This window comes from Dromiciops gliroides, chromosome 2, assembly GCF_019393635.1.
Source record: "Dromiciops gliroides isolate mDroGli1 chromosome 2, mDroGli1.pri, whole genome shotgun sequence".
NCBI classification, from domain to species: Eukaryota; Metazoa; Chordata; class Mammalia; order Microbiotheria; family Microbiotheriidae; genus Dromiciops; species Dromiciops gliroides.
Genome location: NC_057862.1, coordinates 414,022,706 through 414,094,794, shown reverse-complemented (window position 1 = coordinate 414,094,794; position 72,089 = coordinate 414,022,706). Strand labels below are relative to the sequence as shown.

The window sequence follows — 72,089 nt, the reverse complement described above, 5'->3', positions numbered from 1 at the left end:
GCTCTTTACTATAGATATTGAATGCATTTTGAGAGAGCATGATCAGGGTGTATATACGTGACCTGCAATAGATTTTTTTATTTAGGAATACACTTTAATAGACTATTATCTATAATATTTTCTTTTACATTGTTATTAATAGTTATGTTGAGGTCTAAAAGTGTCCTTTTGTGAATTTCTGGTCATGTAGAGAGAAAACACATTGGATAGAGGTATCAAGAGCTAGAGTGATCAGTAGAGGATGTGTACTTCCCTTCAACATAGGACAGTTAGGGGATGCAGTGGACAGAGGGCCAGGCCTGGAGTCAAATCTAGCCTTAGACACTTACTCTTGTGTGACCCTGGCCAAGTCACTTAACCCCTTTTACCTCAGTTTCCTCATCTGTAAAATGAGCTAGAGAAGGAAATGGCAAATCACTCCAGTATCTTTGCCAAGAAAACACTAAATAGGGTCATGACAAGTTGGACATGACTGAAAAACAACTGAACAACAACAAATTTCCCCTCAAAAGAGTTACTCCAAGGATCTTGAGAGACTTTAAATGAAGCCATTGGTGGTGGCCCATCCCTAGGAGCTTTGCCCTTCTATTTTGAGTAAGCCAAATCTAGGGAAAGATAAGTTGTCTTAGTTGCATAAGGGAGAGTTATGAAACACCATACACAGCCCAGATATTGGCTTGATGCCTCTGCAGCCCCTGTACCACAATCAGATTTTATAGATACATGATCTCATTTGATGCTCACAACAGCTCCATGATTTAGGTGCTAATATTATTTTCATTTTACAGATGAGGAAATCAAGTTTGAAAGGGGTCAAGTGGTGCTGGGGCAGCTAGGTGGCGCAATGAATAGAGCACCGTCCCTGGAGTCAGTAATACCTGAGTTCAAATCCGGCCTCAGACACTTAACACTTACTAGCTGTGTGACCCTGGGCAAGTCACTTAACCCGAATTGCCTCACTTAAAAAAAAAAGGGGGGGGTCAAGTGACTTGCTCAATATAGCTAATAATGCCTGAGGTGGAATTTGAACTCACATCCTCCTGAGTCCAGAGGCCTGCAATCTACCTAGCATACCAAGTTACCCCTGTTAACTACAATAACAGAGGTATTCTGATGCCTTGCATTAATATATACATAGCATTTTTTGCTATTCAAAGTGGTTCCATATACTATTTTTTTTTCATTCAAGTCTCAGGAACACCCTATTAGTCAAGTAGAACACATCTCAAAAAGTACAAGGGTATGATGGAGAAAGTTCTAGACTGAGAGGCAGGAGATCTTAAAATCATCCCCTGCTAGATGTGTGAACCTATAAAAATCTCTTTATCACCCTAGTCCTTAGTTTTCCCATCTGTGAAGAAAAAGGATTAGATTAGGATTATATATCATATTTCCTCCAACCCTAAAATTCTGATTTTGTTATTTTTATTACCCTGATTTGACAAGTAAAAAAGCTAAGTACCACTATGGTTAGATGAGTAACTGAAATGACGTGACACAATCAGGATTCAAACGCAGGGGTCCTGACTATTTGAGGCACTTCCCACTGAAATGGGCTCCCTTTCTGTATTCCTGGCACTGTGATAGACATTCAAAATAACCTGTCATCATAATTTTTATAATAAAATAGATTAAAGACATATTTTGATCAAGGCATATTTTTCTAGCTACTGGAAAATGATATGACTAGTGGGTTAAATTTGGTCAGGATTGAGTTGGTCCAAAGTATAGCAATCAATCAATCAATCAAAAAAATTTATTAAGTGCTTACTATGTGCCAGGCACTGTGCTAGCACTGGAGATTAAAAAAGAGGCAAAGGATATTCCCTGCCCTCAATGAACTCACCATTGAATGGAGACAGCAAGCCAATTGTATACAGGGTAACAGAGCAAATTAAATACAGAATAAATAGGGAATAATTAACATAGGGGAGACACTCGAATTTGGAGGGTTGGGAAAGGTTTTCAGTAAAAGAAAGGATTTTAGTTGGGACCTAAGAGAGGCTAGGACGGTGAGTAGGTGGAGACAAAGAAGGAGAGCCTTCCAGGCATGGGAGTGAGCTAGAGAAAATTGTCTGGGGCTGTAAGATAGACTGTCTTTTTCAGGGCCAGGAGACCAGTGTCACTGAATCAAAGAGTACTGGCTAGGAGTGAGGTGTAAGAAGACTGAAAAGGTAGCAAGGGGCTGGGTTATAAAGGACTTTGACTGCCAAACTCAGCATTTTGTTTTTGATCCTGGAGGCAATAAGGAACCACTGGAGTTGATTGAGTAGCTGGGGAACATGATCAGACCTGAGCTTTAGAAAAATTACTAAATGGCTAAATGGAGGATGGATTGAAGTGAGGAGAGACTTGAAGCAAGTAGACCTACCAACAGGCTGTTGCAATAGGTCAGGCATGAGGTGACAAGGGCTTGTACTGGAAAGGTGGATATGTCAGAGGAGAGAAGGGATATTTTCATGAGTTATTGCAAAAATAAAATAGATAGGCCCTGATAACAGCTTGGATATGGGGGATGATAGATAGTGATGAGTCTGGATGATTCCTGGGCCATGAACCTGAAGGGCTGGGAAGATGGTGTTGCCCTATACATTAATAGGGAAGGTAGGAATGAGGAGGGCTGAGGGGGAAAATAATGGATATGGTTTGGGATATATTGAATTTAAGATGTCTGCTAGACAGATGGCTGAAAGGCAGTTGGAGACTGGAGGTCTTGTAGTAGAGAGACTGGTAGACTTGAGAATCATTAGCATAAAGATGGTAGTTAAATCCTTGGGAGCTTATGAGATCACCAACTGAAGTCTGTAGCATGGAGGGGGAAAAAAAGAGAGCTCAAGAAAAAACCCTGAGGGACACCTCTGGTTTGATCTGCAAGAGACAGAAAAGGCAAGACCGCATAGGTTGGAAGAGAACCAGGAGAAAGTGGTATACTGAAAACCTAAAGAGAAGAGAGTATCAAGGAGGAGAGAGAGATCTACAATGCCAGAGGCTATTAAGAGGTCAAGGAGACTGAGGATAGAGAAAAGACCAGTGGAACTGGCAACCAAGAGATCTTTAGTGACTGGAGAGAGCAGTTTTGGTGGAATAAAAAATAGAAGACAGATTCTAAAGAGATAAGAAGAACATGGCAGGCAAGAAAGTAGAGGCACCTAATGTAGACAGACATTTCAAGGATTTTAGCTACTAAGGGCAGAAAAGATATAGGACTATTGTTAGCAGTGATGCAAGAATCAAGTGAGGGCTTTTCCACAATGGGGGAGACATGGGCATGTTTGTAGGCAAAAGGGAATGAACCGGTAGTCAGAGAAAATTGAAAATAAATGATAGCATGGCAATGACAGAGGAAGAAATCTGTTGGAAGAAGTGAGATGGAATGGGATCATTTGAACAAGTAAAAGAGATTAGCCTTGTTAAGGAGGAAGGCCACTCCATCATGTGAGACAAGGGTGAAAGAGGATATAGTAGCAGAAGGCATCTGAGTGATAAGAGATGAGGAAAAGGGGTGCTCACAGTGAATAACCTCAATTGTTTTTGTATTTTTTCCTGAAAAATATGAGGTAAGATTCTCAGCTAAGAGAGTGGGGGAAGGGAAAGCTGTGGGAAACTTGGGAAAGGATGAAAAGGTTTGGAACAGCCACTGTAGACAGTGGGATAGTGAGTTAATAATATGGGAGGTATAGTAGGATTGCCTAGCAAAAGTGAGGGCCTATTTAAGGTTGTGTAACAAATTTGTCTTGGAAACAATCAGAACAATTGTATGATTTTCTCCATCTCTAAGTTATTTGGTGTTAGGGGGTGTTAGTAAAATGAGACATTCAGGAGAGAAATTAAATCTGCGTTTGTTATACTTTATACATATATTTGCAAGTCATCTATAAAGGTATGCTAGTTGAACCCAGTAGATTTAATGAGATTGACAAAAAGAAGTGAAAAGGACCCAGGACAGAACATTATAAGATATTCCTGCTTAGTGGAGGGAGAAGGAAAATAAAGTGATGATTCAGCAAAAGGAATCAATAAGGAATGATTGTAATGGTAGGAGAACCAAGGGAAAATGGTGTTATTGAAACCAAGATATTATCCAATAAAAGAAGATGGTTGATAGTGTCAAAAACTTCAGAGTGATTAAGTAGAATGAGGACTAAGAGGAGGCCATTGGATTTCATGGTTATTTGGAGAGAACAACTTTAGTCAAGTGATGGGGTTGAAAGGCAGATAAAAAGGGTTAAGAAGTATGTAGAGGGGAGGAAACACATATAAGTATAAATGGCTCTTTCTAGGAGTTTGGCTATGAAAAGAAGAAGATATAAAGGGAGACAACAATTTGATGTAATGACAAGGTCAAATGGGGAGGGGGTTGTTTGTTTTTTAGGTGCAGGAGACCTTGAGAGGTTTGTAGGTGGCAGGGGAAGGAGGTAGTTGATAAAGACAAATTGGAGGTGGAAAGAAAGGAGTAATTAAGTGGAGCAAGTTCCCAGTGGGGAAACTGGAGAGGACAGGCTCAAGAGTACCATTGGAAGAGATGGCCATAGCAAAGAGAAGGGCCTCGTCTTCATTAGAGACTTAAAAAAAGAGAGAGAACAAGGTATTAAAAAGGGTCCTGAGGTGTGGGGTAGAGGATACTAAAGCAAACCTTTATATTACATGTAAAATGTGACTTGTCCTACCTTCCCCTCTCTGCAGAGGGGAATCAGAGCATTCAGCTAAATTAGGATTTCAGAATTTTTTCATCTTTGAAAACACCATAGATTTCAGGAGGCTTCCTAGAATTGCATTTGGGAAGTCAGGAAAATTCTTTCCAGTGAGGTAGGTCCTCTACTTTTAAATAAAGGTACTTAGAGATGTCACGAGAGAGTAAAACTTTCTCCATTCCTTTAACAGAAAATTTATTGCATCATTAACACACGTCGTTTAATGGAAAGTCCTGTTATTTTTGGAGGAAGAAATGCATATTCCACACTAAATATAATAACAACATAAACCTTTTAATAAATAATTGTAACAGTTTATAAATATTTAAATAGTAAATCTAAAAGTCCTGAGGGACTGGAGAAGGAAAGAAGAACTGAATTGTAAAGTACTAAAAATAGGTCCTCACAGACACCGCTTTTAGACTTTCCCCAGGCAGAAGGATGCATTTGGGGACTTTGTTTTTCTTGCAAGATAAAGTTGAGAGAAAAACTACAGCCCTGGTTCTTCATTAACTAGAGAGAGAGAAACCTGAACCGGTCAAGGTTGGTATTGGCTGAATGGTTCAATAAAAGAAAAAAAAGGTAGAAAAATATAGCAGCCATTTAATGGCTAACTTTAACCCTATCCACAGATAACACCTGAAGTGCTGATGTTATAAGTATACAGTCATCGAGACTGGAAAGAACTAAGTTAAGCCAAATAGATTGAACTAAATGTTCAAGCTTTAGTATGTATTCTAAGGTGACCAGAAAGAATGGTGGGCTTTATGTAACATCATGTATTAATTGCCTCTGCGTGGTGGTGGTAATAATAAGAATAACAACAGAAATAGCAACTATGACAATTGCAGCATTTGATACTTCTCTTAAGGTTTGCAAAGTCCTTTGCAAGTATCATCTCATTTGATTTACACAGCAACCATTGAAGGTAGGTGCTATCATTACCCCATTTTACAGATAAGGAAATTGAGGCAGACTGCTATTTAGTGACTTGCCCAGGGTCACATAGCTCGTAAAGGTCTGAGGCTGGATCTGAACTCAGGTTTACCTGATTCTAGAACCAACACCCTGTGTACTGCACCACCTAGTTGTAAAAAAAAAGTGTGTTTGTGTGTGTGTGTGTGTGTGTGTGTGTGTGTGTGTGTGTGTGAGAGAGAGAGAGAGAGAGAGAGAGAGAGAGAGAGAGAGAGAGAGAGAGAGAGCAGGAATGCTTGACTATTCATGAAACAAGCTTATATAATAGGATCAAAGAAGGTTTATGCAAAGTTGCCCCTCCTGATTCTGCCCATTTCTTTTTCTTTTGTGAGGCAATTGGGGTTAAATGACTTGCCCAGGGTCACACAGCTAGTAAATGTCTTGTCTGAAGCCAGATTTTAACTCAGGTCCTCCTGAATCCAAGGCTGGTGCTTTTTCCATTGTGCCACCTAGCTGCACTGATTCTGCCCATTTCTTGACCTTAGTCATTTTGGGGAAGAGGAGGCAGAATTGTTTTTTGCCATGTGTGACTTAATCTGAAAGACTCTTGTGTTTTGAAATGATGAAGCAATTCTCTCATTGGCCACGCCGAGCAGGAAGAACTTGAGGCCAAAATGGAGCTTTAAAAATGGAGTAACTTCATGTTGTACGGGAGTTAGAGGAAAATATATATGGGGAAAGGGGGAAGGGCGAAGTCATTCCCTTTACAAAAGTCCACTAAGTCATCTGCTATTTCTTTCTTTCTTTCTTTCTTTTTTTTTTTTTTTACATATGCTATTTCTGATCAGTGGCCAATACAAGGATTTTTATCTCAAAGCTTGAGTCTTTTAGTTGATTTACATCTAGTAGGAGAGCAGCCACAGACTCTCATACCCAGATTCACAAGCGCTAAACTAGCGCATATGGCGAACTGGAATCAGGAAGAGCAGCCTTGCCCATACCTTGTTTAACCCTGTTATAGTTAACTCCAGGGCACTAAAAGGGAGAAGAGTGAAGTAGCATCTTCCTGTCCTTGACTTTGAGAGGGAGAAAGCCTCCCAACAAACCACATCATCTAGTCAATACAGTGCTATGTTCTGATTGGGGCTCCTCCGTTTCTGTTTCTTTATTGTCTTTTCCGTGATGATTTACATCAATTATTCTCCAAAAAAATCAGAGTAACTTGTACAATTTTCATATATAAAATATAAATACAAATATATTTTATTATATATGTTATATATAATATAAAATAAGGCAATTACAGATTAAAACCATATGAAATTCCATCAAAAGGGACTAGAAAGAATATTGGGGATGTTGGAAAGAAATTTCATGCTTCAAGTATAGTCAATCAAGCAATTAATCAATCAACAAGTACTTATTAAGCACCTACCATATGCTAGGCACCGTGCTAAGAGCTGGGGATATGGAAGCATAAATGAAACAGTTTTGGACCAGATGTCCTCTGAGTTTCTTTCCAACTCTGAGATTTTGTGATGATATGGTTCTGTGTTAAGATGAACCTGAGATGAGCTAATTATTGAAGTTGGGCACTGATCTGAGGGCAAATAGGGAAATATGTCGAATTCTATAGCATTCATTGTTTGACCAAAAACGAAAACAAAAACAAAACATCCAGATCAGAGGAACACACAACAAATTTGCCTATAGGTGCAATTGTGTATTGTAACTATAGTGGTTTCATGTATAATACATTCCAGGTAACTTGTTAGATGGTGTCCACCTTATGGTTTCACAAGAAACAAATCCTATTCAAATGAATGTTAACTCAGTGTTGGCCCAGTTTAAATAATAACATGAAGTCAAATACTCCACTACTATTGAGAAACTAAGAAAGATCTTTAGAGACCGCTAGAGAAGATGATGGTGCAACTCTAGATACTGTACCTAGAATGGGACTATACATAAATGAAATTCTTCCTATTTATTGAGCTTATTGAATAAAGGAAATTCTATACTGTATCAAACCACTGATCCACCAAGCCCTGCAGATGTTAACATCTAGGGAAGAGTGTGGAGTTGTACTCAAAGACATAGGCTTCAAAAGATTTTTGATGTCTCCCAACTTTCCCCATAGTAACTATTTATTAACTAATATCCTTATGATATTTAATGTCTTAATAGCATAAAATATCTTAAAAATAAGTCTCATGCATTGAACCATGCATTTCAAAGAAATGAAGGAGGTCACCTGGACTCCGGTCATGTTTTTTGCCAATTGAGTAGAATCATAGGGTGAATAGAGTCATTGGAACTGAAAGATAAGTTAGAGATAATTTAATCTAATCTCCTTTTTTTTTTGAGGGATGAAGAAACTGAGGCCCATATAGAGACAACAATTTACCTGAGGTAATAACGCTCATTGGTGGGAGATTTGGGAATAGGAAACTGGTGTCTGGTTTTGTTTTGTTTTGTTTTTTTCCCCCAATCCAATGTTCTTTCTGTAATGATTGGAATGATGCCACCTGCTGGAGACTTACTGTAGAAAAGTTCTGCCATGAAAGGAAGGTCTTTGAGGGCAAGAACATGTGTCTTTTCTTTGGCATCAGGAAGTAACATTTACTAGTGGGAGGAAGAAGGAAGAGCCAGGCGCTCTGACTTGCTCTCTTGCCTTTGGACTCTGGTGGAGTCCAAACGTGCTCTCCCTTTAATAGATAGATGAATGTAGGCCTTTCTCTCTCTCTTTACCAAATTCTTATTCTCCTTAATAAATGCTTAAAAGCCTAACTCTTGCTAAAGCTTATAATTTATTGGCGACCACTCATTAGATATTTTAGACAGTTTAGCTAGAATTTTAGCCCTCAACATTTCCATAGTACCATTTGACTTGTTACCCTGGAGAAGTATTGTCTCACACTAGGTCTCTCTAATTGGATTTATTATTCAGTTTAGCAATTTAGGATCTATTATGTGCTAAGGATTTAAAGACAAAAAGCAAAATAGGAGTTCACTGGCCTTGAAGAGTTTACATTTTGCAGGAAATATTTTGGAAATGATGAATTTTATTGTATTAAAGTTTCATTCAGTGTCCCATGTTGTTGTTCAGTTGGTTCAGTCATGTCTGACTCTTTGTGACTGTATCTGGTTTTTTCTTGCCAAAGATACAGAAGTGGTTTGTCATTTCCTTCTCTAGTTCATTTTACAGATGAAGAAACTGAAGCAAGCAGGGTTAAGTGACTTGTCCAGGGTCACACAACTAGTAAGTGCCTAGATGCTTCTTGACTCCAGGCCCAGCATTCTATATACTGTGCACTGACCTTCACTAACTGAAAGTATGATACTAAAGGATCCTGCTTTGAAAAGAAGAGAGCCCAGCTGGAGGAAATGTTTTGCTTTTTGTTTGTGCTATAACTTTTTAAATTAAAAAAAGAAAAGTGTCCATCCACAATTAGCTTTAATGTGCAACATAACCAGAATTATGGCATGCATAGGCTTGAATTACTCTAGTTCAAAGAAGGAACTCTTCAGAGACTCCTAAGATGTGACAAAATGGTGTCAAAGGGACTTTCGGTTGTATAATGGACCCATAAGATAAACTCCCCAATTGGTTGTGGCACAAGTTATTGTAAGATAATGCACCATCATTACCGTGATTTACCATATATTTCCAATTGAGTTATCACAAGGGTATTGCAAAAAAAAAAAAGTCATAGGACTTGGCAGTAACTCAGTAAATAAAATTACAACTTTAATTGCTCTAGTGTAACAGGTTGATCATTATCAAGAAAGGTTTTGATATATTTTTTAATTAAAGGGTGACTTTGTTGATCGATTTTTCTGATAATCATGTAAACCACTTGCCTTCTCCACTTTTCTCTCCCTCAAAAATTTTATTCCATGAGTAAGGGTTATTGCATTAATGACTACATTTTTTTAGATAATAACAGAGCTTCACTTCATATTCATGTTATCTTTTGTCCAAGGAAGTCTGAGTAGTTTACAATTGTTCATTCTTAGTTTACGTACTAGTGCCTCCAAAGGTTTGTATGGATAAATGATAAGAATCCTATCCTTGGAGGTGGGGGAACTTTGGTAACTTTTTGGGTCTCTGATTACTCACCTATAAAATAGGGGTCACAGTCCCTGCAGTTTCCAAGGATATTGTGATGGTAACATGGGAAAGTAGGGTAGGAAGTTGAAGTTTTACTGAAAGTACAATCTGTAATTTCTAAGGAAATAGGTCATACAAAGATGTACCCTAAGCAAGGCAGGTTGAACTGTGTTCAGTCCATGATGTGAGAAATAAAATCCTCTCAATTTGAGGGCCAATGTTGTAGCCTAGGAAATTGTATTTTCTGCCTGGGCAGGAATAAATGAGTCAATGACCAAACTATCATACCAAGATACTTTGAAGAGAGAAAGGAGGAAGCTCCAACACTTTTCCATTAGGTCTAGAAAATTATTATTATATGTTTTAAAATGTTTTATTGAAGCCATTTGTTTTCATACCATAATCTTAGGCTAGTGCCTGGTACATATTAGGCACTATAAAAATGCTTATTTTCTTTGTCTTCATTTTTTCCCACCCCTGCCCACAGTCCACTGATCGAACCCTCCCTTGTAACAAAGGAGAATCACTAATCAAAAATGCCTAGCCAATAGGGGCAGTTAGATGGCACAGTGGATAAAGCACTGGCCCTGGATTCAGGAGGACCTGAGTTCAAATCCGACTTCAGATCCTTGACACTTGCTAGCTGTGTGACCCTGGTCAAGTCACTTAACCCTCATTGCCCCACCAAAAAATTTTTAAAAATGCCTAGCCAGTGACTATACCTAAAAATGTATGCACCTTCCAGGCATAGTATTTTTTGTTTGTTTGTTTTGGTTTTGTTTTGTTTTGTTTTGTTTTGTTTTGTTTTGTTTTTTTGGTGAGGCAATTGGGGTTAAGTGACTTGCCCAGGGTCACACAGCTAGTAAGTGTTAAGTGTCCGAGGCTGGATTTGAACTCAGGTCCTCCTGACTCCAGGGCTGGTGCTCTATCCACTGCGCCACCTAGCTGTCCCCCAGTCATAGTATTTACCCCCTGTCTCTGCTATGAGGGGGTTCTGTTTCATTATCTGTTCTTTGCAACTGTTATTGGCTTCTTAGTTATTCAGTTTAGATTCCTTTTAGTGATCTTTTGATTTATACTATTCTACTTATTTTATATGTTGTTCTTTTGGTTATTTTCACCTCGTTTTGCATCAGTTCACACAAATCTTCTCAGGTTTCTCTAAATTAAACATATTGTATTGTTTCTTACTGAACAATAATATGATACTGTATTCACATGCCATCATTTTTGTTCAACCTTTCGCTACATGATACATTGAGAAATACGTTATGAAGCAGGATAACTGAGGCAGGCAGACAAGTCCACAGAAAGGAGGAGAAACAGAGGTGGTAAGATTTGGAGGAATGGGGATTAGAAAAAAATTGTTGGGTGAGAAGAGTTTTTGATGAGCATTGCTCCCCAGGTCTGTAGATAGGTCACATTTCCCCAAACCCCTAAATACTAACCCATGTTCACAGAGAACTCTAAAATTTATGAAGATGATGATAAACAGGACTCAAAAGAGACAAACCATCCCAAAGCCATCACTCTCTGGATCTTCTTGGTCTCCTCTAGACCAGCACCGTTACTAGCCCTGAGTAATTATCTCATTGCCTTCCTTTGTACCTTGCACTGTTTAGCCTTGCTTAGATCCATTAAAGAGAAGATCCAGTTCTCACTTCTACATTGCAAGAATATAAAGAGCATTTTGATCTTTTCCTGGGTCAATGAGGACAGGGCTAAATTTAGATGTAGCAGGAGGAAAAATGGAAGAAGAGAGTAAAAATGAATCAGGACTAATGTTATGTGTCATAGAAAGCAGGAAACAGAATTATTTCTTAGCTATCTGAAGCATTCATGCAGCCTCCACTTAAACCTATCTTTTTGGTTATTACCCTTTTGGACATTGCAGAGAACTTTTCAGAAAACTAAACATTAAAACAATCAGAATACTTCATGAAGAATTAGAGCTTTCTCTTACAGGAGAAAAAAAGTCCCCTCAGGAGAGACTAAAAGCAACCTGAGTTCATCATTAACTTAAGGAACAACAAAAAAAAAAGACATAGAGGAAACCAATTAAGGCCACTAGAAACCAAGGCCAAGGGACAGTGAGAACAAGAAAGTCTTTTCCTTCGATCCTACTATACCTTCTACACAGGTAAGCCTCATATAGTGCATAGTTTCCTCCTCATGATATCTCCTTTGTGGCAGAAGGGAAAAGCATCATCCCCATTCCTGTTTTACAGATGAAGAAGCTAAGACACAGGTTTAGTAAGTTGCTCCAAACTACACAGCTATTCTGTCATTAATAAAATGAAGTAAATACATCCACAAGTATGTATATAATATATAAGTAAGTATATGTGTATTTATTAAAGACTTTGGGGAAATTGCATTTTTATGTACACACAAACATATGCATACTCAAATTTATATTTATATGTATAATATATATATATACACATACCCCACACACATACATACATACGTGTGTGTGCATCACTCATTTACAATAATTAACTTCTTTTAAACCTGGGACAATATAATAGTACCTTCATCTTCTACTCTAGGGAGTTTATATAAAATGAAAAGTCAGGAACACTGCTCTGAGCCCCCAGTTTAGAAAATTCCTAACATTTATGCAGAGGTTTGGCTTTCTGCCTTAATTTACATTTCTATTTCTCTCTTTCTAATTTCTGGCTTCTTTGTGGTTGTTCCAGGTTACCAGAAACCTTTCAGCAAAGAAACAGCAGAGTATATTTTAGCTTTTGCTAAGCACCAGGAAGGGAAGTCAGGAGAAAAAAAACAAAAAACAGAGCTTTTCATTGAAGTTTCCTCAGTCTTTTAGGAGATGGATACAACTGGCAGTCATCCTAAATCTGCTCTGAGAAGCCTCTAGGGCTAATGACCCTCCTGGATCTCTCCCTTCTTTGCCACTGCTCAGTCCTACTTGCTCTTTTATATTTTTGCTACTTGCCTGAGCTACCTATTCTTTCCCTTCTAGTGTCAGGCCCTCTAAATCTCTTCCTAGTTCTGAATAAACTCCTTCTTTTGTAGAGGCTTCAGGGTGTGACTGCATCCATCACCCAATCAGAATAGACTCTCTGGCCTACCTAATTGAAATGTCTTTGATTGATTCAAGGAGGTGTCCAAGCCTCTCAGACCTAGTGAGTAATGAAGCTGTATTTTCACCTGATAAATGTATCAGTGCTTAGCATCTTGTCACTTACTTTAAATGGGGTGGGGGTAGTTGATTGATTTAATCAAATCAACCCTAAGCCTTTTATATACACACATTTAACAATGATAAAGATATATGTTTCATTCTTTCTTTCATTAGGTATAATATGAATGTATTACTTCATACATGTATTATTTTATCTTATAACAGTCTATATTTATTATTTATAACTTGATATATTATAAATAATATGCATATGTACATATATACTTCTTTGTCTTTCTCTGTCTCTGTCTCTTTCTCTGCGTGTATGTGTGTGTATTTCATGGGTCATGTAAAAGTACCATAAACCAAAGATGTATCTCACTAAAAAAATGAGATTAATCACATACTAAGAACTTATGGATAGGCAACCTGAGTATTCCATTAAAAACAGAGGAAGGAATCTAATCCATTGGGTAGATCTTGAAGGGTATATAGAATGACATAGACAAGAATTTTATAGAATATGAATTCTTAGATTCATTCCAATATATCTAAGTGAAGAGTGTTTCCATTTCAATCCTATAGCCACTTTCCTCCACTCATACAACCAGCACTTTAGTTCAGGCCCTCATCATCATCTCTCACCTGGACAAATACAACTTCCCAACTGATCTCACTGCTTCAAAACTCCCACCACTCTACTCCATCCTATATACTGCTGCCAAAGTAAGTTTCCTTAAGCATAGATCTAATTATGTGACTCCCTCACTCAATCAACTTCAGTTGCTCCCCATTGACTCTAGGATAAAAATATAAATTCCTCCATTTAGCTTTCAAATCTCTATATAACCTAGCCCTGACCTATCTTTTCAGCTTTATTGGTCATTACTCCTATTCTCATCCTCTTCAATCTAGCCAAACTGGCCATCCTTCTGTTCTTCACACACTAGATTCTATCTTCCATCTCCATGTCTTTGCCATGGCTGTCCCACATACCACTAGTGCATTCTTTCCTCACCTCAACTTCATAGAAAATCTTCCTTTAATATGGACATTTATTATGCATGAAGTCTTTCCTAATTCTTTGGTCATTAGCAAGTACATACACACACACACACACACACACATATATATGTATATATGTGTGTGTATGTATTTGTATATACATACATTAAAGAATGAGAGGTAATAATTTAATTTCTGTGGAGATAATATTAGATTTGAAGTCCAGAAGACCTGTCCCTAATTTGCACTTTTTGACCAAGGGTGGGTTGATTAACCTCTCTATGCTTCAAGCCACTTACTAAGCCTCCATGTTATAGACAGATCATGAGTCTTGGTGGGAGACGCTCCCATATTGAAAGTTCCCTTACTGATAGACTCATAAGTCCTAGATGTACTCAAATACACACATCATATATTTTTATTAACAGAAGGTGCCAAACAGAGGAAAAAGGCATCCAGCCAAATGGAAAAATCTAGATAAAGTATTCAACCTAATTCTGTGGTATCTTAAATATGTCAGCCAATGACCCAACCTTTTACCTGTCATTTCACAAAGAAATACAAATAAATCTTGTCAAAATGAAATCGCTAGCCCTTTACCAAATTGGAATTATCTTGAAAGCTAATATTTTGTTAAGTGACATTTTTAAAAAAATTTTCATGGCTTGGCCTGTAAAAATAAGTCTCTGGGTATTGGGTACATGAACCATCTTAGGATTTATGGTATCTGGAAAAAGAAGAAAGAACCATAGATTTGTATAATTTTACTAGATAAGATGTATTGGACTGGTGGCAGCAGTAAAATGAAGGAAAAGCATGAAATTCTTCATAGTATTATATGAAAATTGTCAAGCTGTTGGGATATCCTCATCACCCATGAGTCAGCTCCAAATAAAGTGCATTTATATGAGAATTTTTCAGTTTCTTTGGACAGTAGCTTAGCTTTGTTGCAGTTTTAATGCTCCTCAAAATCATGTTTACTTTATCTTGTCAAAGAGTGTAGTAATAAAAGAATTGTAAATGCATCCTGTTTATCAGGATGTCTGTGTGTATTGGTTATCACTAGAGACATGGGTGGTTGTGTATTTTTCCCCCTAAAGAAATAGAAATGTCTTATTGCTACTTTTGATGAAAATACTAAGAATCATAAGTCAGCACAGGGGGATCTCCCTGCCACTTAGTACCATGTTTCTGATAAACAATGTTTTATGCCCCACAATTAAGGTATAGGTAATGGGCAATTATGCAGATGATGAATTAATTATATTTAAAACACAGGCCATTACAATCAATACTCCTCACATTTCAACTGCATTTTAGAATTAATAAATCTAATTAAAACTTTCAACAGGCAGTGATCTGTTGATACCACCTACCTGAAGAATCACAATTAACAGCTGTTTATGAATTACTCTGTTCTTGGGTGAGGATCATTTTCCGGTAAATGGTTGGGTAAATGGTTTATTAAGGAAACCTCTTTTTTAAGTCTTTATTTATGATAATATCCAGATTCACTATTTAATTCCCCACCCTGTATTTCTTCAAAAAGTGGTATATGCTAGATAGTTTAGACATGCCATGGCTTAAAAGGATTAGAATGATTGCTTCTAGGTTTCTAATGAAACTGCTTAGCTACCAAAGCTATGGTTTCTGGAGGTAGTACTTCTCTACATTTTCATGTTTGCAGACAGCTTTGTAAATGAAAAGAAACTGTAATCCTGCCAGTTGATTCTTAACTACTGCCACTATAAAAATAAAATACATTAAATTGACTAAGAAAATTTTATCAAATAGTTTTGATAAAAAAGTTTAAATTAAAAAACTTTAAAAACATTTTTAAAAATCAAGTATGATAAATAACTAATTCATGCCATGTATAATGTTGTAGACAGAATCAACACCCAAATATTCTGGAAAACAATTTTGAAATATGTAAGGAAGATCATTGAACTATTCATACCCTTTGACCCAGTCATCACAGTACTGTGCATTTAACCCATGGAGATCAATGACAGGAAGAAAGTTCCCATGTACAACAAAATATGCCTAGCAGTTCTCTCGGTAGCAAAGAACAAAATCAACCAACCAAAAACATACAATTAGACAGAAAGGGAGTACCCACTGAAGGGGGAATGGCCGAGCACATTGAGATATAGCTAAGTAATGGAATATATGGGAAAGTAACAGAATATAATGAAATACAAATATGAAAATCCTGAGAAACATAGAATGTCTTAGAATTTCCAGCTTCCTTTAAAGCTCAACTAAAGCGCCATTTCTAGTCTCTCTCTGCCTTTGCCTTTCCCTATGCCCCAACAAATTACTTTGTAATTAGAACCATAAAATCATCAAATCATAGATCCAGAGATAAAAGGGAATGCAGAGCCAATCTAATCTAGCTCCTCATTTTACAAATAAAAAAACTGAGGCACTGCAGGTTTAATGACTTATTCAAGGTCACACAAGTAGCAAGCATCAAAGGTGGGATTTTAACCTGTCTACTAAATATTATTTTGTATCTATTTTGAATATATGTATGTGTTTGTATACATATCTTCTTTGTCCCAATAGAACATAAGCCTTTTGAGCACAAAGATTGTTTTAATTTTTCATTTTTCTATCTAGTCCTTAGTATGGTATTTTGAGTATAGTAGGTTGATTCATTGCACTAATTGATGTAGAGTGAAGACAGCAGAACCAATACAACAATATACACAATGACTACAATAGTTGGCAAGATAACAATGCTAAAGTACAAAGTATTCCTCACCATGCCCCATCTTGGTCCCAGAGAGTAGAAGAGATATCATACATACCTTCCTTCTTTCCATATAGAGATGGAGGACCAAGAGTATGGCATGATGTTCATACTATCAGATGTGATCATTGTATCAATTGGGTTTTGTTCAAATGTTTGTTAGTAGCAGAAATAAGTAGGGGATGGAGCCTACTAGAAAATGATTCTGAAGTTTTAAAAGGGGGTGGGGAGAAGAAATTAGCATTTTTTAAAAAAAGAAACCAGCCAGTTGGAGGATTCTCATTGGCCATCTGGGGTTCCCAATCCTGACTCTGAGGACTATGAAGACTGATCCAAATGCTCCAATTTGGGGAATGTCATGAACTAGGAATCAGAAAAGCTAGGTTTTGGTCCTTGCCTTCTTTCCTCCTCTCTGTCAACCTTGTGCTCCTTTCATTCTCAGTTTAAGGGTAATCCCCTGGAAGCTTTTCCGATCTATTGCTGCTAGTGTTCTTCCCCTCCCCCCTCCAAATCACTTTTTATTAGACTTTTTAAAATTAAATTTCTCATTAATTCATCATGTGATCTTAAGCAAGTGAATTTGGTTTCCTGGATTTGGTTTCCAAATCCATCAAATGAGAAGGCTGGACCAAATGACCTCCAAAGTACCTTCTACCTCTAACATATTTTGATTTTATGAACACTCAATTGGACCCCAAAACACTCAGGTTCAAGACTAGTTTTGGTTATAAGTAGGGAAATGAAAGCTATGGACATGAGGAAATAGAGTGTGGGGACTGATTGGCCTGATCTACCCACAAATAATTTGCTAATGGATAAATGATTTAACTGTGAAAGGGGGATGACTCCTAGAATGCATAATTATTGTCTTAATCACATGGCTATAAGGGAGTTCATTTATTAAGCAAAATCCAATCTTCCTGCTAGGCTTGTCTGATACTAGTAGGTTTCCCATTTCTTCTATGATTTAGTTCATCTATGAGATATTAAAGTATCAGGATCATGTTTTTTGTTTATTTTGTTTTTTCTTGACAACTAGGTTAATACTTGAGGTTACATTTTCAAGAACATATTACCAATGTGGTTATATATCAAAAAGTTCGATCAAGGCTTTCACTGGAAAAAACAACAACAACAACAACAACAATTCCTGCTATCTCATTTTGGTTCAGATATAAAAAGACCTTGTTCATTTGTAGATAGCAGTCCCATAGGATAGGGGTCTTGTTCATTTGTTCTGAATTTATTTAGTGCCTACTAAGTTTCCAGCCCTGTTCTAGGTTTTATAGGGAATACGAAGAGGATAAAGACCTGACCCCTGTCCTTTAGGAGTTTACAATAGAATTTTCTGCTGTGTGGAGCACTTAATTCAGGGTTACAATCAATGACTGTTAAGTATTATGTCACAGTGTATTTTTAGCGTTCTCATTCAGGAGAAAATGGAAAACAAAATGCATTCCAGTAAGCCTGAAAAATATCTCCTGATCTCTGATTTCTTAGAACTTTCATAACGCTTAGTTAGTAAGGCACATGACACAGAATTAGGTGCTAGTCTGTCCTTTGGTGTATCTTAAGTTTCTCACTAGTGAATCTTTTCTCTTCCTAGGTAGATTGTCATTGAACAGCCTTTTGCTAGGTGTTCTAGTGAATAGAAAACAGGGTAACATAATCACAAAGTCAGAGTGGAAAGAGACTTCAGAGGACATTTAGTCCAAATGGTGTTTGAATAAGAATATATAATATACCAGACAAACCCTCAAAGGGGGAGAGGGGGAGTGCTATAGAGGGGAAAACAATGGATTTGGAATCACTAAGACCTGGGTTTGAATTCCATTTTGGACTCATAATAGCTATTCGATCCTAGACAATTACCTTCACCTTGCTTAGCCTCAGTCTCTTCATCTATATGGTGTGGATTGTAGTGAAGATAAAGGAGATAAAGTGCTTCACAACATTACATTGCTTTAAATAGCAGTAATTCTTTTTCGTCTTCATGAAGTCATGCTCTTAGTGATCTCATTTACTTTTTGTTTGTTTGTTTTTTTGTGTTTTTTCCGGGCAATGAGGATTAAGTGTCTTGCCCATGGTCACACAGCTAGTAACTGTCAAGTGTCTGAGGCCTGATTTGAACTCAGGTCCTCCTGAATTCAGGGCTGGCGCTTTATCCACTGTGCCACTTAGCTGCAACTCTGACCTCATTTGCTTTTTAAAAATGTTCATTACCTATTGTTTTGATAATTTGAAATGTTAGAATTTGGCCAGAAATTGAAATCAAGCTCCCCGGCCAATAGTTGCAGATCATTATCTTACTTATTTTGAAAACTAGGATATTTGACTTCTAGTCCTTTAGTAGTTGTCTTGTTCTCTATGATCTTAGCACAGTGCCTGACTCCAAGTAGGAGCTTAATAAACATTGATTGACTGATTGATCTTTCAAGTCATGGACAGTGGTTCATTTGTTATATGTGTGGCTGCTTCAGCACCCTGGGATGGAGTTGATATGGGGCTTTTGAACTTATCAAGGGCAGCTTATTACCTATCTTGGGTACAGTGGCACATAGAAGGTCCTTAGTAAATGCTTGTTGATTGATTGTGTGTAATTTAAGATTCTAAATGTGGATTCTAATCTGTTCCCCCAGTTTTGGGGGAAACTGACTAAAATCACTGATAAAACGAGTTTACGTTTTTAAGGGTTTATTGGAAAATAGAAAGAAAAAGATTGAGAACAGAATTCCAACAGCCTGGTATTCCTATCTTTCCTCAAATTTCCTGTGAAGTCCTCTGCCGCCACCACCACCAAGTCAGGAACCCAAAAGGGCAAGAGCTCTCTGCACAGGCTCCCTCTCCTCCTTCCTGTCTCCTCCCAGAAAATAGGATGCTCCTCAAGTTGATTGGCTGGTAGCCTTGATAGATAGCACCCATGAGCTAACGTCATTTCCTGACGCCAAGGAAAAGCCACAATGCCTCTGAGGCATTTTCCTCATGGTGAAGCTTTCCCACAGCAAGTCTCCAGTAGGTGGCATCATTCCAATCATTACAATTGTATGTTAACTCCCTTTTAGCCCCTTAGTTCCTTTTATCAACCAAAGATGATTGTTCTTGGAAGAAAAAAAATAGAAGAAAAAATCCATAGAGTAGTTCTGACCTCTCTTTGTTGATCATTACCATGATTCCATTCACCCTAAGCAGTAGCTCTCTCCCTTCATTGAACCTCCTTCTTTACCCCTAACATACCTTAGTAGACAAAAGAAAACAAAAATTATTTTTGTTGCCATTAGCATTTTGAGACAGACTCAAACTTTAGAGTTCCTAAGACTCTCCACAGGATTATGCCACCATTTATGTATTCAGCCTCCAGTTTTAAAATTCTTCTTTTCATCTTTTCTCCTTGATTTTTAAAATGTCTAACTTGGCCAATGAGTTGCTTTGAAGTCGTAGCAGTCTTTTCAGACAACTCTCCTTTTTCTTCCTCAGGATAACTGTTTCTTTTTTGCCTTAGAAATTTCAGTCTTGAGAACTTCTCGTTCCTCCTGGTCTGATTTCCTCTGTAGAATTTTATTCTGTAGAATCCTACACATTCCTTCCTTGAACTCTTTTAAATATGGTCTCTCCAAATCTTGGGCAAATACCTATCAATGACAGGATTTTCTCACCTCCATCAGAAATTTGAAGATGGAGTGCTCCCATCCCTCTGCTTCACCTGCCACCCCCTGTCAAGATTCCTATTTTTTTCTCACCAGCAACTATTGGTGAGAATCAGATACAGAACAGAATTTTCTGTCATTGGTTCCTCCACCTTTCAAAACATGAAATTATCAGTAAAGCAAATTAATAGATTATAAGATGTTTTGCTTTGGGCAGAGAAATAATAGTCTGGCCAACTGAAGTCCATCATTACTCTTTGTTAAGTCTCTGTGTCAAACATCTGATCTGATTCCCAAATTCCCTTGGGTATTTACACTTTCCAGGCAGTATGCTTTATACACCAAATGACAACATTGCTTCTGTTCTAACTTCCATTCATTTTCAGCCAAATGTTCTCCATCACACTTCCTTGTTCTGATCCTGAATTTATAACACACACACAAACACACGTATACATATACACATATATACACATGTATACATACACATATATGAAGAAATATATTTAAATATATATTTGTATATGTATATATATAGCAAAATGAACCAAAATAACATTATATATATATGTATATGTGTGTATATATAAATGTATTTATATAATGTGATTTTGGTTCTCCTTCTAGCTTCTCTTTTTTTTTTTTTTGAATAAGGTAAACCCTTAAGAAACCATATTATAGTCATGGATCTTACCCCACAAACTCACAGTTATACCTTCTTACCTTAGGTTCTCTAGCTTACCTTGTCTGTTCACCCTACTTTGTACATTAGCATCTTGACATCTGAGTCCATGGGTCTTCTTGCTACTCTTTTCTTGGATTTTTTTTTCTTTTCTGAATTTTTGGGCATTTCTACTGCTATTTTTATGTTATAGCTAATCTCTAAGGTATCCAGCTTGGCAGATCTAAGTAGGCAGTCTTCTCCCCCTCTCCTTTTCAGTTAATAACCCTTTTGATCAGATTTGCAAGATTGCAAGCAAATATATCCTTTTTTTGTTTTTATATAACTTCATTTCTGATTATACTCTTATCATTGCCCCTCTTCTCCATTCTTCTGTCTAGAAAACCTTCTCTTATAACAAAGAATTTCTTAGAAGAATGGGAATAAGCTTGGTCTTAATAATTAATTGGCCGCCATAAAGCACAATGGATAGAACTTTGGGCCTAGACTCAGGAAAATCTGGGTTCAAATCTGACATCAGACACTTATTACCTGTGTGACCTTGAGCAAATCACTTAATCTCTATTTGACTTGGCTTCTTCAACTATAAAATGGGGATAATAATAGTGCCTACCTCCAAGAATTATTGTGAGAGTGTAATGAGATAATAATTGTAAAATGATCAACACAGTGCCAGGCACATAACAAGTACTATATAAATATTAGCTATTATTATGATTAATTACCCAGAGTTCAAATTTGATTGTTTTATTGTTGTTCTTTCACTAATATAGTTGTAGTCATTGTTTACATTTTTTATTTGTTCTACTTCTCTCTGTATTAGTCTATACATCTTATTCTTCTCTAAATTCTTCATATTCATTATTTGTTATAATATACCAATATTCTGTTATATGTATGTACTATGAATTATTTATTCCCCAATAAATGGGCAGCTGCTTTCTTTGAAGATTTTTGTTAGAACAAAATGTGCTGCTATTAATATTTTGGTCTTTGTGAGACCTTTTCTTTCTGTATTTGATCTTTTTAGGAGTATATGCTAAGTAGTTGCATCTCTGGGTCAAAGAATATCATCATTTTAAAGCATAATTCCAAACTGCTTTCAAGAGTGGTGAGACCCTGATAGGTCTATATCCCAAAGAGATCATTAAAAAGGGAAAAGGACCCACATGTACAAAAAAATATTTATAGCTACTCTTTTTGTGGTAGCAAAGAATGGAAAATGGAGGGGATGCCCATTAATTGGGGGAATGGATAAACAAGTTGTGGTATATGAATGTAATAGAATACTATTGAGCTATAAGAAATGATAAGTAGATGGATTTCAGAAGAACCTGGAAAGACTTATGCAGATTGATGCTGAGTGAAATGAGCAGAACCAAGAGAACATTGTACATAGTATCAACAACATTTTGTAATGATCACCTGTGATAGACTTAACTCTTCTCAGCAATACAAGGATCCAAGACAATGTCAAAAGACCCATGGTGGAAAATGCTGTCCAAATTCAGAAAAAGTACCATGGAGTCTGAATGCCGATTGAAGCATACTATTTTCACTTTTGTTGTTGCTTTTTTGTTATTGTTTTTGTTTATTCTTTCTTGCATTTTTCCCTTCTGTTCTGATAAGTGTGGAAATATTTTTAACTTGATTGTAACGTATAACCTGTATCAAATTGCTTGCTAACCTTGGGAAGAGGGATGGAAGACAGGGTGGGAGAAAAATTTAGAACTTGAAAAATATCTTTACATGTAATTGAGAAAAATTTAAAATAAAATTTAAAAAAGAATGGTGAAACCAATTCATAGTTCTACCAAGAGTATATACCTACATCTCTCTTTGTGCAGTCCCTCCAACATTTACTATATGCTTTTTTCATCCTTCATTATTTCCTAGATATGAGGTGAAACTTCAGAGACATTTTGATTTCCATTTCTATATTAGTGATGTAGAGCAGAGTTTCATACATTTGCTAATACTGTGCAATTTTTCTTTTGAGAACTATTTGTTCATATGCTTCAATTATTTGTCCATTGGAAAATGTTCTCATTTTAAGGTTTATGTTAATTCTTTGTATATCTTGCCTCTCAGAACCTGATCAGAGATATTTGGTACAAATATTTTTCCTTCTCAATAGCTTTCCTTTGTATTATCCTATCTGCATTGCTTTCTTGATTCATGTAATTAAGCTTATCTATTCTATCTTTTATGACTCAGGAAAATGAATTTTTTTTTCTTCTTTCTTTCTTTTTTCTTTTTTGCAGAGCAATGGGGCTTAAGTGACTTGCCCAGGGTCACACAGCTAGTAAGTGTCAAGTGTCTGAGGCCACATTTGAACTCAGGTCCTCCTGAATCCAGGGCCGGTGCTTTATCTACTGTCCCACCTAGCTGCCCTGAAAATGAATTTTTACTAGCCCTTGTTAGCCTATTTCATCATTGGCCAACAGTTCTGGTCATTCCTACATTTTAAACTTTGGTTCAGAAACTAAAACGTGTCGACAGAGACACCTTCTTTTTGATCAGCTATCTTTCTTTTTGGATGATCTTGACTTTGACTAGTAACAATGATGAAAACACTGCCTATGCTCCTAAGTTTTATAGTGCTTGATTTTGTTCAACACTTTACAATATTAGCCCTTGCTCAAAAAACTTTGTAGTCTAGTTGAAGAAATAATATCTTATCTGAATTGAAGACTGAAAATTTTTGAAAAAAAAGATAATAAAAACCAAGTCAGCATAGTATAAACTGTGAGTTCTATAAGAATCTAAAGAAAGAACAATCAACATATAGTGGAAGAGTTAGGGAAACATTCATAGAAGGGGTTGAACTTAAGCCATGCCTTGAAAAATGAGCAGTATTGGTTAGAGAGAACAGAATGTGGGGTAGCTATCACCTCTTCATAAACAAAAAGAATATCATTGCTCCATCCACTGATGGAGCACTGATTTTACTGATCAAATGACAAATTGCCCTGATAAATCTAGACACATAATGGCCATAGCATGGAACAGAGCATGCTCCCCCCAAAAATGAAATATCAGCTACTTAATAGAAAAATACTAATGAATTGCCTTCCTCACCCCCGGTATATTAAACAACCAACAAAGAGACCACTGGGAAAGTACCAGCTACAGAATTTTTTCCTCCAAGTTTGCTTGTATATTTCTTTACAAGTTCCATCTTGGTTCCAAAAGCAACCCTTCTTGAAAAATAGAAAGTCTTGATTTTTTTCCCCTTAGCCAAGTGCTACAATCTTGTTCTGGGCGTATGTTTAAATGAAAAGAACGGGTCAGGAATAACACAAAGTAATTTAAAGGCCTTGCACCACAATATGTGGGATTGCCCACAGCTACACCTTGCAATCACCCAATTCATATTTTAGGTCCTGACATGAGAGTTCATAGTATTTTACAATTCTATGTTCCATGTCAGTGGCTGACTGTGGAGCTGAATATCAGTCCTATTTAAATCTGCAAGAAAATAGCTTCAGGTGACATAACCTTTCATGTAGTACCACTGTGTACATATACAAATAATTGAGGCTCTTGACCCTGTCTATGCACATACAACTGTAAGTACAAACTTGACATTTTGATTCTGCTTGTAGCCTTTCTCGTTGTTATTTTCTGTTTCAATAATCCATTGCAGGTAGAAAAATGAAGGAAGGAAGCATGAATGATTAATGCTGTCAAGCTAAAATAATGTATTTAGAAAAATCTATAAATCTGTTATTTGTGGCATTTTAAAACCGAACACGACGGTCCTCGGTGCCAGTCAGACTATTTTACAGTAGATAAATGTAAGCGCTTCACAGCAGAATGGCAGGAGAACCTCCTGACCCCCCATCGGCTGGGCCCGGGACTTAGAGGGTCAGTGGGAACTTTCAGCTACAAATGAATATTTAGCACAAGTCAAATATTCATGAGTGCTTATGAATATTTATTGTCAGTCTATAAATATTACAAGGTGTAGTTGATTCATTTCAGGGGGTGGGGTGGGGAAAGGAAAGGGCTTGTTTTGCATCTCAATATTTTGATTTCTCCACCAACTGGGCTCTCCAAGGTGCCAGGGAGGCCAGTTCCTGGCCACCTGGCTGGCTGCCTCTTACTCTAGGCTGGGACTTATTGCATTTGGCCCTGCTGTGGAGTTGTAACTTTATAAAATTTGATTCAGTGGGAGCTTTCTCTTGCAACTCTCTATCACCTGTGCATGCTGATCCATTGAACACAACAGACTAAGGATAGAGAGATGGGATGACATCTTTTTCCCCTATGAAAAATGCAAGGGTTATTTATTAAGAGCTCCCTCTAGAAGTGTGTAGTAAGGTAGTGTTCTGACTTACCTGATCTCCATTTTCACCTTCTACCCCCCACCCCACCCCCGCGGATGACAATCAAGTGGTCATTACAAACTCATGCTTATCAACAAAACATTCTCTTTAAAATCACCAAAGGACCATTCATGTCAAAAAGTTGTTTTCTCACCTGAATGGCATATGGACTACATCCCATTGCTTTACTATATCACCACCAATATCTATACCATTTTACTTAAAGTCAGCCCAGTTGGTAGTCATGTATTGAGCAGACATTCAAGTCACCTGGAATTCAACTGAATTAATCAGATATCAATGCAATTGTTTCACTGTTTCTGTAAAACCTACATTGGGAGCACTGCTATCAAATTTCTACTGATAAGAAAATCATGTAAATGATCACGGGTGTTTGCAGATTAAAAAATAATTAGAGCCTGATCCATGGCAGCAGCAAATGCCACCCGAAATCACAGGTTTGGAGTGTTTGGGGTAATGCATATTGTGAGTGTCTGTGCCCTGGGAGAGGTGTGAGTTCACAGTTTTAGGAGAAAGTTGGCTTATCAGGAAGATGGAGCTCAATTATGGTGAAGAGATATCATTTGCTTACAATATTTTCAGTCTCTCTCAATGTCCTAGAGGTTATGAGATCACAGTTCCATGCTGTCACTCAGGGGGAAGAAGTCTCCTCTGTTTCCCAATACTCAGAGAAAATATACTGAGTTTCAACCACAGAAATAACCATTGGTTAGTTAAGAAAGATTGTGGTTGCTTTGTGGCATTGAGAAGCATTGATATAAACCATATTCCCTCTATTCTTAAAGTCTGGAGTAATGACCATCCCAGAAGTTAGAGCTCATCATATTACAGTGAATCTACAGTATTTTCATCTCTGCTCCTACCAACATCCCCTGCCTTTTTCTGCCCCAATCTATACTTGGGACTGTTTTGTAATTATAGTGCCTAACACATAGTAGACACTTAAATATTTTATTGGGGAAAAAAGGAATTGGGAAAGTTTGTCTTTGGATTGTTCTACTGCTTCCTTTTTAGTGCCTCAATTCCCTCTCCTCTGATCCCTTGTCCCAGATACTTATCTGTCTTATTCCCAGATGGTCTTGAAATTCAATAGATATTATATATGTATATGTATGTGTATATATGTGTGTATGTGTATATATGTATATACATACACACACATACATACACACACACACACACACACACACACACACACACATATATATATATATATATATATATATATATATATATATATATATATATAATATATAAACTGGAGATGAGGGGAGTGGCTCTTCAATATCCTCCCATTGTATCCCAGAAGTAATCATTGTTAACAAAACTGGTCCAGCTCTCTGAATTAAATTAGGTCAATTTTACCTTTCTATTTCCTTCCTTCTTACATTTTCTTCATTCTACTAATTCCCATTCTCCTTTCCCCTCCCCTCTCCTCTTTCTCTTCCCTACTTCCTCTACCATTTTATTTTATTCTTTGTTTTTTCCTTTTCTCTTCCACCAGGACATTTTTTAATTCCTTCCCAAGGTCTTTTGCATGAGAAGTTTCTTGCGTGTTAGGCTGGGCAGATGGTTCTTTACTCTTCTACTAACCCAATTCAATTATTCTTTATATACATGACTCCCTCTGAATAACAGGTGAGCACCAAAATCATCACAATATCATATATATGAATCTGGGCAAAAAAGAGAAAATGGATTCTAATCCAGTTTGTATTTTTCCATTAGTAAAAGCCTACAGACATCCAATTGGTTTGAAGATGTTTCTTTCACTCAGGTACCCAGCTTGAATAATTTAAAATTAACTCAACTTCTTTAGCATAAAAAGTAATGGCTCTGTCAGAGCCAAAGTGCAGAATACTAATTTAGGATTTTAAATACTAATTCTAAATAAATGGAGGTGCCATTAAGAGAAAGGGTTTTTATAATAATTATTATTTTTCTGAGCTAGAGAAGGTATACCTTGAATTAGTGGGAATCATTAAAGTTACTTCTTCAGTGAACTTGGCCTTAGAGATGCCACAATCCAAAAAGAGCTTGAAAAACAGTGTTTTTGTAGGAACTCATCTGTGGAGAGCTAACATGTTCCTACTGAAAAGTTTATAAAAGACATGTTTTCTCCCTTTGCAAATTCTTACTCATTGTTAGGACCATATATCTCCCAGGCTGATTTGGGCTAGGTTTGTGAGTATTACTGCAGAATTCTGGTGAGCCCATGCTCACCTATTCAAGGCTTTAGGAAATTAGGTCTTAAAGAAACCAGGAGGTTGAAAGACTATAGCCACCTAGCCCCTTTTTATGTTGAGTATTTATGGGAGAATCATAATTTTTAATTTTTAAAAATAAATTATTATTTATTTATTTTAACATTCTTTTCTTTTTAAATGGTGTTCCAATTTCTTTCCCTTCCTGTAAACCTTCCACTACCCACTGAGCAGGCAAGAAAAATAGTCTCAATTATACATGTGAAATCTAAAAAATCATTTCCATATTAGCCATAATCACACAAAAATAAAGTGAGGAAATTATACTTCAATTTACATTCAGAGTTCATTAGTTCTCTCTCTAGAGGTAGATTGGATTTTTTCATCATGATTCTTTTGGAATTGTCTTGGATCATTGAATTGATCAGAGTAGCCAAGTCTTTCACAGTTGATTATCATTACAACATTGCTTTTAAAGTGCATAGTGATCTCCTGGTTCTTTTCATTTAACTTTGCATCAGTTGATATGTTTTGCCATGTTTTTTCCAAAACCACTGTCCTCATAATTTCCCATATACTAGTATTCCATCACAATCATATGCCAAAACTTGTTCAGTCATTCCTCAATGATCATACCATCAATTTCCAATTCTCTGTCACTACAAAAAGAACTGCTAAAATATATTTTGTACATACAAGTCCTTTTTCCTTTTTCTGTGATCTCTAGGTACAGACCTAGTACTGGTGTTACTGGGTAAAGGGTATGTATACACAGTTTTATAACCCTTTGGGTACATTTGCAAATTGTTCTCCTGAAGACACAACTCCACCAACAATTTCTTGGTATAATTATTTTTCCCTCATCTCCTCCTGCATTTGTCATTTCTGTTGTGTGAAGTGGTACTTCAGAGTTATTTTAAGTTGTATTTCACTAATAAATGGTGATTCAGAGAATTTTTTAATATGACTATAGATAGGTTTGATTTCTTATTCTGAAAATTGTCTTCTTATACCCTTTGCCCATTCATCAATTGGGGAATGGCTGTTATTTTATAAATTTGACTCGGTTTCCTATATATTTGAGAAATGAAACCTATATCATAGAAATTTTCTGTAAACACTTTTGATATTACTTCATTGTCTATGGTAACTTTTAGCAAAATGAAGTTTCCCTGGTGATCTTTTAAAATTAGACCTGTTTTTGCTTTTGCTTTGTTTGAGACCATGATTGCTACCTCTGCCTTTTTTTTTTTTACTTCAGCTGGAGCATAATAGAGTTTGCTCTAGACCTTTATTTTAACCCTGTGTGCATCCTTCTGTTTCATGTGGGTTGTAATCCAATATGCTATCTACTCCCATTATATGACTGAGCTCATTCCATTCACATTCACAGTTATGATTACTGTGTATTTACCTCTATCCTATTTTTTTCTGTTTCTCCTCTCTCTTTTTATCCTATCCCTTTTCAAAAGTCTGTTTTGCTTCTGACCATTACCTCCCTTAATAACCACTTTCCCTTTTATCATTGCTCCCCCATATCTCTTATTGCTCCTCCCTTCCTGTTTCCCTTTTGGACAAGACAGATTTCTACACCCAACTGTGTGTGTGTGTGTGTGTATTCTTCCTTCTTTGAACCAATTCCAATGAGTGTGAGGTTCAAGTATTGCCCTCCCCTCTCCTTTATTTCTTCCTCCAGTATAAAAGCTTTTCTTTGTTCACTTAATTAATGTGAGAAAAATTTTCCCATTTTACTTCTCCTAGTGCATTTCTCTTTCCCACACCTTTTTTTCAAGATCACCCCAACATAATCTACTCACAGTCATGCCCTCTGTCTATATAAACTCCTTCTAACTGCCCTAATGATGATAATGTTTTTTTAGGAGTTACTTGTGTCATTTTCCCATAAAGGAATACAAACAGTTTAACTATGTTAAATTCCTTATATTATTCTTTCATGTTTATTTATTTATTCTTCTCTTAAGTTTTTTGTTTAAATGTCAATTAGCTCTGGTCTTTTCATCAGGAATATTTGGAAGTCCTCTATTTCTTTAAATGTCTATTTTTTCCCCTGAAGGATTAAACTCAGTTTTGCTGGGTAGGTTATTCCTGGTTGTAATCCTAACTCCTTTGCCTTCTAGAAAATTATATTCCAAGAATTATGTTCGTTTAACACAGAAGCTGCTAAATATTATGTGATCCTGACTGTGCCTCCACTATATTTGAATTGTTTCTTTTTGGCTATTTGCAATATTTTCTCCTTGCCCTGGGAGAACTGGAATATGGCTACAATATTCCTGGGAATTTTTATTTTGGTATTTCTTTCAAAAGGTCATCATTGAATTCTTTCACTTTTTATTTTACTCTCTGGATCTAAAATATTGGGATAGTTTTCCTTGATATATTTTTTTTAAATATGACATCTAGGCTCTTTTGATCATGGGTTTCAGGTAGTCCAATAATTCTTAAATTCTCTCTCAACCTATTTACAGATAAGTTGTTGGGTTTTTTAATAATCTATTTCATGTTTTCTTCTAATTTTTTTGTTCTTCTGATTTTGTTATATTTTTTTTTGTGACATTTCATGGAGTTATAAGTTTCCATGTGGCCAATTCTAATTTTTAAAGGATCATTTTTTTCAGTGAGCTTTTGTGCCTCTTTTACAGTTAGATCAATTCTGTTTTGTTTTGTTTTGTTTGGGGGTTTTTTGGCCATAGAGGATAGACTTTATCGTACTCACACCAGCAGCCTGTGTTTCTTCAGCACTTTTGTGTATTTGTGTATTTTGCCTTTCATATTCTTCTCAGCTTGTTTGTGTACTTTTGTGAGCTTCTTTTTCTTTCTATAATGGATCTTAGCTTTCTCCTTCCTCTTCTCTTCCAAAGTAGTAGTTACTGCCTGATACTTCCAGCCAACCTCATGGGCCAGGTGCCCCAGATAAGCAAACTTTCTTGTTGACTTCAGTCTGACCATGTTGAGAACAGCTGGGACAACCATATATTTCTTCTTGTCATAGGGTGGGGGAATGCCATCAAACACCTTAAGGCATTACAAGGCAGCCTGACCATGCTTGGTCTTGTGGGGAAGCATCCCTCTAACAGTCCTCCAGAAAATGTGGCTGGGGGCCAGGTATTTCAGCTTGTTCTGGTAGAAGTTTCCCGAGATGTTGATGCCTTCACAGTGAACCACAACCACCTTCCACCCCAGGAAGACGTGCTTGGCCACAATGGCTGCCAAATGGCCCAGGAGATGGCCCCGCCCATTGATCACCAGGAGTTGGCCATGGCCAACTCTGCCCAGGAAAAGAAGCAATTCTTTTTTAAGGTATTATTTTCTTCAGTATTCTTTGTGCCTCTTTTACCAAGCTGCTAATTCTCTTTTCATAATTTTCTTGCATTACACTCATTTCTTTTCCCAATTTTTCCTCTACCACTCTTGTTTTTTTAACACTTCCAAAATTTCTTGTTGGGCTTAGAGTCAATTAGAATTTGTCTTTGATGCTTTGTTTGTAGCCATTTTCACATTGTCTTCTGAGTTTATGTCTTGGTCTTTCCTGCCACCATAGTAGTTTTTGTGGAAAAATTCTTTTTGTTATTGTTGGCATTGTTTGCTCCTTTTTTTTAGCCTATTTCTTGACTTTGAAATTTTTGTTAAAGTTGGGTGGGGAGGCACTGTCCCAAGCTTCAGGTTCGTTTGTGTTTTTTTAAATTTGTTTTGTTTTGTTTTGTGCTGCTATTTTCAGAGTTTGTTCTGGGGGTCTACACATTTTTTGGTGTTTCCAAGGTGAAGTGATCTGGGGAGAAGTATGATCACTGTGCTTCTGGGATCCTGGTCTTTACTCATCAAGGGCCCCTCCTCCCATGCAGCTACAAGAACTAGTGCTTCTCTTTTGCCTGGAACTGTGACCTGGAACAACTTATGCACAACTGAGTTGCTAATCAGCATCAGCTGCACCTAGTGCCAACAAGTTTCCTTTTCATATGTGGTAAAAAAGTGAAAGTTTTTTAACAGTCGGTTAGCGATAACTGAAAGATGCCAGTTTTTCAAAGGACCACCCTTTCGGGGAGGAGACTGTGACGAACCACCAGTCCGTCTGCTAAGCACTCCACTTCCGGGGTACGAGCTTAAAAGGCAAGGAGAGAACGGAAGTGAGGTCTTTTTCCACTCTCCTGGCCCGCTGGTTTGCTCTGCACACACAGACACTGACTGAGGTTCGATTTGGCCCGGTTCTCCGTAACAGCACGTGCTTGACACGGCTCTCAGCCTCAGAGGTAGCCTTGGGTTTTTGGTGAGTTCTATACAGGTTTTTGGTGAGTTCTATACAGGTTTTTGGTGAGTTCTATACGGAATATAGACTAAGCTTAGATCTAAGACTATTTGGTTGTATTTCTACTTTCCTATCTCTCTAATCAACATCACATTGTAATTCCCAAACAATAAAAGCTCTAACTAAAGATCAGAGGCTTCTTCCACTTACTGGTCTGGGAAATAAATAAGGGGAAGGTTAAAGGGGAGTTTAATGCTCTCGTATCCAATTTTAAATCTCACACATAACTTTCTTACCAGTTGTCCAGCCCCTTTATGGTCTCTGGGTTGAGGGTTCCTGAAGCTATTCCTGCTGCTGCCATCACTGATGTGGTGGCCTTCAAAGCCTACTGCTGGTGCTGCTTCTGTGCTTTGGGCTGAGCTCTCATCCAGGTGTTGCAAACTTTTCAAATATAGTAGAGGCACAGTCAGGATTACACAAGATATAGAAGCTTCTGTGTTAAAGGAACATAATTCTTGGAATATAATATTCTGGGTTTTTTTGTTTTGTTTTGTTTTGTTTTGTGGGGCAATGGGGGTTAAGTGACTTGCCCAGGGTCACACAGCTAGTAAGTGTCAAGTGTCTGAGGCCGGATTTGAACTCAGGTACTCCTGAATCCAGGGCCGGTGCTTTATCCACTGCGCCACCTAGCTGCCCCTGAATATAATATTCTGGAAGGCAAAGGAGTTAGGATTATAACCAGGAATAATTTACCCAGCAAAACTGTGTAATCCTTCACGGGAAAAAGTAGATATTTAAAGAAATAGAGGACTTCCAATATTTACACTGACCTTTTGTTGGTTCTGCTGCTCCAAAGTTTTATTTGAGGAGTGATTTTTATTTATTTATTTACTTATTTTTTTACAGGGCAATGAGGGTTAAGTAACTTGCCCATGGTCACACAGCTAGTAAGTGTCAAGTGTCTGAGGCCAGATTTGAACTCAGGTCCTTCTTAATCCAGGGCTGGTGCTTTATCCACTGTGCCACCTAGCTGCCCCTTTGATGAGTGATTTTAAAGTTGTTTGGAGGGGAATGTTGAGAGAGTTTCTAGCTATCCTTTGCCATCTTGGCTCTCTACTGAGACCCAGCTCTAAAATCCAAGCAATCCTCACTCTAAATCCTCAGGTACCCCATGTAAAATTTTGCAAAAGTTCCTCTAGCCTCAGTCTTCTGCTCTTTGCACCCCAGCTCATTCCTTTTTCCATCTATCCATCCATTACTTATTAAATACCTGCTCTCTGTTAGGCACTGTGCTTGGCACCAGGGATACAAAGACAAATAAAATAGAACATTCTCTAAGTGATCTTATATTCTATTGTGGGAAACAATTTTTGTTGTTCAGACATTTCGGTTATGTCCTACTCTTTGTGACCCTATTTGGAATTTTCTTGGTAAAGATCCTGAAGTGGTTAGCCATTTCCTTCTCTAAATCATTTAACACATGAAGAAACTGAGGTGAACAAGGTTAAGTGACTTGCCCAGGGTCATGTAGCTAATAAGTATCTAAGGCCAAATTTGAACTCAGGAAGACGAGCCTTCCTAAGTCTAGTCCTGGAACTTTATCCACTGCTCTGCATAGCTGTCCATAACAACAACAACAATATTTTTATGTTCTTTTATACTTAACTATGAGAATATGTAAATATACATAAAATAAATACAGGTTAATTTGGGGATGGTGGGGATGCTACAAGTGAATGCTGGACAATCTGCAAAGGCATCATGTAGAAGGTGATATTCGTGATGAACTTTGAAAGGAACCAGAGATTCTAAGAGACAGAAATGCATTCCAGGCATGGAGAATGCAAAGGCAGAGGGATGGGAGATAGAGCATCATGTATGAGGAATAGAAAGAAAGCCAGTGTGGCAGAATTTATAGTATGTGAAGGAGATTCATTTAATGAGTCTGTAAAGCGATTTTGGGGTCAAATTCTGTAGGGTTTGGAAAGCCACAGCAGAGGCCCTTGCATTTGACAGAATGTAAGTTCCTAAAGATCAGGGATAATTTTTTTTGTTTTTGTATCTACAGGGCCTAGAACAATTTTTGGCACATATATAGCACGTGCTTAATAAATGCTTGTTGATAGATTGATCCTTGAGGTAATAAGAAGCTGCTTGAGTTTAGTGAACAAGGGAGTAACTTGGTCAGATCCGTGCCTTAGGAGGCACACTGAGATAGCAGTGGAGAGGTGAATAATAGCAAAGGGGAGAGACTAGAAGTAGGAGGACCAGATAGGAGACTATTATAAGAATACAGGAAAGAGATGATGGGAAAGGTGATGGTTATATGAGTAGAGACAGTGGGGCAGATGTAAGAGATAGAATTGACAAGGCTTGGCAACTGGTTGGCTATGTGGGGTAAGGGAAAATGAGAAGTCAAATCTATGGCTAAGATTTTGAACCTGAGTGTATGGAAGGATAATTGTTACAAGTAAAGAGACTTGGAATACTAATTTCTAGTGTTAGTTTCAGGTCAGTCACTTACTATTCATGTATCCTTAGGAAGCCACCTAATCCTTATGACCTTTACCCTCTCGAGTCCTTTAGGGCAGGCACTTAAAAAAATTATCATTGTATCACCAGATTTTTTTTTAGTGAGGCAATGAGGGTTAAGTGACTTGCCCAGGGTCACACAGCTAGTAAGTGTTAAGTGTCTGAGGCCGGATTTGAACTCAGGTACTCCTGACTCCAGGGCCGGTGCTCTATCCACTGTGTATCACCAGATTTGAAATCAGAAAAGACCTAGGTTTGAATGGCACACTGGATAGAGTATCAGGTCTACATTCAGGAAGACTCATCTTCTTGAGTTCAAATCTGGCCTCAGACTCTTACTAGCTGTGCAACCCTGGGCAAGTCACTTAACCCTGTTTGCCTTAGTTTCCTAATCCGCAAAATGAGCTGGAGAAGAAAATAGCAAACAACTGTAGTATTTTTTGGTGAGGCAATTGGGGTTAAGTGACTTGCCCAGGGTCACACAGCTAGCAAGTGTTAAATGTCTGAGGCCGGATTTGAACTCAGGTCCTCCTGACTCTAGGACTGGTAATCTATCCAGTGCACCACCTAGCTGCCCCCACTGTAGTATTTTTGTCAAGAAACTCCAAATAAGGTCACAAAGAGTTGGCCACTACCTAAAATGAATGAATAACAAATATATGTACTATGCATAAGCTATATACACAATAGTATGTGTTAAATACATGTCATATGCATGATATATGATGTACACATAACCCATACATTCACATAATATATGCACATATATACACCTATATATAGTGTGTCATACAATATGCATGTATGTGCATTTATATGCAATGCACATGTATGTGCAATATATTCACAATATATGCATATATACACTATATTGTGTGCATGCACATGTGTATATATGCATATGCCTATGTGCATACACAGCTATAATACATATTACTTGAAGGTTTCACACACTTTATACGCCTTATCTCATTTGATCTTCACCCCCCATGAAGTAGGCTTTATAGGCATTACTAAACCCATTTTATAGATAAGGAAGCATTATGCCCTTGTGCAAAGCACCTTCATTCTAGTGTCACAGGATTTGGGCTCAGATTCCATCTCTGACACTACCTATGAGCCCTTGGGCACTCTTCCTTGGCCTCAGTTTCCTCCTCTGTAAAATGAAGAGGTTGAACTTGATGACCTGTGAGGTTCCTTCCAGCACTAGATCTATGATTGGGTTGGAAGTGCATTACTGTCTGAGATGCTAAAAAACTTACCTCTTCTTAAACAATTTTCTGTAAAATGGAGATAATAACATCTATCTCCCAGCCTCAAATTGTGAGACTCAAATGAGATTGTCTATATAAAGCATTTTGTAAAACTCAAAGTGCCATACAAATGTTAACAATTATTATGATTCTTATTATTACTCCTGGCATTTCTAATACTAAATTGCAGAGCTGCAATAGTAGAGTAAGTCTTCTCATTGGAGAGCTTCTTATACAGATGAAATCACAAATGCAAACAAAAATAATGAATATTTGTAAAAAAATTAGCATGTTTCATGGGCATTTGCCTCCTTTTAAAAAAAATTAGGTCTCCTCATCTTGCCCAGGCTGGGGCAATAGTCCCCCTTCTCCCACCTCCAACTCATTCACATACTCTGACCTAAACGTTCATTTTTATTAAAAAAAAAATGAAAACTCAAAATGCATGCTTCCCTATGTGCCTTGCTACCACCAATCACACACTCACCTCCTTTAAAATAAATCTAAAAATGTACGTGTGACTGCACCCAAACACCCATTGGCAGGGCTGGCGTTAAAGGAATTGTGACTGGAGAACAAGGTTATGTATGTTACTTTTTGGAATCAATGCCACAAGTTTGAAATGATGTATGGAGTGAAAAATGTCTGCCCTGTGTACAGAGAATACAAACCATTCTGTGCAGGGAGCTCCGAGCTGGGCTGGGCTACTTGCTGTTGTTGACTGCTGTCAGATATAATAAAACAAAATAAATCTCCAGGAACAAAAAAAAATTAAAGGACCTAAATGTGCTATTGTTTTTGATTCAGTCCCCAGCTCATAAAATTGCACTCCCCCTTCCACTTCTTCCCAAGTGGTCAGATAAATAAATTAACTATAAAATATAAAAGCCAAACATATCCACAGGAAAATGTTCTTCAGGGACAGAAATTGCTCTCACTTCCCTGCCCCCTCCTTTCCTGATCCCCTTCCATCTTTCCTCTGCAAGTTCCTCTGTGCACTGCCTTGTTGGCTTCTGCCCAGGGGTAGGGAAAGTATTTTCTTAATATTTACATATGGTTAAGAAAAAAAAATTCTCACTGAAGGGCCTGGGACACTTCCATGGGAATAGTAGAGGACAAGAATCATCTGCCCATAGAACTTGGAAATAATAGTTGAAGGAAGAGCCAACCCATACGCTGTCCTTGGCTGTAGAGGGAGTCTGTCCTTTCAACACAGGCAATGAAAGGGGAGTGAGAGGCTGACCATTAGGGCCACAGAATCAGAACCAGAAAAGATCTTCAATGTGGGAGCAAAACCTTTCTCTGGAAGGGACAGCTGGGCTCAGGGAGGAAGCTGTGAAGGCCTATTGTCTGGGCCTGGTGCTGCAGGGTCAGTGTCAGTGTAGGACAGGGCTGAATAAGCACCAGAAACACCCAGTCACAGTAATCTACTTAAGGATTTGCTTTAGTCAATCTATCACTTATCCAGCATTTGTTAAACATCTGTAGGCTAGGCCTTGTGGGGATACAAAAAAGTGAAAAGGTCTCGGCCCTCAAAGATCTTACATTATTAGGAGAGAGGCATCATGAATTTCTGTATATATAGCTATATCTATATATCATGTATGTGTGCGTGTATACACATGATATATGATACACATCTGCACACAAATGTATAATATATACAAAACGAATATAAGCCTGTTTTGGGAGGTAGGGCACTGAAAATGGGGGTTATCTGGAGGTGGAGTAGAATCAAGAATGGCTTCATGTAAATAGGGGTGCTTAAACTGAGACTTGAAGGTAGCAAGACATTCTAAGAAGTGGAGGCGAAGAGGAGATATATCCTAGGAATGGGGAACCAGCTAATGCAAAGGCATGGAGGCAGAGGATAGAGTGTGCAACACAACAGGCCAGGATGGCTGGATCTCAGAATACAAAGAGCTCACCTCTTTGCAAAGTGTAAAAAGATCAGAAAGGTAGGAAGGGTCCAGGTGATTAAGAGATTTAGGGGGCAGCTGGGCAGCGCAGTGGATAAAACACCTGCCCTGGATTCAGGAGGACCTCAGTTCAAATCTGGCCTCAGACACTCAGATACTTACTAGCTGTGTGACCTTGGGCAAGTCACTTAACCCTCATAGCCCTACCAAAAAAAGAGAGAGATTTAAATGGTAAACAAAGGAGTTTATATATGATCCTAGAAAAAATAGGGCATCACTAAAAGTTTAATGAGAAGGAAAATATCTGATGTGATTAGACATGTTCATCAGGAATAGAGATAGCAGGATAGAAGGGAGAGAGAGAGAGAGAGAAGGAGAGAAAAACAGAGAGAGAGGGACAGAGACTGAGAGAGACAGAGAGAAAGAGATGAGAGAGAGAAGGGGGAGGTACAGGGGGGTGCGAAGATTTTTAGGATACAGAAGGAGTTGAGAGGCTAAAGAGGATGAATTAAAACTTGGAAGATAAATGAACTTTGTGTGTCAGTGTATTTTTGTATGGGATAGGGGTTGGATGGGGAGGTAGGACTGGGGGCAGGGAAGAAGTGGCAGGATATCTTCAGGTCCATGGTTAGTAGGTCTAGTGAAATCTGAAACAAGCATGCACTCCAATGTAGTAAAAAGGTTCTTGTCCCAGGCCCTAGAATCCACTAGTCAGAGCTAAAGTCGAAGGTCAGCAGCTTCTGGAAGACTGACATAAACCAGCTTTGCCTCATCTGGTTCTCCTAGCTGATGGACTTAATGGACATTCTGCAGATAAGATGTGGCAAAAAGGAAGAGCAAACTAAGCTAAGCATGGCTATAGTTGACATTGAGGGTATGTAGACAGTGTGATAGACTGGACAAAGCATTGAACTTGGAACCAGCAAGACCTGTGTTCTAATCCTAACACAGTCACTTTCTTAACTATATGACTCCAGTCAAATCACTTATTCTCTCTGGAACTCAGTTTCTTCAACTGTAACCTAGGTATAATAATAGCACCTACCTCACAGGATTTTGGGGAGGAACAAATGAGAAACTTGCAAAGCATTTGATACAGCACCTTGTACTTAGTAGTCACTTAATAAATGTTTCTTTCCTTGCCTCCTTTCTCTTCCCTTCCCTTCCCTTCCCTCCCCTTCCTCATCTATAAAATGAAGTTGGATTCAATGACTTTACGTGACTTCTCCCAGCTCTAAATTTGTGATCCCTGTAAGCTCTTCATTTCCCCCATATTTTGTTATTGTATTATCCCTCCATCAATGCTTCCCTTTAATTTGTAGTGGTAAGCAAACAGCATCAACCAGGCCTGCAGTTTTCAGTGAGAAATGAAGATGACTCTCCCATAGACCTAAGTGGGGTTCTATAACAACACAGGAAATAGGAGGGGTGGGAAGAGTTGGAAAAAAAAAACAAACAGACTGGTAGAGTGACCCCCTGAGCTAAGTCCCTTTGGCTTGCTGGACATGTGGAGCAGAAGAGACCAGCCCTCCCTGAAAGTGCCCTGACATCTTAAGGCTTGAGGAGGAACTCCTGGATCAAAAGTAAAAAGATAGACCAGGTCCTTAGGAAGTTGAAGGAAGACTTTTAATATTTGGAGACACAAAGGGATAGCTTTGTCTCCATAGGCCTTCTTTCACCCTTCTCTTCTTATTAAACAAACTCACTCCTCCTTTACTCCCCAATTCCATAGAAGGGGAGAAATGAGAATGAGCAGAGCTGGCCCTTGGCAAAGGTCTTCAAAAGTCACCTCTTTGGTGCTGCTAGCTCCCCTTTTCATCCTTAGATTATCTTTGCCACACATTTTGAGAGAATTTTAAGCCACTGTGTGATACTTGCCCCTCATTGCCCTCCCCTTTCAAGGTGTAGGACTTGATAAATCCATACTAGGGTCTTGGACCTTACTGTGAGAACCCTACTAGAGGTACTTCCATCTTATAAAATGAGTCTGTATTGCAGGATTGCAGAATTTCAGAACTGAATGGAACCAGAGATCATCTAGTATTCTGCTTCCCACAACTTATTGAGGATCTCCTCTAGAGCACACCAGGCATAGTGGTCTTTTAGCCTTTGTCTGATGATATCTAGAGAAGGAAAAATTCATAGCTTATAGTTTATGAAATTGAGTTTTTAACCCACTTTTAATACTTGACACTTTTCCCTATTTATTCTTCTTGCATTTGATCCACTGTTCTAGCTAATAGAGATCCTTTTGGAGCCTAACACCAACATCCGATATGTTCACTCTCCCTTCTAGCTTGATGTTCCTTGTAAATTTGATAAGCAGACCCCTTCTGCCTTTTTCCAAGGATAAGATTGCCTAAGTTTGAGGTATTTTACTTCCCTGAATTACCCTATCATATGGGGGTGAGCAGCCTCTTTTGATTGGCTGCATAGCGGAACAACTGGAATACTATCCAAACTGAGCTAGTCTTTATCTTTCTTGCTGTGTCCAGAGGATCAGGATCCCAGTTCACTTACAGTATGGGTGACATGAACAGAACCAAGAGGGAAGATACAGATTGCCTACTTCTCTTTTACCCCAGTTTTGATAAATTGGTCTGGGGGTGTTTGTTTCTGTTCTGTGTCATTTGTCCTCAGTTTGATGTGCAAGAGATGATCTCTGCACTGGCCCTGGGAGTTGGAGCCATGGTGACCTTGGAGACAGTATTATAGGCTGGATGGGTGAAGCCAGCCTACCCAGTGAGAAACCAGGAGAAACCAAGATGTCTGGGACTCAAGATCTGAGATGGGGAGAGATACAGGGGAAAGTTAGATTTGAAACTGGGACTGTGGTCTCCAGGAACCAAACTGAACAATAAACCTGATCCCCAGAGACTGATATGGTACAAACAGGGAGAAGATACCTTTTAAAATAAATATTTCTTTTTATAAACTAATCTGACAGTTTGCAGTTAAATGGGACTGTAGTGCAGGAGATCTACTCCTACACTTGGGGGTAACATCATTGGTGCGGGGATAGAAAGCCTACATACCCCCCAAACACCGCAAGGATCCTGAAGAACCCTGGGAAAGATGGAAGATGTTACATATCTGACATTCAGATGGTGGGGGCTCACATTCGTCAGTGTTAGACTAGTCTTTCATAAAAACATTCAATATCACATGGTCAAGCATAGATTCCAGTGGTAATGCACCAGAGATTAACTTCATACTTCAATGATATTGTACCATGAGCGACTATTCTTTAGGCTCTGACTCTACCCTGCACGAACCCATATTTCTACATCTTGTACACAAGAAAAATATGATAGATATAGACATAAAATAATAAAGAAATAGATAAAAATATGAGAATTTGTTGAATAAACTTTTTATATAGATATAAATAATGATACATTTATAGATATAGATGTAGATATTATAGATATAGATAAAGAGAGAGAAAGAAAGAGATTTAGATAGAGATAGATACAGCATTTGCCTAATCTACCCATCTAATAATCAGTCCAGTCTGAAGAAGAGAAGGGTTTAGATTACAGAGGCAGCGTAAGATAATAGCTTTAGAGTAAGGAAGATCTGACTGAGTTCAAGGCCTAACTTTAACATGAGCTGTGTGTGATTGTGGGCAAGGAACTTCATTTTTAAACCTCAGTTTCTTCACCTATAAAATGGAGTTGATAATAAAACCTTCAGTACCTACTTTACAAAGTTGTTGAAAGACTCAAATAAGATCATGTATAAAAAGCACTTTGCAAACACGAAGCATTATATAATTTTCAGCTAGTATTGTTATTCTTTAATGATCTATTCTCATTGATTCAGTACTGGCTTTTTTTTGTAGTCACTAATTGATTTTTCAGGCATTCACTAACCATCTTTTGAATAACACATCATAGGATTTTACCATGAATTAAAGTTAAGATCACTGGCCCAGACTCTTCCCTTAAAAAAATAGTTTCGATGTTTGGCCTTTTCCAGTCTTGTGGCACCTTTCTTGATTCTCCATGGTCCTGGGGGGAAAAACTTACTGACATTGACTCCATTTTTATAATAGCAATTCGTTGAGTATTGAGCAATGTAGTTTATTAGGGCCTGCAGAGTTTAATTTATCCTGGACAACTAGGTGAATGACTAATTGACCAACTGATTGAATGTATGAGTATGAAGAGCTTACTAAGTGCCAGTCACTGTGCTAAATGCTAAGGATAGAAATACAAAGAATTGAGAAAGTCCCTGTTCTCCAGGAAGTCATGCTTTTATGGGAGATGTTGTTGTTGTTATTAATCAGTCATGTCTTCCTCTTCGTGACCCCATTTGGGGTTTTCTTGGAAAGAGACTAGAGTGGTTTACCTTTTCCTTCTCCAGCTCATTTTACATATGAGGAAACTGAGGCAAATTGGATTAAGTGACTTGCCCAGGGTCACACAGCTGGTAAGTATCTAAGGCCAGATTTGAACTCAGATCTTCCTGATTCCAGGCCCAGTACTCTGTCTACTGCACCACCTCATTGCCCCTCTTATGGGAAAAGACAACATATAAAGATATGTTAGATGGCAAAGATATACACCCAATAGCATGGTTTGGAAATGGCCAAGAACTGATATGGAGAACTGGTGCTGGATATTTTCTGTCTCTCTACCTATCTTATATATTGATTCCCTAATTTATTTCATTTATTTATTTGTTTGTTTGTTTATTTATTTGTGGGGCAATGAGGGTTGAGTGACTTGCCCGGGATCACACATCTAGTAAATGTCAAGTGTCTGAGGTCAGATTTGAACTCAGGTTCTCCTGAATCCAGGGCCAGTGCATTATCCACTGTGCCACCTAGCTGCCTTGTTGATTCCCTATTAACCATTTTTCCCCTCTCAAGTCCAAAAGCAGTTCTTCTTGGTGGAAAAATACAGGAGGAAAACAAGGATGGGGCAGTTCTGTATTCTCTCTGTTGAATGAATAAGTGAATGAATGAATGAATGAACAAATGAATGAAACATTTATTAAATGTTTTCAAAATGCCAGTAACTGTGGTAAGTGCTTGCAAAACAAAAGCAAAAGCTAATAAAATCCTTGTCCTCAGGGAAATGAACATTCTAATGGTTGGAGGAATAAGGAGAAGGAAGTGGTGAATAGGAAAAGGTATTTTGATTAGTAAAGTAACCTGTGCTAGTGAATGGAACCATAGTGAGTGGACATATCCTTCCAGTAGCAGTAACAGTAGCAGTTTCTCAAACAGGAAATTAGGGGTGGGAAAGGGGGGTAATGGTATTTGCTACATGTACAGCTGCAAAGCAGCTGTGGAGAAGATGGTAGATGAGGAGAGTGAAATGTGGCTGGAGTAGCCAGCCTGATAAAGAGAGCTGCACAGGAGGCACTCGCCAATCAGGACCTTGGGGGCCCTAGGGCAGCCATTCCAGAACTTAGAGAGTTAAATCCTCAAAGGCATGGTCTTTGCTCTGGGCAACAGGGTAGCTGGGGAGAAAATGAGGAAGTAGTAACATAAAATACAGTGTCATGAAGTAAGATCAATTGAAAAAAAAGTGGAGTACTGTTCATTATCATTATGCCCTCCTCTCTCCCCTGATATAGTTCAAAATAAAACAATTTTGGTTGACCTTTTCATTGCCAAGCATCTTTAGTACGCTGGGTACCATACGCACAGTACTCCACCAGAGTCTCATATTCATCTTCCATCATCTGCCCTTACTTTCCATCTTCTAGACTTTTTTGTCTGATTTGGTCAATGAGTTTCTTGTAAATCCACATTGGCATCTTCAGACAACTCCACACTTCCTTCCTCACTGGATCCCCTTCTCTTTGTTTCTTTAGAACTTCTTTCATGAAAGCAACCTCTCCTATCTGGTCTGACTTCCCCCTTGGAATTTTTGTCCATGGATTCTTGCCTAACCTTTCTCTCCATCCTTTGAAATCTGCTCTCCCCAAATCAAGGGCACATGCCATACTAGGACTGGCTTTGCACTCCTTCTTTAATGCAGATTCTAAGATGGAGTGTTCACTCACAGTCTACCCAATCTTTCTCCAAGGTTTCCATAATTCTCATGACAGCACCTAGTTTTTTTCCTGCTGGTCAGATTCAGATACATGACAGCTTTTCCCTTCATTGTTCCTCCACCTTTTAAAGGATGAAATTACATTTGAAGCAAGACAAGATCTGATTTTGTCAAAGAGAAGATTCCATTAGATATCTAGATCATTCAAGTCCCCCATCACTATTATATCATGCCAGTGTGGCAGGCTTATGATCTGTTTCCTAAATTCCTCATTTATTTCCTCTCTGTCCTAGCGGTCTGTAGAATATTACAATTCTGTTTCTTTCTCTGTTACTCTTCAGATATTCCCCATCTTTCTCCCTCCTTCTGGTTCCTGTATTTTTTCATACAAGCAAATCCTCATAATAAATATTTATTATTTAAATAATAATAAAATTATAGGATAATAGGACAGAATATTATAATAATAAAATGCAAAATAAATAAATATAATGTTAATTCCCCTCTTCCCTACATTTTACTTTTCTTGATTCTTCTGAATAAGGTCTACCCTTCCAAAAACTATATCCCAGTTCATGCATTCCACCAAAGCTCAGTAAAACCCATGATATCAAATTTGCATTAGGGTTTCTAGTTAATTTATAATGAGGAGAAGAAATACTGAAAGAAGAAATATTTAACACATAGGAATGAAATACTAATGGCATATTTCCTAAAAGCATCATGGATTTTTTAAAAAATTGGGTGCCATTAGGGAGATGTCAATCATAAAATTTCAGAGCCAGAAATGATTGCTAAAGCGCAGAGAGGGTAATTGCTTACCCAAGATTACATATTTATGACATATTTAGTGTGTCACCTCCCAGGATAGGACTCGAATTCTGATCTTTGGACTCATAGGCTTTTGTTCTCTCCCTTACATTGCACTGATTTTCTGCCTTCCTGTTGTTCCTCACATCATATCCTGTAGGCAGTTGGCCGTTTCCATTGCCAAAGCACAATGCCTCCAAAACACATGATTAAAGACAAGGCCTATCATACCCAGCCTTCAGCAGTTCCTGCTTGCTTTTTGTTATTCTGTTGGCTCCTGTGTTTGGAAAGGCTGAAGCATCCCATTGGTTCAACAGTATTACTTTAGGCATCTACCTGGCTTCCTTGGAAGCTCATCAGACAAGCAGCATTTATGAAGGCAGGGGAGAAGGCATGGAATTGGTGCACATGAGAGAAAGGGATGGATTTACAGCTAGAAAATGGGCAGTAGACTCAGGGACAGAAGCTCTTCCAGGGGTTTCATCTGCCCCAAACATCATTCCCTTACTCCATAATCCCCAGCCTTGGAGAAAGCACTCTACCACAATATATTCTTTCAAAGGTATAACTGTCCAATAAAATACAGATAAAACATTCAGCACGATGAGCCTGCTTCTTTCTCCTAGAAAATACATGTGAATCCTGACTTTTACCCACTTCTACACCTAGCTGCCTCTGTCACTTAATAAGTGTCAGATGGTTGATTAGTAAGAAGGACTTATACCCTAATTGCATTGGCCCTGAAGAAAGAGAACCTGATTTTGAATTCTGCCTCGGAACAAGCTGTTTTTAACCTGTCGGTGCCTCAAAGTCCTTCTTTGTAAGGGCAGCTATGTGACACAGTGGATAGAGTTCTGGGCTTGGAGTCAGGAAGACTCAACTTCATGAATTCAAATCTGACTTCAGACTAGCTGTGTGATGCTGGGTAAGTTACTTAACCCTGTTTGCCTGTTTCCTCATCTAGACAATGAACTGAAGAATGAAACAACAAACTACTTCAGTATCTTTGCCAAGAAAACCCCAAATGGGGGTCACAAAGAGTCAGATATGACTAAAATTACTAAAGAACAACAAATCCTTTTTTTGTAAATCATACGGCCTTTATTAGACAACCTGTAAGGACCCTCATAGCTATAAATCTTATGAAAATACTAACTTATAATTTCCTCTGACCAAATCATAGAAGGAAGGTATATCCTTAGAGTAATAATATGGAGATATCTTGCTTTGTGACCTAAGGTGAATTCCTTTTCTGGTCTTTTTCTCTTCTCCCTATCACTAAAAGTATAGACCTTAAGCCCTAAGCATAAGCAGTTCTCAAAACTCAGATATTTCAGAATATTTCACTGACGGCCCAATCTACCTGCTGTCATCTTATCTTGAGGTACCCATGATCTCTACATATAGTCTCTTTTTTCAACTTCTAGGGAACTCACCTCCCTTTCAGACTACCAAGATGAAAATTCTACTTCAAGTTTCTAGCAATTTAGCAGCAATTTCTAGAGGGAGAATTTGAGACCCTCCCTTTTTATTGCTTTGCGATCCTTTCAAATGAAGAATAGTTGAAGGAACTAAGGATGGTTTGCCCAGATAAGAGAAAACTCACACAGTACATAATTTCTTTAAGTATTTGAAGAACTGTCCTATGGAAGAGGGATTTGTTTTGCTTGGTTCCAGAGGGCAAAACCATCAGGAACAATGAAGGGAAGGGAGGTCAAGGGGAAGCAAATTTAGGTCATGTATAAAGAAAAGCTTCCTAACAACCAGAGCTTCACCCTTCAAGATGCTCTTGTGAATTGCATTGAATTGTCTGTTTGCTGACTGACTTTGGGCGAGATTATTTTCTGAAGGAGACTCTCTCTTTTTTTTTTTTTGTGGGGCAACGAGGGTTAAGTGACTTACTCAGGGTCACACAGCTAGTAAGTGTCAAGTGTCTGAAGCCAGATCTGAACTCAGGTCCTCCTGAATCCAGGGCTGGTGCTTTATCCACTGTGCCACCTAGCTGCCCCCTATTTTTTTTTTTCAGAGGGAGACTCTCAAAGAAGGTGCTTGGCTGAGCTCTGCTCCCTACTCCTGCCCACAGTAGTTCAGACGCCATTTGTCACTGCTATCTTTGCCCTCACTGAACAGAGGTCTCTGAGCTACAACTGTATGTATGTATGTATGTATGTGTATGAGTGTGCATACATGAGTGTATGCATGTGTGTGTATGTGTGTATGTGTGTATGTGTGTATGTGTGTAGGGATGTGATGTCAATATGAGCTACTCATTCTTATTGGCCAGAGGGGAGCCTTCCAAGGAAGCTGAGCACCTCCAGGTTTATCCACCGCCCTCTTCTCTCCCTTGGCAATGGGCTAGTTTCTGCCCTGCCTGTCATTTCCAGAGAGCCCCATAATTGCTTGATTTGCATCTTAAAAACCTCTGATAACTTATAACAGCAAATAAATAACTAATGAACCATCTTGTAGTTTCTCTCTGGATGCTCAACCACCCCACATTTAGGTTGACACTGCCATATGGGGTGAGCTGCTCTCTAAAGCTGAGCAATTTGGACCCCCAAGTAGGTAGAGAGGATGTGAACAATTGACTTGTTATTTCTAGGAATACTTCAATTTCTCTCCTCAATCAATATGGTATTATAGCAGAAGGAGCACTAGAGTTCCAGTTAAGGGCGACCTTCCTTCAAATCCCACCTCTGACACAAGCTATGTAGCCATGAACAAATCACTTACCTTCCATAGGTCTCAGTTTGTTCATCCATGAAATGGAAAGAAAAACATTGACAGTGTCTATCTCACAGGGTTATTATGAGGTTCCACTGAGATAATGTATATAATGTGCTTTGTAAATAAACATTAAATGTGTTTAGATAGGTTAGGTCTTATAATTAGGGTAACCTTTCCTTGATTTTCTGTAAAAGATATAGGAACAAAGGTCATAGGCTAATTTGATCCTCCATTCCCATGAAGCCTTTCATTAATCTCCCAACCCAGGAAGAATTCTGCCTCAGTTTCCCACAGGGAGAGAAAAACAGAGTGAAAGATGGTTTCAATTTGCCTTTGGACCAGCACCATTTCAGATTTTCTTTTTTGCTCTTGTGCTTAAGGGTTTTAATTCTTTTGTTTATGTCTGGTTCCAGTGACAGAAACTTCTGACAGATACTACTTATGATGGGTTTCAAAGAAAAAAAATGGTAGGAGTATGTGGGGGGAGCCCTTAGCTACTGAAGCTTTGAAATTGACTCACATCCTGAAAACTACATTATTTTATATCCACTCTGAAAGGGTAATATCAAACTTATGAAATATTTACTAACTCGGCGGCATAAACAACAAATCACCTCTTTTGCATTAAATATTTTTGTGAAAGATATTTTAGTAAAATACTGCAGCTTGCAATTTAATTACAATGAGTAATTAAAACTTAGAGCATAATCATTTTTGGCAAAAAGTCAGTTTTTGTTAGAATTTTAAGATAGAAAAAAGATGCATATTACGACCATAATACTGTTAGTAATTAAGATAAATGCATCAATTATTAAAGATGCAAACATGTCAAGCAAGCATAACTAATTATTTGAGCATGTTAACAGTTGTTTAATGTTAACAAGCAGTGAATTATTAAAGACCCCATGTGTCACATTTTGGACTGCATAAAATATAATGTTCTGGAATGTTTTATGATTTTCAAGTTTCTCTTAGATCTTCACCGGATTAGCTATAAAGTTAAGATAACTTGCCTTTAAACTGTACTTCTAAAATAATTAGCTGTGATCCTGCCTGGAGAGGCTGCATTTCTGAGTTGGGGTTGCCTTGATGTGATGTGGGGGTGGGGGTTCGCAGTCCACTCTGTGCTGTGCTTCAGCCACAGTCACACAGTCTAGGAAGACAACTGTTGTTTTGGGGCGGGGTGAGTCTCCTGTTACGGGGTCCATCCAACATGGAGGCTAAAACTAACGAAAGCAGGATTAGAACCAAACAAGAAGATAAAACTTCATTTTTTTCTCACTCTACCAAGAGCTTTGTATACCCTGCACAGCTGTATAGCTCTGTTTTTTTCTATTTAGAGATACACCTAGCAAACAGCACTTCACGCAATCATATAATCAAGATGCCAATTAAGACACTTGTATAAATCACTTGCATAGCGATGGTCGGATTATTTTTGACTGTCAAACTGCAAATCAACACCGGCAACTCTCTTCTTGGGATTTAACCAGAGCTGAGTTTCAGCTCCCCCCTCCCTACCCAATGAAACAGAATGGGCCCCCTTGGGAACGAATCTGAAGCCAATCATGTCACCAGGGAAATGGCTTTGAAACTGTTTGTGTCCCAGAAAGTCCTACCTTTTGAATCCATACATTTCTCCTTTCTGTCCCCTAACCAAGCAGAGGTATGGATGGGGACAGAGAGTGGGTTATGGGCTTGGGAAGTTAAGGTAAGACTGACAAAGACTATTTGGGTAGAGGTCATGTCTTTTGTAGAGCACAGAGAGTCAAAAAAGGAGATAGGAAATTACATTATCAGATTCCATTCAGCAGCAGGCAAAGGAACTGACTTGACATGGTGAACACTCCAAGGCTGGCTAGCACCCTATTTCAGCTAGTTCTCTATCCATTTCTCTCTTCCCATTCTCAACTAAACTCCTTGAAAAAGCCATCTATACTCAGATCCTTCATTTCCTCTCTTCTGAACCCTCTGCAATCTGGCTTACAATCTTATCATTCAAGAGTATTGCTCTCTCCAAAATTATGGATCTTTTAAAATGTAAATTCTAATTATCTTTTGTTATGCAATGCACATTTCTCATTGTATCCCTCTCCTCACTTTTTACCAGAGATCTATCCCTTTTAATAAAAGAAAAAAAAGGTCTATAAAACTAAACAACATATTGAAGAAGCCCATTGTTATATGCTGTATTCCATACCCACAGTCCTCTACTTTATAAGAGAGCAGCATTGGGGGAAATAATCTTGGTCATTATAATTTCACAGCATTACATTTTGATTGTTTTTTTAATGTTTTTCCTCTTTATATTTTTGGAAATATTATAGATTTTTTTCCTGGTTCTGTTTACTTTGCTTTTCCTCAGTCCATGTAATTCTTGTCATACTTCTCTGTATTCATGCTCCTTATTTCTTAAAGCACAGTAATAGTCTCTTACATTCATGTACCACATTGTTTCTCCAATCCCCAGCCAATGGGCATCTACTTTTAATTCTTTGCTAAGAATATTAATAAGTAGCATACTTTCCATTTTTTTATCTGATCCTCAAAACAATCCTGTAAGGTCTATTATTATCATCATTTTCCAGATGAGGAAATGGAGGCTTCGTGAAATTAAGTGACTTGACTGAGGTAACAAAACAAGTAGCTGAAGCAATATTTGAACTTGAGCCTTCCAGTCTCCAAGTCCAATATTTTATTCACTGCACAGCCTACCTGCCACAGAAAATTCTGTTGTAACTACATGGGACTTTTCATTTTATCAATGATCACTTAAAATTCTAGAATCTTTGGATCAAAGGATATGGACATATTACTCACTTTCTTTGCATAATTCCAAATAGCTTTACAGAATTATTGGACCAGTTCAAAGCTTTACCAACCAAGCATCAGTATCTCCAACATTGACTCTTCCCATTTTTGTCACCTTTGTCAGTTTTCTTGCTATGAGATTGTTTTGATTTTCAATGCTCTTATCATTAGTTATTTGAAGCATTTGTTCATGTGATTGTTGATAGTTTGTAATTCTTTGGAAAGCTGTCTGTTCTTATCCTTTGACCACTTATCTTTGAGAACATGGAATTTGGTCTTGCATATTTCTGTTAATTGTCTATGTATCTTGCATATCAGATCCTCAACAGAAATATTTGATAGCAAGATATTTTCCCCAGTCAACTGCTTCATTTCCTATCTTAGCTACATTAATTTTTTTCTTGTAAAATCTTTTCAACCTTGCCCTTTTTCCATCTATAAAATATTTTCACATATTTATTTTAAATTATATATATATATTTCTCTTTATATCACATTTATTTTCAGATACATTCCCACTTTGCCTTACCCCTACTCAGTGAACCATGTCTTATAACAAAGACAAAAAAGTAAAAAAAAATATAGCAGATCAAGAAAACAATGAACACATAAACCATATCTGACAGTGTATGAAATATTCTATACAAAATAGTTTCCCAGCTCATACATTTTCTCAATTCTTCTCGGGACCAACCTTAGTATTAAAATCATAGAATTTTCCGTTTTGTTTTTATTGTTATTACTATTTATCTTGTTGTAGTTGTTGTATATCTTATTTTCCTAGTTCTGCTTGCTTACTCTTCTTCAGTTCATACAAGTCTTTCCCTGTTTCTTTGAATTCTTCCTATTTGTTTATTCTTATGACACAATAATATTCCATTGCATTCATATCCTGCAATGTGTTTAGCCAGTTCACAATTAATAGCTAATATCTTTGATACCACATCAGTTGTGCTGCTAGTCTCACCAAGTTTTATGGAAAACACTGTGTAGACATGAAAATACTATATAGATGGTGGGGATGATGATGATGGTGCTTGTCATCGTTGATATTGTTGTTGCTATTGAGACAGCTGTCTAACAGAAGACAGACCTGATAGATGATGTAGTGAGTGTCACAAGTAGTGATTTTCATGCCTAGTAAAAGCAATGCAATTTTTACCTCCCAGACAATCACTGTGAAAAGATGCTCAGAAATCAAGTTTGTAATTTTTCATGGGGAGAAAAGGCAAGAAATAATTAAGAAAAGTACACTTAAGGGAGATGGTGTTACTTAAAAGCTGCTGGAGGAATGTATATGTTAAAACTTTTGCAATTTCTAAGTTTCAGTACTGAGGAGCAAAGCCTGGGACTCCGCCCCATCCCCACCCCAATTCTGTCTATGAAAGTAATCATTAAGCCTTACAGGAGCAATTCTATTCCATTCAACATTTACTAAGTACCCCTATCTTCAGGGAGGACACTGTGAACTATTGACAGAGATATGGTCGCACCTTCTTGTCAAAGAGTGTGTGATTCAAGGAAAACTACTTTCTTATTGTCCTCACAAGCAACTGGAGGCCTAAGGTGCTTTGAGAAGATTTGACATATATCTATCCTCTCCAGTTTCTTTTTTTCAATCTTTGATTAAAGGGAAAAACTCAGAGTATTGGTCTAAAAAAATGACTTGTATTGACTTCATTTGTTTCATTTAGCATTAAAAAAAATTGTTTTTAAATTCAGAACTTAACAAATGTATAAAAAGGAACCTTTCTACACAAAGTAGAACAGAAAAAAAGGATTACATGTGAAACTGAAAATTTCTATTCTGTTCATCTCTCTTTTTAAAAAGTATATAATAAATTCAATATGTGATTTTCAAAACTGCCTTGCCTGTCTGTTTCTTTCTGAACTCCCTTATCTTCCAGGCACTTAAAAGAATCTTATTAGCCCCCCCCCCTTTTTTTCTTTCTTTTCTTCTATTTTTTTTTTGAGGAGGCATACACTTTTCCTAGCTCTTTTCCCCTCTAAGCCCTCCCAGAATTTATTTTCCATGGTTAGAATATCTCCACCCACCCGTTGCCCCAATAATTACCTAGTGCTATAAATAATACATATTTGTGTATTATCCACCCCCATAGACAGGACCAAATAAATTTATTTTGAACCATGGGCCTCCCTTCTATCCCTGTTCAGAAAACACTAGAATGTTAGAAGAGAGCTTAGAGATCTCTTTAATTCATATTCAACAAACCTAGAACTGGTCAATTGTTTCTGCTATAGAATCAATTCTACTGCCATTTTATTATATCAACCTTGTTCACCAAACAAACAGAAAACCGCAATAGCATTTCCTAGACATCTCCTTTCTGAGAACAGGGTGTGCATACACTGGATCTCAAACTTCATTGAGAAACAACCTGGCTGCAAGAAGATACACATTGCTTCTTATTCACTGCATAACTTAAAGCATGTTACTCTCTCTGTGCCTCAATTTCCTAAACTATAAAATTATGGGTTTGGAGTAATTCATCTTAAAGGCCCCTTCCAGCTCATTCAGCCTATGCCCAAGAGTAGAAAGAGAAGGGATAAACAGGGCCCTGTTCTTTCCCCAGTAAATCAAGTCACCTGAGAAAGACCTAAATAATGGAAAATTCTAGTCTTTTTATCAATGGAGCAGCTGAGAGGAACTTCAAGGAGATCAAAAGGCCATACAAGTCCTCAGCTTTACACTTTAACCAACCCACATTGAAGGTATTAGAGGAAACCAAGATGGTGCCTTATTTTCAGAGAGGGAAGCTTTTTCCTTCAGAGAAATATGATTCTCAGAGAGGTTAATTACTACGCCTTAGATCATACATCCCAGAACTGCCAGACCCAAGATTAAGCTAGCCAGGGTCCCATTAACTCTCAACCAGTCTTATAATCCTGAACTATGCTACCTTTTAGTTGGATGCCTATTTTCCCTTCCATCTACAGTCACTGGTGTAAGCAAAATTAAAAAAAAATAGAGGAGTCCAGGAAAGCTTTAGGGAGGTTGGCAATTCTCCACCATTGTTTTCATAGGTCATTTGTCAGGATCCAGAAATGTGTTTGATGATAGTAATGTGGAGAGTCCTTTGAATATGTAGAACTTCCAAACATGCAGGAAGGAACCGTTAGAATGTTCCGCAGGGTTCTAAATCCCAGAGCTCTCTGGAGTTCCAGATCCTGAAATTGTGGGTCTCCCATCTCCAGTGCGAGCACTGGCGGCTGAATTAGAGTGTACCGCTGGCTCCACTCCAAATGCATTCCTTCATGTGTCAGCCCTGAATCTCTTCATATGTTAGGGTGAGCTGCAAGTACAGGAGTTTCTTCACTTCCAAGGCAGTTTCACCATCTGTTTCTATTATGGGAGTTTATGGCACAGAATACCTCAGACACTAGAGTCTCCATTTTTTTCCTGGCTTGCAGTTACAGCACTTTATGAACAGAATGATTAAAAGGTAGGGGCCTCCTTCATCCCCCCCCCATTTTTCTTGGCACATTATGGAATTCCAAAGGATTTTTACAGTTCATTTTATGAAGATGAAAGGTGATTTGAAAGAAAATTAAGAAATTATCGGGGAATGTAAATGTGACTACAACTCAGCTTTTAAAAATCCTTTAATCTTGTCATGATTAAAAGGATTTTCCCCCCTACATTGTTTCCTTTTTGGACATGTATAAGGAGACAAAAGTTGAATTTATGTCTTAAAATTTGCAAATAATTTTGGAATTTGATTTTATGGATTCATATGGTAGCTCCATATTTTTAATACCTGCACTAAGGCCGATACATTGTGGGGTTTTTAGTCCAAGGATTTCCCCATAACAGTCTTAAGACCATACACAAAAGATCAAGCTAATTATCTCCCCAGGCACTGAATCTATGAAGGTATTTTTAGAAATTCAGAATTCAGAGAGTCATAGAGCTGGATGATAGAGCTTTTAGAGCTGGAAGAAATTCCAGAGACCATCTGGCCCAACATCCTCATTTTACTAACCAATCAATCAATCAGTCAGTCAATTAATCAAGCAAGCAAGCAAAAGACCTTTATTAAATGCCTACTATTCTCTTTATTAAATGTCTACTATTCTCTCTATTCTACTGTTCTCTACTATGCTAAGCTAATATAAAGTGAACCGATACAAACAAATCCAAAGTAGTTAAAATAAAAAATAAAAGATAACTTAAGTGACTTGTTCAAAGTCACACAAGGTGGTAAATAGCGGAGCTAGTATTTGAACTCAGCTTCTCTGACTCCAAATATAGTCCTCTTCTTAAGGAGGAAAAATGTTTTTAAATCTCTACACCTCCACTACAATTTGATGAAACCATTCTCTTTATCCAGAATAACTCAAAAAGCTCAGAACAACCATGACACAAGCAAATTGATACTACAGATCTAATGCTGTCTCCAGGCATCTGATCAGGTAGAATGCTGGGACACTAGAAATACTTAGAGAAGGTGAACAAATGGCTTGTACTGCTCTAGGACTCATCAGCTATATGACAGCCGGACACCACAGGCCTTTCAGTAGATTTGCATATGGGCAGGACAAAGAAATCAGATGTCACCCGAGAGATCCAATTTTATCTATGAAAGGACTAATCCCATGAGGAAGAGGGGGAGGGGGGATTTGAGTGGAGGATCCTTCAGCGATGTGCCAGCAAGGGCCACACTTTCCTTTTCCATGGTAAATTAGTTTCTCATTTTAACTACTCCATAGAAATGATAAAAAAGACAAAAGCCACATGGCACAGACTCCCATTCACTCCCTTTTCTGGCATTTCTTCATGGATTTTTTTTTTCTTCTTTCATTGTGAAAAAGAAAGTAATGTGTGATTTAAAGTGTATTTGATAAAATGACAATTAAAGATAAACCTCAGAGCTTAGAGGGTCTGGGAGATGGGAGGGCTGGCAAAGAATTGTATGTTTGATAGCTAATTATTTCTACCACCTATCCACCATAAGTACTTTGGGAGATTTTTATTTTTCTTTTAAAATTTTCTTAATATTTGCTTTCATATAGGCACTCGTGATAAATGAATATAGTCAAGGAAACCAAATCAACATTTTGGCCACATCTGAAAATATAAGGCATCTGAAATTCTCAGTGCCATTTTAAGCTTTAATATCTTCAAAAGCATAAAAGCTACAAACTTACCAAAATATCATTTAGAAGCTACTTATATTTCATTTACACCTACTTAACTTTGTGAATTTTGAGTAATACATTTTAATTTTAATTTAAACAAGTCAAGGCTCCCTTTTATTATGTATTGCTTGTGTGAGACTTTCTAGTAGACATTTTCTCAAATTGGTGAAGTAAACCAGGCCCTCTTACTTGGACACCTCAGTCACCTGATCTATCTCCATTAGACTTTTTCTTCTGGAATCCCGTCAAAACTGTCATGTCAAAACCTCATTTTTTGGATGATCTTAAGGACAGGACTACAAATGAAATCCTTTCAATCATTGAGAAGCAGCTGATAAAAATTTTTACAAAGTTTGAAAATCAACCAGAGCGATGTATAGCCAAGACGGTGGTTATGTTAAATTTTAATAAGAAATGCATCAATATTTTAAACTTTTAAATAATTAACTTTTCAAAGGTTTTTTTTTCTAAGTTTGTAGCATTTACACTTCTCAAGTGTAAAATTGCACTAAAACTTTGGGGAATATATATACACACACATATAAATATATACACATATATATGTACATATACTTTATACATACATATATGTGTATGCATATATGTGTGTATTTGTGTGTGTGTGTTTCATAAGCAGTCTTCTAAAATCCTGATAAGTCACTGAGTTGATCAAAATTTTAAAGTTTTTAAAAGTTGTTTTCCTGGGATAGGTACTTATTTTTGAAAGTTTTAATGTTGGTCCAATGTGGTTTTACCTTCAGAATTCTCTCACCTGAGAATCTAGACTTGGGATCAAGTGCTCTGAATCCTAAACATAATTCTGTCACTAAGTAACTTAGGTAAATCACTTGAGATTGTAGACAAGTCCTGCCCCTCCCTCCCATGCTGTTTCTTCCACCATAGAAAATGGAGGTTGGATTAAATGATGTCTATAGCTCCTTTCAGTTCTGAGATTCAGAACTGACCTTATATTCACATGTCTCTTATGTTTAAAGACAGAGGGTGGATAAAAACAGACAAATATATTTAGGGACAAGTACACTCTTCTTCGAAGTGTCTAGTGATCCATACACACATTTAACTAACATAACTTCCCTTGACCAATAACAGATTGCATGCTTTTTTGGCATAGCTCCTAGAAATGAGTGATCTCAATCCACTGCCCTCACTTCTCAGCAGAACTAATACTGTGTTATCAGAGTGGCGGATTGGCTGATGATACCATGGCATCCAGGCAAGGTCTGTCCCTTCTCTTGGAGGCAACACTATGGTATATCAAAGTCACACTCCTCTCGCAGTTTCAACACTCTTCCTCTACATTTCAACACTGAATACCTAGCCATCATGGGTTGAGGTTGGTTAAACATGAAAGACCTAGGAGCCATACATAAGTAGCTTTTTAGTTACTAAGATGTAGCCTAAAATCAGGTTCCAAAAAACTCTGTGTGTGTGTGTTTGTGTATGTGCATGTGACTATGTATCATCATTATGTCCAAAACTCTGTATATATGTCATGTGTAAAAAAAAGTATGTGGGGAATCATCAGATTAGTAGATTACGCTTCTGTTGGCACTTCAATTCTCAATCTGATGGCTTTTTATTTCACTGTTTCTCAGTTCACTGTTCATCGTATGCATGCTTTTCTGTTTTTATTTTTTAGAAAAGCAAAATGTTAGCCTTGAGGACCAAGGAATAAAATCAAGCACAATTGGTCATTTCCCTATGTTTAGCAAACACTATTTTCTTCTACTCATCTCAACCATTGCTGGCAGCAGAAGCTACTGCAGAGCTCAAAGATTTGATGATTATTGATGAAGTTAGCCAACGCATGTATCAAGAAGAAAAAGGGAAAGGGAGTATCATGGCTCTCATCTCATAAAATGATATCCCTAGAAAAGTCAGCGGACTGGGACCATACAGAATTCTTCATGCAGTTGAACCCAATAAATTGTCATTACTCACAAAAACTATGTTCCTTGAAAGGGTCATGTAGCCATTTTTAGATGCCCCAGACCTGTGATCAACTTCTCACCTTTCTTTTTCCCTGCATAGTGTCTTTCTCACTGTGTTGGGGTTTTGTCTTGATAATTTTCTGAAAGTATGAATTAAACTCTGTACTATGGGTGGCAGATGTCCCTCCATGAACAGGTCAGGGTACAGGAAATGGTAGGCCTACCCATTCTAAGAATATTGCCAGTATCAGAATCCCATCATGCTTCCCCAACCACCCTCAGTCTTATAAACCTAGATCCTCTCTCAAGAGACCAAAGTGTGCCTTTGCGGCAACTTCCCTTCCTCATATAGATATGAAAGGGACATTTTTAATATCTTTCAAGATGTATGGGCAGTTCTTTTCAGACAAGAGTCAGGCCCTGATTTTTAAGGGATTTTTAGTAATTTGGGGGACTTGCAACATAGGCAAAGGATCAGAAGATCTAACCTCTTGTTTTTGTGCTACGGAGTCTATGAATTCCTTCTCAGAATGTTTTTAAATGCATCAAAAATAAAGGAAATCAATTATATCAAAATAGTTATTAAAATACTTTAAATTCCAAATTTACAGACCCCTATGATTGGTGGGCCTTTAAAAGGTCAGTAGAAACTAAGTTAAGAATCCCTATATGACAAGATGAACATGCTTTGTTTCAATAGTGTTAGAAAAAGGGAGGGAAGAAGGAAGTCAGTGTGTTTTTTTAGCTATTAAAACTGGATAACATTGTAAGATTTGAGAGAGAGGCAAGACTCAGTTGCTGTGTATAGCCATACAAGTGAATAAAGTGATCAGAAGCCTAATTTTAATTTTGAAGGGGTGGGGGGAGGCAGGTTCCACAAACATATCTTAATGTGATTCTCCTTTATTCCCTTCTAAAGGACAAATCCATTTACTTTAACTTCCTTAGTCAGCAAAATGTAGTCAGAATTCCAGTTTGGAAGATGAAACAGAAATCTGAAGTGGGGTGGGGTAACCAAGCCAAGCCTCGGGATTCCCTAAGAGCCTACATCAAAATATAACCAGTTTTAAATTCAGATCAATTCTTCCAATAATAAAAAACAAATGTACCTCAGTAATATTATTCTCCCTGCAAATGATCACCCTCCACCTTTATACTTGTCCTGGTTTATGTCTTGCAATCATGTCAGAAACATTTTGCCTTTCCCCCCCCTTTTTGGGAAGGAAGGTAATGTTTCTTGGGACTGGAATTTACATCATAGCCAGTGGATAAACATGTTTTGCCATTCCTCTAGCCCTGATACTATTTCATGCAAACAAGAGTAAAGGCAGGAGGTTCCCTTGTGCTGTCTGGACTTCATTCACTCTGGCCCCAGAGAGCATCCAATCACAGGCATCCAAGGTTCAAAGAGTTAAATGAACCAACACTGTCCCTTCTTGATGCTCACCCCTGAGCCCCTTCTTCTCCTCTCCTCTCTTCTCCATGGGCTTGGGGTGATTAATTGTGTGATCCATTCCTGTAGGGAGTTGACAGTCACTCTCATTTTCTTGTATTTTTTCCCCTCTCACTGCCAAGGTCACAAGTGAGAAGGCCCCTCCAAGTTCTCTCCACTCGTCCTCCTTCACCCTCGCTCTGCCACGGCCTCATGAATCATTCCGTCTGCACATTGAACTCCTGATGCTTCTCTTGCACCAAACTGCCCGACTTCCGCAATTTTTCTTCATTCTCACTAACAATTTGGTAATGAAATATTGATTTTTAGTTAGATTCAAATAGATGTTATTAAGTTTGCATTGATAAATCGTTCCTTTTCTCGGGCTGGAAGTACCTCAGTCAAATTCTAACTGCGCTTTCATACCTGGTGATGTATTAATTTGACATATTTGTCACCCAGGCTGCTGGGTTCAGTGTTGGAGGAGGGCGTCTGTCCTAATTGCTGTTATTTCACAGAGAAGGTGTAATTCTAGCTGATGTGTTTTAAGGATTTTAGCCCTAAAATCGGGTTGGGTAAACATTTCCTCTGGGGCTTTTATTTTATTTTTTTCCAAATTGCACCATTTCTCCAGTGAGCCTGGTTTCCATTTGGGAGGAAAGGGTGGCCCACTAATTTGATTTTTTCCCCATGCATTTTGTTAATTAAATACATAACATCCTGGCAGCATTATAAAATATTGAAGCAAATTGACAAGTGTGTACCATTTCTCTTCCTAATATTTTTGGAGTAAAATTCAGTGCCCGCGGGCAAAAGGCAGAAGCTGTAGCAACCTTATACTTGGAAAGAGGAAACTGGGCACATTCCACCCCAAATGCAGAACTCAGCCTATAGAATCATGTATTTTGATGAGAGTGAATGGGAGTGTGTTGGAGAAACTGGGGTTATGATTCCCTACATGCCATTAAGTACTGAGACTTGTCTACTCCTTCCCAACCAAACCTTTACCAAGTATCCATGGGAGATATTACCCTGTTCCAGACTCTATAAACAGTTTATTGATTTGAGGGTAGACATAGTACTGTCCTCAGATGGAAGTGAAAGACAGTCCTGGGAGAGTTGGATCTTTTAAGATGGTCTTGCTCATTGTCTGATTCAGAACATGTAGTAGCAAATGATGCCAATTTAGAAGGTAACAAAAATAGTGAAAAAAATAATACTTTTTACACAAAGACCTAAGGCCAAGGTAAATGTTGCTAATTCAGAGACAAAATATCAGTGGCAATAATGTAGAAGTGGTTTCCTCCTTTTCAACTTCCTGGGTTCTATGAGCAGAGTTCCTGAACTGCTATAACTGAAGGTAGGACTGGTTTTCCATGCCCAGATGTCCTGGGCTATGAGTGCAAAGCAGGGGACCGCGTAGTGTGACTTTAGAACCACAAATTGAGCTCTTAGAGCCTGATTGTGCATATAACTCTCAGGTCTTATAGTACCATCCCTGAGCTAAAAGAGAATTTGAGAGATTATTTAGCTTATTTTATTTGAGGGAAGCAAGAGCACCAAACCAACTCAGAAAAATATTAATCATAATGATTCATCTAATCTGTCTTTACAACAAGGGTTCTTAACATAGGGTCTCTGATTTTTTTAATATGTTGATAACTTTTTTCCTTTCTAAATAAGTTTTTTATTGATATCTTTTCATATCACCAGAATTTCTCTGAGTATTCCTCCCTCTCCTCCTCCTAGAAAGCCATACCATATAACAAATAGTATTTTTAGGCAGAAAAGAAAATGAAAAAAAAAATCAACATAGATGATAAACATATCCAAAAAAGACTGAATAATGGACAATACTTGCTGTCTTCCCACCTCTATAAAGGCATAGGGCATGAGTGTGTTCTTTTATCTCTTCTTTTGAGTCCTGCTTATCATTTATAATTTTGCAACATTCAGTTTTGATTTGTGTGTGTGTGTGTGTGTGTGTGTGTGTGTGTGGTTGTTCTTATTAACTTTGCTGTAGTCATTGTATGTATGTTATAGGTTTTTTTTCTCTAGTTATTGATTTTTTGGGGGGTAGCAGGGCAATGGGGGTTAAGTGACTTGCCCAGGGTCACACAGTTAGCAAGTGTCAAGTATCTGAGGTCAGATTTGAACTCAGGTCCTCCTGAATCCAAGGCCAGTGTTTTATCCACTGCACCACCTAGCTGCCCCTTCTCTACTTATTTTACTCTGCATCAATTTATGTAGATCTTTCCATACTTCTCTGAATTTATCTCACTGGTCAGTCATAGCACAATAGTAACCCATTACAATCGTTTAGTCATTCCCCAATCAATGGGTAACCACTTTGTTTCTAATTCTTTTCTATCACAAAAAGTTCTGCTATATATTGTGTTTGTTGTTGTTGAATTGTTTTATTCATGTTGAATTCTAGGTGATCTTATCTGGAGTTTTCTTGGCAAAGATACTGGAGTAATTTACCATTTCCTTCTCCAGTTCATTTTACATACGAGGAAACTGTGGCAAACAGAGCTTTAGAGACTTGTCCAAAGTCATGCAGCTAGTAAATGTCTGAGGCTGGATTTGAACTCTATCTACTATGCCATCTAGCTAGTACTGATAAAAATATATTGATGTATATTGGGAACTTTCTCCTTATCAATGGTTTCCTTAGGATAGAAGTTTAGTAATGAAATCTCTGGGTCAAAGGACATAAATATTTTAGTCACTTTCTTTACATAATTCCAAAATTACTTTCCAAAATGGTTATACTGACTCACAGCTCCACCAATGATCTACTCATATGTCTTGATGACTGTATTTAAATATAATTAATTTTTGTAATGTAATGTGTTTTATTTTATGCATTTTAAAATGCTATTCTGAGATGTCCATAGGCTTTCATGGGACCACCAAAGAAGTCTGTAACATATATAATGACTAAGAATTCCTTATCTATATTGATCAAAGAATTTCTCTTTTTCACTCTGAGATACCTCAATGAAGAAGCTGCGGGTATTTTAGTGCATAGTTAAACCAGTGTTATTGGGTGGCCCAAACAAGTTAGAAAAGAAAATGAAATCAGCTTTCTCCACTAGACCACTCACCTTCAGAGTTTCCAGACTTTGTAATTCACTTCAAAGAAGACCAAATATCAAGAAAACTTGAGAAACTTTAGTACTAGTACAATCATTCCATTGCCACATTCTTCATAATTTCCCCCCAAAGAAAGGAAAACTTAGTTCAAAGTGATTAATGCCAAAGTTGCCGATATCCAACTTTTTCTGTCTTTATTTGAGCAGTTAGGTGTAATAGATAAAGTGCTAAACTTTCAATCAGGAAGACTTGAATTAAAATCCTTCCTCTGTCATTTACATGCTTTGTGATCCTGGACAGAGCTCTTCTCTGTGCATGTCAGACTCTAGGATTTTTCTACTAAGTCAAAGTTAATTTGTGATCTGCTCAGTGGAGGAATTTCCAACAATGGGCATTCCCTTCACTGATGAACTTATAGCTAGTTACTGTATTTGAATACTGTAGGCAGTGTCTTCATCATCTTTTTGTTTGTTTGTTTGTTTCCCTACTTTAGGCATGTATCAATTACTGTGAAGACAATACTCTTAACATCTCCATTGGGAAGATTTCATTACATCTAATCCATATACAACCTAAAAGTCACCTTTGGCTCTTCAACAACACTTATCCCCTTCCCCTGTCTAATTAGTTGCCAAGTCTGTTAAGTCTAGTAACTATATACCTTAAAAATCTATGCTATTCTTGTCAATCACATGGTCAACACCCTACTCAAGCCCTCATCATTACTTGCTTAGACTATTTCCACATGGCCTCCCTGCATCCAGCTTCTCCTCTTTCTAATCCTGCCTCTAGTCAGCTGCCAAATTGATATTCCTAAAGAAAGAGTTGGGACTATGAGAGGCATTTCACCATCCATTTCTTGAAGCTTCACTCGATCTCCATTGCCCTTAGGATAAAATAAAAACTCCTTGGTTTGCAATTTAAAACCCTTCACAATCTGGCTCCAACAAGGTTGATCACACATTCCTCACCTCACATACTTCTTTGTGTCAGAAAACTGACTTCCCTGATGTTTTCCACATGCAACATTCCATCTCCTCTTTTCAATTCTTTGCCTAGGCTGTCCTTCATGCCTAGAATGCTGACATCCCTCATGGAGTCCTAGTATCCTTTAAGGCTCAATAACTATTTTCTAATTGAGTCCTATTCTGATTCTCCCAGTTAATTGTGGTTTCACTCAAAATTACTTTGTATTTTTTTTGCCTCTCCATGTTTGTATATGTGTATAGACATATATTATATATGTATGTGTGTGTGTGTTTGTATTATATATGCATATATAATATTATATTTGTATAAAATACAGTTTATATTCACATTAGAATGTAAGCTTCTTGAGGGTAGGGACTGTTTTGTTTTTGTGTTTTTATCTTTATTACCCAACATAATGCCTGTAACATAATAATTGCTTATTGAATTGAGTTGAATAGAATTGAAATTAATTTAATTAAATGGAGTTGCTGGTGCTATCTATAAACTGAAGGCCCCTTATTTCCTAAGCCACAAAGTCAAACTCGGGCTGGACCAAACTGGATAGAACTCTTAGCTTCAATTCTTCCTGACTGGACTCCTGTGGAAGTAGTGAGTTTAGTCCATATCTGATTGATTTTATCTGTGAAATGAGCTGAAAACTCTTCACAGCGAGAAGTGCTTGACTCCACTCCTCAGTTCAGACATTCCAGATTAATCAAATTGTCCACTGCTCAAACATTTGCATGGAGTAGGATTTCTACAGATATGAGGGTTAATGTTAATGGGAAAGAGAGGAGAGAGAGGGAAGAGCCAGACAGAGAGAAAGAAAGAGATAGAGAGACATGGCTAGAGAGAGACAAAGAGAATAGGAAGGATTTTTCTTCTCTAGAACCCAGTCAAAGCAGATAATTATAATAACTTACATTATATAACATTTCAAGATTTGCAAAGTATACTTGCCACATCAGAGTGGCAAATATAACAAAAAAAAGGAAAATATTGAATGTTGGAGGGGAAGTGGGAAAACTGGGATACTAACCCACTGTTAATGGAGTTGTGAATGGATCCAGCCATTCTGGAGAGCAATTTGGAACTATAGCCCAAAGGGCTATAAAACTGTACATACCCTGTGATCTAGTAATACCACTACTAGGTTCATATTCCACAGACATCCCAAAAAAGAGAATCTACAAAAATATTTATATCTGTTTTTTTTTTTTTGTGGTGGCTAATAATTGGAAATCAAAGGAATGCCCATCAACTGGGGAAGAGCTAAACAAGTTGTGGTGATGGAATATTATTGTGATAAAAGAAATGACAAGCAGGATGAGTTCAGAAAGGCCTAGAAAGACTTATATGAATTGATGTATAGTGAACTGAGCAGAATCAGGAGAATGTTGTACACAGAGACAGCTATACTGTTTGATGAAGAATGTGAATACTTTAATATACTCAGCAACACAACTATCCAAGACAATCCCAAAGGACAAATATTGATGAATACTATCCACCTTCAAAGAAAGAACTGATATTGATTGAACACAGACTGAAGTGTGTTCCAGACAAGGTATTAAGGAGTATCACAGAAAAGAAAATTCAGTCCCTTCCCTTAAGAAATTAAATCTTATTATGTAACCAAATGTGAGGTTGAAGATTAACATCATAGTCAGTAGGATCACAGAATCTGAGAGGTCAAAGTTATCTCAGCAGCTAATTAGGCCAATCCTTACACAAAAGAAATCCTTATCATAATGAGGAATCCTCACTGGGTTATAACTCATTTTACATCCTGGAAGAGAACAATTCTGATTGAAAGTAAGAGAAAGTTTAGCAACTTAAATTGTCTGGCCTTCTCCTCAAACCAACCACCTCACCAAATGATGGAGCTAAGAAGTTATGTATATCTAGAAAGCTTTTGTACCTCCTTTTCCATTTGGCCAATTTGACTTTTCAAGGCATTCTTTTCCTCATTGGCTTTTTGAACCTCTTTTACCATTTGGCCCAGTCTATTTTTTAAAGTGTTATTTTCTTCAATATTTTGTTGTGTCTCCTTTACCAAGCTGTTGACTTTTTTCATGATTTTCTTGCATCACTCTCATTTCTCTTTCTATTTTTCTTCTACCTCTCTTACTTTGTTTTCAAGGTCCTCTTTGAATGCTTCTATGGTCTGAGACCAATTCATATTTTTCTTGGAAGCTTTGGATGTAGGAGCTTTGACTTTGTTATCTTCTTCTGAGGGTATATTTTGATCTTCCTCGTCACCATAGAAACTTTTTATGATTAGCATTTTTTTTTCTGTTTGCTCATTTTCCCAGCCTATTTCTTGACTTTTAACTATTTGTTAAAGTGGGGTACTGCTTCCAGAAGGGAGGGCACACTGTCCCAAGCTTCAGGGGGTTTGAGCAGCTGTTGTCCAAGATACTTCTAGGAACTTGTAAGTCCTTAGTTCTTACAAGGTGGTATGATTTAAGGAAAGATATGTTTACTACTCTCCTGGCCTGTTCTCTGGTCTTCAAGAAACAACAGGCCTGCTTTTCTGCCTTGGAACTATGAACAGAGACCCTTTCCACTGTGGCTGTAAGCTCTAGTGTGCTTGTGCTCCTCCCTTGCCTGGGACCACCACCCAAGATTGTGACCTAGATCCAAGTATGGGCAAAACAATAGAGTCCTTCCTCAGTGCTAGCAAAGAGACTCCTGTAATATCCTTCTGGAGTTGTTCATCCCCTTTACCATCTGTTGGCTTAGTTCTGTGCTGATTCAGAGGCTCCCAAGGCCTGGTCCTGGTTTGCTGGGCCTTTAGCTGGGTATATGCTGGGGTTGGATCTGGGCTGCCATGGCCTGCCCTGGGCTGCACTCCACTCTCACCCAGGTATAACAGACCTTTTCTTCCAATCTTCTAAGTTGTCATTGGATGGATATTGATTTTACCCTGTCCTGCAGAATTGACAAGAAGGTGTTTTGTTAAAATTCCTGTGGAAACAAAATATAATTTCATAAGGAGATAATGGATGGAGAAGAGAAAACATACAGAAGGTGTGAGGGCCCAGATGCTATGTATGTGAAATTGATATCTTCTGATGGTCATGAATTTATTGTAAAAAGGGAGCATGCTTTAACATCAGGAACAATAAAAGCCATGTTAAGTGGCCCTGTCATTTCAGTCCTCTCCAACTATTCCTGGCAAAGATGCTGAAGTGGTATGCCAATTCCTTCTTCAGATCATTTTACAGATGAGAAACTGAGGCAAACAGGGTTAAGTGACTTGCCCAGGATCACACAGCTGGCCAGTTTGCTGAAAATGAAACCAATGAGGTTAATTTTAGAGAAATTCTATCACATGTGTTATCAAAAGTATGCATGTATTTTACCTATAAGGTTCGCTACACTAACAGCTCTACAGAGATTCCTGAATTCCCAATTGCACCTGAAATTGCACTGGAATTTCTGATGGCTGCAAACTTCCTAGACTGTTAAATAAAATAAATTATAATAAAAATATACTTTAACATGGTCATCTTAGAGTCACTTAATTAAGTTGATGTGGGTTGTTAATATCCAATTACTACAACATAATATGAAAATGACAGAGTAGAAAATCCCATGATTATATCAATAGATTCAGAAGAAAAGAAAATCTTTGACAAAATGTAGCATTCCTTTATTCATTCATATAAAAACCCTACAAATATGAATAAATGAACCTTCTCAATATAATAAACAGTATCAAAAGGCTGCAATTTTTAAAAGAAAAACACTAGAAGCTTTTCCAATAAGATCAGGAGTAAGACAAGCATGTTCATTGTGACTCTCATTACTTTCAAGGCAAGGGGTAAGCATTGATATAGTACCTATTGAGTATCAGGCACTATAGTAAGCTCTTTTTACAAATATCTCATTTGGTTCTCACAACCCTGGGAGGTAGGTGCTATCAATATCCTCATTTTACAGTTGAGAAAACTGAGGTGAATATAATTCAAGGACTTGCCCAGGGTCACACAGCTAAAAAAACATTTAAGGGTAGATTTAAACTATCTTCCTGATTCCAGAACAAGGGTTCAGTCCACTGAGTCACTAGCTGCCACATATAGTTTTTGAAATGTTAGATGTAATAATTATTAAAGAAAAAGAAATTGAGTAAATAAAAGTTGGTAGAGACATGATCTTTATTTGCTTACATGATGATTTAATCCTAAGTATTCAACAAAAATATTAATTGAAACTAATTAGTAACTTAGTAAATATCAGGATATAAAATAAATTCACAGCAATCATCACCCTATTTATTTGTTACTAACAAAACTCATAACTGGAGAAGGAAATGGCAAATCACTCCAGTATCTTTGCAAAGAAAACCCAGGTTAATCATACTACAAAGTAGATAGTGGCTGATTTTGTCAAGCATATAGAATAAGACAAAATGATAATAAAATTTACATGGAGGAATAAAAGGTTAAGAACTTCCAGGGAAATGAAAAAAGGCCTAGATTATGGGGGGGGGGGATTGTTTTGTTTTTTGGTGAGGGAATGAGGGTCAAGTGACTTGCCCAGGATCACACAGCTAGTAAGTGTCAAGTGTCTGAGGCTGGATTTGAACTCAGGTCCTCCTGAATCCAGGGTCAGTGCTTTATCCACTGCTCCACCTAGCTGCCCCCTAGAATTATGTTTTAAAGGTAAACTATGTAGCATTGATTATCAAAACTATTTGGTATTAGTTAAAAACAGAGAAGTTAAACAATAGAATAGACTACATAGGCAAGCTCAACCCAGAAACTGTTGAACAAAGTAATTTAGTGTTTGATAAACTCAAGAACACCCACCACTGGGACAAAGACTTTGTATTTGACAAAAACTGCTGGGAGAACTAGAACTCAGTCAGACAGAAATCAGATTTAGAACATCTTACGCCATATACCGCAATAAACTCTAAATTGATACATGACCAAATGGATCCATAAATAGCCACATCAGTTTAAAAATAGAGAATATAAAGAGTTACCTTAAACAACTATGGATATGGTATAATTCTTATTTAATAAGAGATAGAAGTGATCAGAGAAGTTTAATAATTTGATTGTTTAAATTTAAAACCTTTTGCACCAAAATATCAATGCATCTAAAATTAGAAGATGATGAAAAATATTTGCAAATAACTCTGAAAAGGGTCTAAGAATCAAAATACATAGGGAATTGATACAAACATGTAAAATAAGAGGCATTTTCTAACATATCATTGATCAAAGGATATGAACAGACAATTTCATCAGAACCATTGAAAAACATTTTGGAAAAACACAGGACCATAGATAGATCCTTGGGACATTGCCAAAGATTACCTTCCAAATTGAAATATATTCATTAATGACTACTTATGAGGGTTGGTCAGTCATCATTTATTTTTACTTATTATTATTTAGAATTTTATTTTTCCTAATTACATGTAAAACCAAATTTTGACATCAATTTTTTTAAAACTTTGTGTTCCAATTTCTCTTCCTCCCTCCCTCCCCACACCCCCCAAGAACTCAAGCAATTCAATTTAAGTTATACATGAGTAGTCATGCAAATCATCTCCACATTAGCCAGGTTGTGAAAGAAAACAGACAAAAAAAAAAAACTTCAGGTTAAATAACTATCAAAAAATTATGTTTCAATCTGTTTTCAGGTATCATCAGTTCTTTCTCTGTAGATAGATTGCAATTTTTGTAAGTCTTTCAGAGTTATCTTGCTTCACTGCATTGCTGAGAATAACTAAGTCATTCACAGCAGATCATCTTACATTATTGCTATTATTTTGTATACAATACATTATACTCTGCATCAGTTCATGTAGGTATTTCCAGGTTTTTCTGTTAGCATCCTGTTCATATTTGTTTTTTGGTTTGTTTCTGATAAAGTAACTAACAAAACAAATTGTGTTTCAATCTGTATTCAAATACCATCAGTTCTCTCTCTGTAGATGGATTGCATTTTTCATAAGACCTTCAGAGTTTTCTTGGATCATTGCATTGCTGAAAATAACCAAGTCATTCACAGCAGATCATCTCACAATGTTATTGTTATTTTGTATATAGTAGATTTCACTTTGCATCAGCTCATACAGGTCCCTCCAAATCTTTCTGATAGTATCCTGCTCATCATTTTTTTATAGTAAACTACATTTATGTAGTACTTTAAAGAGAGATTTCCTTACAATAAGTCATCAGTTCTAAATTCACCTTGTACTACTAGCTACCTCATATCTCACTATCTCGTCTACAAAAATATAAGAAACTTTTCCCCCAAATTCCTTGCTGAAATTCCATGATGAAAGATTCATTCCTTTGATCTGGAGGGCCATTAGGTGTCCAAGAATATCCTATTAAAATATAAACATTCTTGGGAGGGAGAACTTATCAGCTATACCTTTAGAGATGATGAATTGACAATTAGCCAAGAGCAAGACCATGAGAGAATGGAAAATAGAACTGGATTATAATATAAGTGAGTTCCATGCAGAAGTACCGAAAATGATTTGTGGAAGATACAAGATAACCTTGACACCTTTATAATCTTCATAAGGAGAAGAGCACTGGACTGTGAAATTAGACACAAGACCTGGGTTCAAGTCCCATCTCCTGACAATAGCCATATGTCCTTGGACAAAGCACTTAAAGGCTCTGGCTGGAGTTCCCTCTTCTGAAAAAAAAAAAAAAAAACACATGAATACTCATGCCTATATCACATAAGGTTTTGTAGAAAGACCTTTATAAACTATAAGGTGTTATATTCTTTTTAAAAAATCTGTAGATCAACTGACTTTATTGTTTTTGCCTAGATCCGGAGACACCTATGGGTCCTTAAACTAAATTGGATGGTTGTTTCATAATATAGCCCACTTAATTAGAGGGGTGGAGTTTTTCCCTTGTTCTGGGTTTCACCACCAGATAGCAGACCATGCTGATGAATCTCCAGGTACTAATGGTGTTGGTCTGGCATGTAGGAGGAAGGAAGGTAGCAGAGAGACTGGAAAGCTAAATCGAGTATTTGCCTCTAGGTTAGGGTCGAGGTCAGGGGCAGGGCAAGATGAGGAAGTACCTCCATGTCAGCCTGCATTGTATCCAGGCCTACAAATAAATGGAATAATTCAGTTTCCAGGACTCTTAACCTTTTTTCTTGGCATAAATTGTGTTCACCCAAATAAATACAAGCAAATCACATTAAAATATATATCTATATACGGAGCTAGTTTATTCAAGATGTTAGCTTGATTATGAAAAATACCTGACTCCTACCATGACAAAAGAAAGCAGGATCTAAATTCATGTGTATCTGTCTATTAAATGTTCTTAATAGTATTAGGATCATGGTGTTTTGATTTTTTTTAATGGCCTCTAATGACCTAACAATCCCAGTGCAGACAGTTCAAAGGTCAAAGAAACCATTTTATCCCCCTCAGTCACAAATTGGCAGAGAGAGAGAGAGAGAGAGAGAGATGTATGAAAAGATTTCAGTGCTGTGCCCTGAATGTTTGAAGAATAATCAATTGCAAATTATGTCTTATCAAGTTAAGAGTCAAATTGAGGGGGCTGTGGCTGAATATTTTATTGAAGCAATTTAATAAGAATGTAAATGACCATAAACCTAAGTTTTTTAAGCATTTGGAGGAATGAGACCTTCAAGACAGCCCCCTTGAACCACATTACTTTTCCCAAAAGAATGCAATGAGCTCATTCAATTCAATTAAAAAACATTAAGCATCTCCTGCGTACAAGGCACTGTGCTAGATGCTAAAGATATAGAGATACAAATAAAACAAGCCCTGTTTTCAAGGGGATTACATTCTACTGGAGATACAACATACACAAATGAGTAAAAACCAAAGAATTTTCAGGAGGGAAAAGGAATTGGGCATTTAATCAAGTAACTACAGCATAAGAAAATCTGAAAAGAGAGAACACCAGCCACTGAGATCAGGGAAGACTTCATGGAGGAGTTGGCATTGGAGCTGACCCTTGAAGAAAGAAAAGGATTTTCAAAAGCAGAGGTACGGAGGGAATGCATGACAGATTCGAGGGATAGCTGTATAAATGCAAGAAGGCAGGAGATGGAATGTTGCATTCTGAGCCCAGCTAGCTGTCCAATGTGACTGGAACATGGAGTTGGTGAAGAGGGGTGGTATAAGATAAGGCTAGAAGAGTGGGGTAGGGGATAACCAGAAGGTTTTGTGCAGAGATTGTAGCATCAAACTAGGGAATTAATATTTTATTCAATAAGCAATTGAGAGCCACTGAATATTTTTGAGCAGTGGAGGACCTAGTCACACCTCGGATTATCGAAGGTTATTTTGGTCACTGTGTGGATGATTTATTTGGGGGCTATTGAAGTAGTCTAAGAAAGAGGTGGATTATTCCTAGGGGGGTTGTGAGCCCCTAGTAGTGAGAATGGGACAGATATAAATGATGTTAGGGTGGTAGAATCAATAAATCAATCAATAAAACTTAACAAGTGATTGAATGTGGGAGAGGGGTATACATGGATGGTGGATACATGACATTGGGGTAAAATCATCCTTGTGTCATTCATCTCTGCATTTTCAGTGTAACAATAGATGCTTTGTCTTCCTGATTTGGGTGGGGGGAGTTGGCACTGTTATTAATATGTTTGTCTCTGCCCTACCCTTAAAGAGAATAGACAAGGACACTTCTCACTCCTGAAGGTCACCAAGAGCTCTCCAGAAAGCTTTGCAATGATAAGGTCTTTTTCATGCATTTTTTGCACTTGCAATTGCTTTCTATTCCTCTGTCAGCTGGATGAAAAGGGAGTATAACGGAAGGGATTCTGTGAGCTCACATTATAGAAAGTTCAGCCCTTCGAAAAGAAGTTGCATTTAAAAAGACAAATCCCAGGCCTTTCCAACATGAAGTGCCTATGGCTCTCAAAATATTTTTAGTGACAATTATTGGTCTTAATTGGGCAGCTAGGTGGTGCAGTGGATAGAGTGCCAGGAGTGAAGTCAGGAAAACTCCTCTTCCTGAGTTCAAATCTGTCCTTAGATTCTTACCAGTTATGTGAGCCTGGGCAAGTTACTTAACCCTGTTTGCCTCTGTTTCCTCATCTGTAAAATGAGCTGGAGAAGAAATGGCAAACCCCTCTATCTTTGCCAACAAAACCCCAAATATGGTCATGAAGAATTGGACAGAACTGAAAAACAACTAAACAATAAAAAAAAGTTGATCTTAACTATGTTTACATATCTTTTATTGTGGGAAGTACTCACATATTTCAGAGGATTGGAACAGTAATATCACAATTTGATTCAGTTCAACAAATTGAATAATTTATTATTAATCTACTATATGTTAGGCATTGGGCTAGGTACCAGAAAGACAAAATAGCCCCTGTCCTCTGAGAGTTTATAGTCTATTTTATAGTCTATTGAGGGGACACAGCATGCATTCAGATGAGGAATCACAAAATATATGCAAATCAAGAGGGAAAGAACACTAACACCTAGTAAGTTCAAGAAAGGCTTTATATTAGATGGGGCACTTGATGTGCTTTGAAGGAAGCTAGGACAGTGTTAATGTAAATAAACAAACAAATATATATATATATATACACACATACATATATATTGCATCATCATCCCATACTT

At 37.6% G+C, this 72,089-nt stretch overlaps 1 protein-coding gene and 1 pseudogene across 1 annotated transcript; one reads left to right on the top strand and one right to left on the bottom strand.

The window, feature by feature from the left end:
* Positions 1-30,246: 30,246 nt before the first annotated feature.
* Positions 30,247-43,178, bottom strand: LOC122738992 (annotated as a pseudogene).
* A 22,217-nt stretch (positions 43,179-65,395) lies between these two features.
* Positions 65,396-65,929, top strand: LOC122743117 (elongin-C-like). Its single transcript, XM_043987849.1, has 2 exons — positions 65,396-65,606; positions 65,726-65,929. The coding sequence occupies exons 1-2, from the start codon at positions 65,460-65,462 to the stop codon at positions 65,927-65,929; spliced, it is 351 nt and encodes a 116-aa protein (XP_043843784.1). The 5' UTR covers positions 65,396-65,459.
* Positions 65,930-72,089: the final 6,160 nt, after the last annotated feature.

What these genes read in the sequence shown, in the direction of transcription:
- LOC122743117 (XM_043987849.1), top strand. Translation starts at nt 65,460, where the DNA reads ATGGATGGAGAAGAGAAAACATACAGAAGGTGTGAGGGCCCAGATGCT. An exon ending in AAGCCATGTTAAGTGGCCCT is followed by an intron (nt 65,607 to 65,725) that starts GTCATTTCAGTC and finishes TGACTTGCCCAG; the next exon opens with GATCACACAGCTGGCCAGTT.